We start from the raw sequence: 72,089 nt of genomic DNA, 5'->3' as shown, positions 1-72,089 counted from the left end.
AAGACTATGAGAGCGAATCTTGTCCAGAGTCGGACAAGTCAGCTTTGCTTGTAGCCCAAGTAAAGTTGCCGTGTGAGTTTGAAATCTGACCGTTGGAACACGTGTCAGTTCCTTAGTGATCCAGGGTCATTTCTGACAAATCAGGTCGGGTTGCCTAGTGGCTATAAATAGCCGACCCCCTACAACCACAAACGGTTGGCTGCTCAGAGTTAGAGTACGGCTTTTGTCGTTTAAGAGCAACCCACCTTGAAGCCTTTGAGAGAGAATTCCTTGCGAGGATAAAGCCCTAACCACCCAGAGCCAAAGAGTGTTAGGCATCACTTAAGTCTTCTTGTCTGTGTGATCTGAAGACTTATTACACTTGAGGACTGTGAATCCTCCAGCCGGTTAGGCGCCGCGTTCTGAGCATCCAAGAGACATTGTGGATTGCTGGTGAACGAAGTCTGTGAAGGTTTGGGAGTCTACCTTGAAGACTTACCAGAGTGATTGGGCGAGGTCTGTGTGACCTTAGCTCAAGGGGAATACGGTGAGGACTGGGTGTCCTAAGCTACGTGTTCAGGACTGGGTGTCCGGGACTGTGTGTCCTCAGGTTTAAATACCTAGCCGCCCTAACCAGACGTACAGTTGTCACAGCAACTGGAACTGGTCCAACAAATCATTGTCTTCAACGAGTCACTGGTTTCATCCATCCCTTCCCTTTACTTACTGTTGGTCCTTGTGAAGTCATTGTATGATTTCACTATCTTTTGTCTTCACCGAGTGATTGCGTGTTCTGTTTGGCTTCATAATATCTTCCTACCTGATCCTCACTACATTGCTGCTATTAGTCATCGTGCTTTCACTTCATTGAATACTTGACTATGGTTTGCCTAGTGTAGTCTACCTTCCGCTGCATGGTAATAGGTTTATTTCTATCGTTTGTCTTCGAAACTTCCATGTTCTGAAGACTTTCATAAAATTCGCCTATTCACCCCCCCTCTAGTCGATATAACACACTTTCAATTGGTATCAGAGGAAGGTACTCCCTTGTTCTGTGTGATTCAGTTTAACCACCTGGAGTTTTAGCTATGTCGACTGCAGGGATAATCAAAGTCTCCGCTGTGTGCCCCGTCTTTGATGGAACTGAATATCCCTACTAGAAGAATAAGATGCGCATGCATCTCAAGCCACTGACGTCGACCTATGGTATGTCGTCAAGAATGGCGTTCCCAAGGCTGGAGAAGGTGTCACTGCTGCTGACGTCAAGAAGTTCGTTCAACTGGACTCTACTGCCAAGAATATCATCTGTGGTCATCTGACCAAAGGATAGTATGGCCGCGTGAGTGCATTGGAAATGTCTAAGCTAGTCTGGGACTGGCTCTCCAAGGTCAACGAAGGCGTCTCAACCCAGAGAGATCAGAGAATCAGTGTCCTTCGCAACCTCTTCAACCGCTTCAAGCTAAATGACAATGAGAATGTCCAGCTCACGTTTGATCGACTCACTGACATCACAAATGAGCTTCAAGCCCTCGGCGCTACTGAGATCAGCAAGCATGAAGTCGTCAAGACACTACTGAGATCACTTGACAGTTCGTTTGACACCCTAGCCCTGATGATTCAAGAACGTCCTGATTTCAAGACACTCGATCCATCTGACATACTTGAGAGGCTCAACACACATGAGTTTCAGCTTTCTGAGAAAAGAGATATCTACGGTCCCAACTATGGGCGAACTCGTGCCTTGAAGGCAAAAGCTGTCTCCTCATCTGAAGAAGAATCTGACAGCAGTTCTGATGATCCTGAAGACATTGGAAAGGAACTTGCTATGCTTGTGAAGAAGTTTCAAAAATTCACCAAGAAGAAAGGATTCAAAAAGTCTTCACGATCAAGCTCAAGGAATGATGAAGCTTCTGCTCATGACTACAAGAAGAAAACATGCCAAAAGTGCAAGAAACCTGGCCACTTCATCTCCGAGTGTCCGCAGTGGGACAATGAGAACAAAAAGAAGAAGAAGAAGAGCAAGGAATATGACTCTGACGACAAGAAGAAGAAGAAATACTCAAAGTCTTCTTCCAAGTCTTCCTCAAAGTCTTCATCACACAAGAAGAGCTCATCTGGCAAGGCACGTGCGTTTGTTGGCAAGGAAATGGATTCAGAGGAGGAGTCCGCTTCTGAGGAGGCGGAGGTGGAGTCTGAGGAGGAGTCCGATTCTGGCGTTGCAAGTCTGGCTACAGCATATGTTGCCAAGTCCATCTTCAACACTGAAGACAATGACTTCATCACCGACACCGATGCAAATGACAAGGACTACTCCGCTCCTACCTACTGCTTCATGGCACGCGGTGCCAAGGTAAACACACGCACTACTCACTATCAAACATCTAGTGAAGATGACTCTAATTGTGGTTCAAGACCCAGCTACAAAACACTTGCTAAAATTGCAACTGAACAACAGAAAGCTATGGAACATATTCAAAAATTGTTAGACAAAAGTGATGATCTGTTAGGCGCTTAAATGACTCGATCTGAGTCCTTAATTGAAGACATAAAAAATCTTCACGTTAAGTATGAGGAACTTGAAAGTCATCATGAAACGCTCTCAACAACTCATGAAAAGCTTTCCTATGATTATCTTCAAAGGAAGCAAGATCTTGAGAAATTGAGAGCGGCTCATGAAGATCTTCAAAAGCAAAAACGAGTCACTTCGCGCCGAACAGATCAGTTCCGCTTAGGAAGGATTTGAACCACCATGTCTTAAATGCATTGAGCGTGATAATGCTACTTCTGTTGCTGAATGTTCTACTGCTACTACTGTTACAATATCTTCAACTGTTGATGTGGGAACTAACCCCTCTGCTGAGGATACCACTGCTATTGCTGATGAGAATGCTAGGTTGAAGACATTGCTTGAAACAGGGATGTACAAAAGTCTTAAAGGGCATCAGACACTATGTGATGTCCTCAAAAAGCAGATCCTGAACCGAAACCCGAGGAAAGAGGGTGTTGGGTTCGTAAGGAAAATGAATGCTGATGGCTCTTACTAGAAACCTGAGCAGTACCCCAAAACCACATGGGTTGATGCAAAGGAATCTTCAGCAGATCCATCCACTCTATCTGGCTTCACTTGTGCTAACCCCATTGTCATTGATGAATCCTTTGATGCAAACTATAAACTGTTTAAGAATCAGAATGGTGAAGTGTTTGCCAGGTATATTGGTACTAACTGCAGGAATGGGCCGCCTATGAAGAAGATCTGGGTGCCGAAAAAGTGTTTGGAGAATCTTCCTGTGAATGTCATCATGACACCACAAGTGAAGAAGACAAACCCCAGACCACAGGCTTCATACGGTCCAAAGGCTTCATACAGACAGAGGACTCACCTGAGTCGCACTAATGCAAATGTTTTGCAGGGAAACCATACTCAGGCGTATGAATATGAGCGTGGTTCATCAAACCACCATGTTCATAAGACCAAGAACTATTTTTCTTATTCTTATGAGTACTATTGTCCGCCTGCAAGACTGTTTGCTAGGGCTCCAAAGTCAAAGTTCTCAGATGCTGCACTTAGACTTATTGCTTCTAAGCCACCCTTGAAGATGTGGGTGGCTAAGAAAGCTTAACTCTCTTTTGCAGGGAAGGGTCTCCAGTAGAAAACCAAAATCGTCTGACGCTATTGCTGGGGACCTTAAACATCTTGTAGGGCGCAAGATCAAATGCCCGAATGGTCTTACTATGTACTTCGTTCCTGAATCGCTTGCTACTCTCCCTATCAGTCCTAATCTGGATCTAATCTTTCATAACCCACTGGTTCGTCAAATGTTTTTGCTTCACAATTCCCTTCGTGAAGCCTATCCCCCTAACTGCACTGTAGGGTACGACACCAGCGTCTTCAGAATGGATTATTGATAGTGGGTCTACAAATCACATGACTGGCAAAAGAAGCCTTCTTATGGACTCAACCTTACGTCCATCCGACAAGAGTCACATCACATTTGCTGACACTGGTAAAAGTAAGGTATTGGGTCTAGGTAGATTTGCAATCTCAAAGGATCAACACATGGATAAAGTCATGCTTGTTGAATCCCTTAGCTTCAACTTAATGTCTGTCTCAATGCTTTGCGATTTGAACATGATCGTAATGTTTGGAAAATATCGCTACCTTGTTCTAATGGAATCTGACAAGTCTCTAGTTTTTGAAGGGTATCGGAAAGATGATTTGTACGTGGTAGATTTCTCAGCAGGACCACAGCTTGCCGTATGTCTTCTAGCAAAAGCTTCAGAATGCTGGCTCTGGCATCGGAGGCTAGGGCATGCTGGCATGAGGAACCTCCACACCCTTGCAAAGAAGAAGAATGTCATAGGCATTGAGGGCGTCAAGTTCAAGAAAGATCACTTATGCGGTGCCTGTGAAACAGGAAAGATGACGAGGGCCAAACATCCCTCGAAGACAATCATGACAACTACTCGACCCTTCGAACTTCTCCACATGGATCTTTTCGGTCCCACTCATTACTCAACTCTTACTAATACTGCTTGTCTCTATGGCTTTGTCATTGTTGATGATTATTCTAGATATACTTGGGTGCACATAATCCTCTACAAGACTGAAGTGCAGGATGTCTTCAGACGCTTCGCCAATCGAGCAATGAACAACTATGGCGCCAAGATAAAGCACATCAGAAGTGACAATGGCACTGAATTCAAGAACACTGGCCTTGATACATATCTTGATACTTTGGGCATCACACATGAATTCTCAGCTCCATACAGGCCACAGCAGAATGGCGTCGTCGAACGCAAGAACAGAACACTCATTGAGATGGCCCGAATGATGCTAGATGAATACAAGACTCCAAGAAAATTCTGGCCTGAAACTATTGATACTGCATGCCATACAATCAATCGTGTTTATCTTCACAAGCTTCTGAACAAGACATCTTATGAGCTCCTTACTAGCAAGAAGCCAAATGTCAGTTACTTCAGAGTATTTGGAGCCAGGTGCTGGATCAAGGATCCACATCACACTTCAAAATTTGCACCAAAAGCACATGAGGGTTTTATGCTTGGATATGGAAAGGATTCGCACTCCTACAGAGTCTTCAATCTCTTTCATTATAAAGTGGTTGAAACAGTGGATGTGCAGTTCGATGAGACTAACGGTTCACAAAGAGAGCACCTGCCAAATGTGCTAGATGAAGTTCCATCCAGCGAATCAATCAAACTAATGGGAACTGGAGAAATCATACCCTCAGAAGCTCAACCTGAAGAGGAACTTATCATCTCCACACCTGATCAACCTGAAGACAATGCTCAGCCTGAAGACAATCCCTCTAACAATGAAAATGATCAGCAAGAGCAAAATCTTCGCCCTGTACATCCTCGCGTTGCCAATGAAGTGCAGATTGAGAGAATAATTGATAGCATCAATGCACCTGGTCCGCTCACTTGTTCAAGGGCAACTCAGCTAGCAAATTTCTGTGGGCACTTCACATTCTTCTCAATAACAGAACCCAAGAAAGTTAAAGAAGCCTTCATGGAACCTAAATGGATTCAAGCTATGCAAGAAGAGCTCCAACAGTTTGAGCTGAATAATGTATGGGAACTGGTTAAGTGTCCTGATCCTCGGAAGCACAATATAATAGGCACCAAATGGATATACCACAACAAGCAAGATGAGCATGGTCAAGTTGTCAGAAACAAAGCTCGTCTCGTTGCTCAAGGATATACTCAAGTGGAAGGAATTGACTTCGATGAAACCATTTCTCCTGTGGCTCGACTTGAAGCCATACGCATACTGCTGGCCTATGCAAATCATCATAACATACTTCTATATCAAATGGATGTGAAGAGCGCTTTTCTCAATGGCAAGATTGAAGAAGAAGTGTATATTGCACAACCGCCTGGCTTTGAAGATCCAAAACATCCTGACATGGTATACAAGCTCAACAAGGCACTGTATGGCCTCAAACAAGCCCCTCGGGCTTGGTATGACACACTCAAATACTTCCTGAAGAGCAAAGGCTTCGTACCTGGTTCCCTCGACCCCACTCTCTTCACGAAGACATATGATGGTGAACTGTTTGTGTGCCAAATATATGTGGATGACATCATCTTCGGCTGCACCAATCAGAAGTACAGTGAAGAGTTTGGATATATGATGCAAGAGCAATATCAGATGTCCATGATGGGAGAGCTGAAGTTCTTCCTCGGTCGTCAAATACGACAGCAACGCAACATCATCTTCATATCTCAAGAGATGTATCTCAAAGATTGCCTGAAGAAGTTCGGTATGCAAGACTGCAAAGGCTTCACGACGCCAATTCCAGCCAAAGATCATCTGGGTCCCGACGACAATGGTAAAGAGTTCGATCAAAAGGTATACCGCTCCATGATTGGTTCTTTACTTTATCTATGTGCATCTAGGCCAGATATTATGCTTAGTGTTTGCATGTGTGCTCGATTCCAAGCAGCACCAAAGGAGTCGCATCACTTAGCTGTGAAGCGAATTCTTCGATATTTGGCTCACACCCCAACTCTAGGATTATGATATCCAAAGGGCTCAGAGTTGAAAGTGCGTTATATCGACTAGAGGGGGGGGGGTGAATAGGCGATTTTTATGAAAGTCTTCAAAACGTGGAAGTTTCAAAGACAAAGGATAGAAATAAACCTATTACCATGCAGCGGAAGGTAGACTACACTAGGCAAACCATAGTCAAGTATTCAATGAAGTGAAAGCACGATGACTAATTGCAGCAATGTAGTGAGGATCAGGTAGGAAGATATTATGAAGCCAAACAGAACACGCAGTCACTCAGTGAAGACAAAAGATAGTGCAATCATACAATGACTTCACAAGGACCAACAGTAAGTAAAGGGAAGGGAAGGATGAAACTAGTGACTCGTTGAAGACAATGATTTGTTGGACCAGTTCCAGTTGTTGTGACAACTGTACGTCTGGTTAGGGCGGCTAGGTATTTAAACCTGAGGACACACAGTCCCGGACACCCAGTCCTGAACACGCAGCTCAGGACACCCAGTCCTCACCGTATTCCCGTTGAGCTAAGGTCACACAGACCTCGCCCAATCACTCTGGTAAGTCTTCAAGGTAGACTCCCAAACCTTCACAAACTTCGTTCACCGGCAATCCAAAATGTCTCTTAGATGCTCAGAACGCGATGCCTAACCGGCTGGAGGATTCACAGTCCTCAAGTGTAATAAGTCTTCAGATCACACAGACAAGAAGACTTAAGTGATGCCTAACACTCTTTGGCTCTGGGTGGTTAGGGCTTTATCCTCGCAAGGAATTCTCTCTCAAGGGCTTCGAGGTGGGTTGCTCTCAAACGACAAAAGCCGTACTCTAACTCTGAGCAGCCAACCGTTTGTGGTTGTAGGGGGTGGGATATTTATAGCCACTAGGCAACCCGACCTGATTTGTCCGAAATGACCCTGGGTCACTAAGGAACTGACACGTGTTCCAACGGTCAGATTTCAAACTCACATGGCAACTTTACTTGGGCTACAAGCAAAGCTGACTTGTCCGACTCTGGACAAGATTCGCTCTCATAGTCTTCACTCGAAGACATAGGTTTTGGTTAAGCATCACTTCAGTCATTCTGACTGGTTCTCTTGGACCCCACTTAACAGTATGGTGGTTCCTATGACTCAACAAAGAAGAAACAGAACTACGAAAGATCTAAGTCTTCGAGCTCCATAGGCTTCATGCGATGTCTTCTCTTGTCATAGACTTCAATGAGAATATCTTCATAAACCACCTTTGACATCAATGTCTTCATACATTTTTAGGGGTCATCTCTGGTAGGAAAACCGAATCAATGAGGGACTTCTACCTGTGTTATCCTGCAATTCTCACAAACACATTAGTCCCTCAACTAGGTTTGTTGTCAATACTCCAAAACCAACTAGGGGTGGCAGTAGATGCACTTATAATCTCCCCCTTTTTGGTGATTGATGACAAACTAGTTGAAGTTTTCAATGAGGAATATAATATGTGAAATTGTAAGAGGATAGGGAATTGTCTTCATAAGCTGTGAGGGCTCCCCCTGAAGATGTGCATATAAGTAATTTGCTTTTGGAATGCAAATGCACATGGCATGTTGTGCTTGTGGAGATCCTCTTCAACTTATGATGAAAATCCTCTATGCATGTGAAGGTATGTGAAGATAATGACATGCATAATGGAAAATGGATGTCTGCAAAATGATCTAAGTGCGGAATTTATCATCGCACATGCAGAATTTATCATCGCATCACAAAGTGGCAAATAAGTAGCAGACGACCATCGAGTTTAAGTGTTACAACTCAAAGAACAAAATGTATCAAAACGAGAGTTGTAAACACGAAGCAAAATATAAAGCAACCGCCCATATGGACCCACTTGAAGACTATCAAACTCATATGCTTCTCCCCCTTTTGTCAGTAAGGACCAAAAAGGTTTGAAGACATAGAGCATCTACTCGTTCCCATGAAGAGTAGGTGAAGCAGCAGGGTCGTCAGTGGTGTTCGGCGGTGCAGAAGAACTTGGAGCAGTGTCGAAGCGTGCTGAAGGAGGTGGCGGTGAAGTAGCATCGTCTTCATCCTCGATCACTCTAGCATTCACAGTCGTACCAGAGGAAGAGAACTCAGAGTCTTCAAGAGATGGAGTTCGTCGCAGCACTGCCCTTCGAGGAGGTGTGGAGTCAAACTTGAAGCGTTCAGAGAAGCCATCCTCTTGAAGATCATCTTCAGAGCACATAAGCGTCAGCCCTTTCCATGTGCGTCGAGAGGTTTCATGTGCAACAAAGGCATTCTTGGTGGAAAGATTGCGAATGCGGTTGACATCCACCAAGAGGCTTTGCATTTGGCGCTTCAGCCAGTCATGATGCCTATCCTATTTCTGATGGAGGGCCACTAGAAGCTCTCGGTCATTGAGAACACGAGTGCGCTTCTTGGGTTGTTGGGCAATTGTGCTATCGGTGGCTTCAGTAAGGGCAGGATGTGGTGCACGTGTAGTGCCAGCCAAAGGATAAACACGAGTGACTGCTTTAACTCCTTCAATGTTCTGAGAAAAACTTTGATGCTCCGCATTCTGAAGACTTAGAGGTTCCTTGGAAGGCTGTAGGATCGAAAGTATGTCTAGAGGGGGGGGGGTGATTAGACTACTTGACCAAATAAAAACTTAACCTTTTCCCAATTTTAGTTCTTGGCAGATTTTAGCTAATTTAGGACAAGTCAAGCAATCATCACATGATTCAAGCAAGCATGCAAAGAGTATATTGGCAGCGGAAAGTAAAGCATGCAACTTGCAAGAATGTAAAGGGAAGGGTTTGGAGAATTCAAACGCTATTGGAGACACGGATGTTTTTCCCGTGGTTCGGATAGGTGGTGCTATCCTACATCCACGTTGATGGAGACTTCAACCCACGAAGGGTAACGGTTGCGCGAGTCCACACAGGGCTCCACCCAAGGGTAACGGTTGCGCGAGTCCACACAGGGCTCCACCCACGAAGGGTCCATGAAGAAGCAACCTCCCACAAAGGGTCCACGAAGAAGCAACCTTGTCTATCCCACCATGGCCATCGCCCACACAGGACTTGCCTCACTAGCGGTAGATCTTCATGAAGTAGGCGATCTCCTTGCCCTTACAAACTCCTTGGTTCAACTCCACAATCTTGTCGGAGGCTCCCAAGTGACACCTAGCCAATCTAGGAGACACCACTCTCCAAGAAGTAACAAATGGTGTGTAGGTAATGAACTCCTTGCTCTTGTGCTTCAAATGATAGTCTCCCCAACACTCAACTCTCTCTCATAGGATTTGGATTTGGTTGAAAGAGGATTTGAGTGGAAAGCAACTTGGGAAGGCTAGAGATCAAGATTCATATGGTAGGAATGGAATGTCTTGGTCTCAACACATGAGTAGGTGGTTCTCTCTCAGAACATATGAGTTGGAATGGTGTGTGTGTTCTGATGGCTCTCACTTTTAGTGAGAAGAAGGTGGAGGCGTATATATAGCCTCCACACAAAATCCAACCGTTACACAATTTTCCAATCTCAGTGGGACCGAATCAATAAGCTCGGTCGGACCGAAAAAGTAAACCTAGTGACCGTTAGTGATTTTCGGTGGGACTGACATGCAACTCGGTAGGACCGATATGGTTAGGGTTTGGGCATAACGTAATCTCGGTGAGACCGATTACACAAACTCGGTGAGACCGAATTTGGTAATTAGCTAACCAGAGAGTTGGTCAGGCAAACTCGGTGGGACCGATTTGCTCTTTCGGTGAGACCGAGTGGAACTCGGTGAGACCGAAAAGTTACAAAGGGGAAACATTGAGTTTACATTGCAATCTCGGTGGGACCGATTCGCTCTTTCGGTGGGACCGAAAAGTTACGAAAGGGAAACAGAGAGTTTGCAACCCCATCTCGGTGAGACCGAGATCCCTATCGGTAGGACCGAATTGCTAGGGTTTGGCAGTGGCTAATGACAAGTGAAACTCGGTGGCGCCGGATAGGAAGAATCGGTAGGACCGAGTTTGGCTTAGGGTTTAGGTCATATGTGGATATGGGAAAGTAGTTGAGGGTTTTGGAGCATATCACTAAGCACATGAAGCAAGAGGCTCATTAAGCAACACCTCATCCCTCCTTGATAGTATTGGCTTTTCCTAAAGACTCAATGTGATCTTGGATCACTAAAATATAAAATGAAGAGTCTTGAGCTTTTGAGCTTGAGCCAATCCTTTGTCCTTAGCATTTTGAGGGTTCCACTTTCACATCCATGCCATGCCAATCATTGAGCTTTCCTGAAATAATCATCTTGGAATAGCATTAGCTCAATGAACTATATGTTGTTATGAATTACCAAAACCACCTAGGGATAGTTGCACTTTCAATCTCCCCCTTTTTGATAATTGATGATAACATATAGATCAAAGCTTCAACAAATGATAATAAGCAAGAAATATATCGTCGCTTTGAGAAGTATGTGATAAGTAAGAGCTCCGCCTAAATTTGTGCATATTTAAAATTTGCTTTGGACTACAAATGCACAAAGAGTTAGAGTCATGGGTTACTCTTCCATGTCACATACATCTTGGTGGAGCGCTCAAAATGATAAGAATGAAATACATGCACTCATCACCAAGAAAAGTGAATGATCACACAAGATAGATAGGATAAAAGTATTAAGCAAGCATTAAGTGTAGCTTATGATCAAAGACATGATCATCAATGTCTCACAAATAATGACGTAGTATCTCAGGCACTCAAAAGCAAACAAGTTCGAAAAACCACCAAATAAAGCAAGAGAGAAAAGCAACACTCTCTCTCTCGAAGCCTATGATCTATACATCTTCTCCCCCTTTTGCAACAAGTTACCAAAAAGTTCCTAGAAAATGCATAGCACTAGATCGACGCTCAGGCTTGATCTTCAGGTGGTGGTGGAGTCCGGATCACTCCAAGGACGAAGGCTTCGGTAGATGCTGAAGTAGTCGCTGGAGTTGGAGCTGAAGTAGATGCTGGAGCTGGTGGAACTGAGGCTGTGGCTGGTGCTGAGGTGGTGGCTCTTGTGTCAGCAACTGGCACGGTAGATGACCTCGGGCCTCGTGGCACTCTGGCAAAGGCATGAGTGGTAGTCCTGCCTCTCCTCTCCTGCATGTCCTCCTAGAGCTGCTCCACTGCAGACTGAACTTCCGTTACCTTGACATCCAAGTCATAGAACTTTTGTTCCATGATTCTCTCTAGGCTCTGCTGATTCTGAGTGAGGGTGGCCAGACTTTGCTCAATCCTCAGCGTGGATGCAATCAAGTAACCAAGATGCTCTTGTTTAGTCTTCAAGAAATACTCAGATGCCTCCTCTTGAGTAGGCATCTTGGCAGCTTTCTCCTTCCTCACCTTCTCCTTCTTCGCGTATGCTTGGGAAGATGATGGCTCGTTCTCAGTCATGACAACTTGATTGTCCTCGAAATCTGGACGGATGGGCAGGTGTTCCTTGTCCAATAGATATATGCCCGTGCCCATCTTGGAGTTGATGACCTCCTGAATTTGAGGGGCATATCCGCAGCTCCTCTTCTGATCTGTTGCAGTCCTCTTGATTGTTTCCACTATGAGGCTCATCACCTTGAACTTCTGAGGCACATCAAACACATGTAGCAAGTTGATAGCATGGCCTCTGATCATCTTGTGATCTCCAAACTTGGGCAGTAAGGTGTGCCTTAGTATCCAATTGATCGTAGGCAGTCCTGACAGAAGGTAATGCACAGACCCAAATTTGAAGGTGTCAAGAGCTTCATTGGGAATTTCCTTGTACATATTGGACATGGAGTTATGGTCCATCTTCTTCTTGGCATAGATATCCAAGTCATCATCTTGCTCCTCTGGGGCATTAATTATCTGTGCCCACTCAGCAACTGTGGATTGGTACCTTGTACCCCCAGACATCCATGTGATCCTCCCATCTGGATAAAAGTGTGCGGTGGAGTAGAATTGCATGATCAGTTCCTCGTTCCACTTTGTGAGCTTCTGCCCAACAAAGTCAGCTACTCCACAAGCATTAAAGCTATCATATACTCCTGGGTAGTGCTCCTCCTTCTCCCTCATGTAGGTCCAGTCAACCCATCTCATGTCACAGACAATTGGCTTCTTATCTAGCAACACTGTCTCATAAAAATCCTGCTGCTCCTTGGTGTGAAACCTGTAGTCCATGGCAGTCCTTCTTCTTGAAGCATATGGGTCTGCTTCTCTCCACTTCCTTAGCCCTGAATCTCTCCTGAGCTTCATATCCTCAGCCACAGGATGAGCATCGTTGTGGTCTGGGATCTTGGGCTTTAGCTTTCTCAGGACATTCTCTTCCTCTTCTTCAGCAACAGTCTCAGGCACTGGGGCCTTGTTCTTCTCAGCTGCAGGAATGCTCCTTGTATTTCTCTTAGGCTTTGGCTTTGGAGCTGACTTGGCCTTGGAAGCAGCTCCCCCTGATTTTATGGCATCTCCCATTAGCTTGGGTGCCTTGGGCGCTGGTGCAGCTACCTCTTCTTCCTCTTCTTCCATGATGGAAGCTTTGCCAAGCACTCTAGCCACAGTCTTCTTCACCCTTTCCTTTCTTTTCTTGCCCTCAGCTGCAACTGGCTCTTGGGGAGTGGGCTTCTCAGTTGAGGCTCTTGCCTTTGACATGGGCTGCCTGCCTGCTGGCCTCTTGATTTTCAGACCTGGCTTAGTGCCTTGAGCTGGCTCAACTCTCTTGGAAGTGGCCTCTTCCTCTGCCACATAGTCCTCATCTTCGGAATCTGAAGTCCTCTTCTTCCTTTGTCTCGTGGCAGCCTTTGGCAAATTGCTAGGAGTGCTCCTGCTGCCTTCATCAGATGAACTGGAGGGACTAGTGCCCTCACTCATCACCACTTGCTGCTCTGACATATTTTGGCTATCACTTTGATCAGACATGCTGCAAACTGACTGCTGACCCTGTGAATAGATTATAGATGAGATAGAAAAGATGAGCATCACAAAATGTAGAGTTTTTGCAAGAGAATGATCCAAAAACTTAGTTTTAGTTTCCCACTGAAATCATCTCGGATCTACCGATTTTCAAACTCGATGATACCGAAGCAGTTTTGGAACCTAAACTAGTGAACTCGGTAGGACCGAGTCACAGTTCGGTGGCACCGAGACTGCTAGGGTTTCACTGAGTTCAAAAATCGATCACACCGATAAGTAATTCTCGGTCAGACCGAGTCTCACTTGTGCAATGGCAAGAGCCAAATCGGTGGGACCGAGTTTTTCAACTCGGTGGGTCCGAGATGGTTTCGGCGGAAACCTAACCCTAAAATTTTCGAATCAAACCTAATCTATGGGCATTTTGACTGGATAGGAGTGTTTCAATCGTGGCAAGAATCATGAAGAACACAATGTGCTAGGAATTGGACGGGGAATAGCACTGTGATCAAGTCCATACCCTAGTTCGGAGGAGACTTGCTACGGCGGCAACGGCGGGGCAGAATTCCCGTTGACGGTGACGGAGACCAGCGACTGGAGGCTGCTGGCGGCGAGAAGACGATCCGGAGACCACGAGGGCAAAGCAGGCTATCGCGCGGGCGAAGGGGTTCGGAGAAATTTCCAAAATTTTGCCCGTGACTATATATAGCCCGACCCTGTCGGTGTGACCGAGTGGAACAACTCGGTGGCACCGAGATTCATAACTGCAAGTAGTTACTAAAACTCGGTGTGACCGAAAGGTTCAAATCGGTTGCACCGAGATCGAAAACCTAAATCAACTTAATGATCTCGGTAGGACCGAAGGTGGAGTATCGGTCAGACCGAGAATCATAAAGAGGTTTTGGAAGTTTAAGTCTATGACCAATCGGGGACTCCGAGCGCTCCTCACATAGAGTGGTTCGAATCTGACTTGATCAAATTTTGTGATGCAGCATGAATAGAGTTTGAGACGAGAAAAGCATAGATAGCTAGAGGGGGTTCTTAGGCATTCTTGTCCATCCACTTGGCAAAAGACGATAAAACCAAACAATCAAAACAACAAGTGGATGTCCTCGAATGAGTAAAATATGCAACCAGCATGCTCACACAATAAGATGGCAAATGAAATATGTGGCAAGGCATGCACAACCAATTCTAGCATCTATCAAGCAATTTGCGATGACTAGGTCATCTATATATGAGTATATTGACTTAGGAGTCAAGTGAGAACACTTGATCATAGGTCATATTCATCGTTTAAGCTCAAGTGGGGTTACCACTTTTACATAAAGCATTGTTTTGTTCACATCTTTAGAGTTGCTTTAGCTCAAGTCTTGGAGTAAAGCTCCCCCTAGATGTGATATCCCCCCTAAGAGGGATGAACTAACCTTGGGTTTTGTCGATGATGACTTCATGTAGATGTTGAAGATGTGGATGCTCAATGTTGATGTAGATCACTTGGAGCTATCCATTTGAGTGAATTGCACTTTCAATACCTACATGGGTTAGTCCCACAAGGAACATACAAGGATATCCATAGACATAGAGTGATGCACACAAAAGATGATGTCCATGAAAACTTTTTAGGTTACCTTGTCCCTTGTTTTACCAACAAGAGGGTTTGTGACTCCTTGAACTAGTGCAAGATGTGGAAGTTGATTGCACTTGTTCTTGCCAAAATGATAAGAGTGAAGTATGTTGGCGGAGTCACCCTCAAGAACTCTCTAGTTCTTCTTCTTTTGGATCCACATCATCTTGATGGGAATCCTTGGAGTTGTAGTCGTACTTGATGAAGTGGAACTTGAAGTAGTCTTGGGAATCCACTTGACTAAGGTCTTAGGAGCTTCTTCAAATGCATCAATTTCCTCTTGAAGCTTGTCCTTCCCTTTTTGCTCGTAGTCTTGTGGTGGAAGATCATCTTGAGCTTGTGTCCCCTTGAAAGAAGCATACTTCTCTTGTTGAGGGACAAACTTTGTCTTGGGGTATTGATCTTCTTCCCACTCAACTCCATTGGCATTGAACTTTCGTTCAAAACCAACACCTTGATTCTTCCGGTGCATTCCTTGCTTGCGCACAATTTCCTCGAATTGCTTACTCCCGGCAAGGCTTTTGTACACTCCTTTCTCTATAATTCCCTTCAATAAGCTATTTTCTTGGTCAAGTGTAACTTGGCTAAGAGAATCATTAGTGGAATCAAGAGAACTACTAGAAGCAACAATATTGGATTTAGCATGATCATTGTTACTGCTAGAGGAAGAATCTTTCTTGTTACTAGACTTGACTTGAGGCATGTAAGTAGATAAGAGTAAACGCTTGGCAATGTAAGAACTTTTCTTGCGGAGATCATCATTGATTGCTTTTAAGAACTCATGCTCTTGCTCAAGATTGAGATTCTCAAAGCTTAATTTCTCATGAGCTCTTAAAAGTTCTCGATGATCTTCGAAGATGGTTTCATGAGCTAACTTAAGAGTGTTTAGTTCTTTAGTTAGGGCCTCAATCTTCTCCTTATCATTGTCATTCGTTTTATCTTGATTAGCATGTTTAATTGACATTTCATCATAGTATTCATCACTAGAGTTGTCACCAAGCAAATCATCACCTAACAAGTCATCTTCATCACTATTGAAATCAACATACTCGGGGTGTGTTACCTTAGGACCTTTGGCCATGAAGCATCTTCCAATTCCTTCATTTGGTGAGTTAAATATGTCGTAGGAGTTGGTTGACACAAGTGCTAGACCGGCAACACCTTCATCTTGAGTATCTTCGGAGACGGAGTAATAACTTCTCTCGGAGTGGCTGTCGGAGTCGGAGCCGGATACCCATTCACCAACATGAGCTTGATGTCTTCGTCTTGTGTAGCTCCTTGATGATTTTTCCTTCCTTTCCGAATCCTTGCTTCTCCATGAGTATCTTCGTTCATAACGATCATCTCTACTCCTTCTCTCTCTTGGTGGTGATCCTTTGCTTCTTCTTTTTGGAGAATCTTCTCTTCTCTTGTAGGGAGCCATACACTCATTGGAATAGTGTCCGGGTCTTCCACAATTGTAGCAGTTTCGCTCTCGACTAGAAGATCTTTTGTCATTGTAGGACCTTGACTTGAAGCTTCTATCTTTGCTTCTACTCTTGTAGAACTTGTTGAAGTTCTTCACCATTAAGCTCAATTCTTCATTGAAGTCTTGTTTCTCACTTGATGATGTAGGGGCTTCACATGAGGCTTTATAGGCACCACTTGATTTGTTGTGAAGTTCCTCTTTATCCTTAAGTGACATCTCATGAGCAACAATTCTTCCAATCACCTCCGTTGGCTTGAGATCTTTGTAATTTGGCATCATTTGGATCAATGTGCACACGGTATCATATTTTCCATCCAAGGCTCTTAGAATCTTCTTGATGATGAATTTATCGGTCATCTCTTCACTTCCTAAGCCGGCAATCTCATTTGTGATGAGAGCAAGCCTAGAGTACATTTCAGCGACACCTTCACCATCCTTCATCTTGAACTTGTCAAGTTGGCTTTGAAGTACATCCAACTTGGATTCCTTGACGGAGTCGGTACCTTCGTGCATATCAATCAAAGTGTCCCAAATTTCCTTCGCATTCTCAAGGCAGCTGATTTTGTTGAATTCTTCGGGGCATAATCCGTTGAAGACAATATCACAAGCTTGAGGATTGTATTGCAACATCTTCAACTCATCCGCGGTAGCTTCACGGTTCGGTTCTCTCCCATCAAAGAAGTCACCTTGCAAACCAACACACACAATAGCCCAAACGGCGGGGTTATGTCCAAGAATATGCATTTTCATTTTATGCTTCCAACTAGCAAAATTAGTACCATCAAAGTAAGGACCTCTACGGTGATAATTTCCCTCGCTAGACGCCATACTCTCCTAGGTTGTGAAACCAAGGCTATGACCACCAAAAGCTATGGAGATCAAAGCAAATGGAGACCAAAGCTCTGATACCACTTGTAGGATCGAAAGTATGTCTAGAGGGGGCGGGGGGGGGGGGTGATTAGACTACTTGACCAAATAAAAACTTAATCTTTTCCCAATTTTAGTTCTTGGCAGATTTTAGCTAATTTAGGACAAGTCAAGCAATCACCACATGATTCAAGCAAGCATGCAAAGAGTATATTGGCAGCGGAAAGTAAAGCATGCAACTTGCAAGAATGTAAAGGGAAGGGTTTGGAGAATTCAAACGCTATTGGAGACACGGATGTTTTTCCCGTGGTTCGGATAGGTGGTGCTATCCTACATCCACGTTGATGGAGACTTCAACCCACGAAGGGTAACGGTTGCGCGAGTCCACACAGGGCTCCACCCAAGGGTAACGGTTGCGCGAGTCCACACAGGGCTCCACCCACGAAGGGTCCACGAAGAAGCAACCTCCCACAAAGGGTCCACGAAGAAGCAACCTTGTCTATCCCACCATGGCCATCGCCCACACAGGACTTGCCTCACTAGCGGTAGATCTTCACGAAGTAGGCGATCTCCTTGCCCTTACAAACTCCTTGGTTCAACTCCACAATCTTGTCGGAGGCTCCCAAGTGACACCTAGCCAATCTAGGAGACACCACTCTCCAAGAAGTAACAAATGGTGTGTAGGTAATGAACTCCTTGCTCTTGTGCTTCAAATGATAGTCTCCCCAACACTCAACTCTCTCTCATAGGATTTGGATTTGGTTGAAAGAGGATTTGAGTGGATAGCAACTTGGGAAGGCTAGAGATCAAGATTCATATGGTAGGAATGGAATGTCTTGGTCTCAACACATGAGTAGGTGGTTCTCTCTCAGAACATATGAGTTGGAATGGTGTGTGTGTTCTGATGGCTCTCACTTTTAATGAGAAGAAGGTGGAGGCGTATATATAGCCTCCACACAAAATCCAACCATTACACAGTTTTCCAATCTCGCTGGGACCGAATCAATAAGCTCGGTCGGACCGAAAAAGTAAACCTAGTGACCGTTAGTGATTTTCGGTGGGACTGACATGCAACTCGGTAGGACCGATATGGTTAGGGTTTGGGCATAATGTAATCTCGGTGAGACCGATTACACAAACTCGGTGAGACCGAATTTGGTAATTAGCTAACCAGAGAGTTGGTCAGGAAAACTCGGTGGGACCGATTTGCTCTTTCGGTGAGACCGAGTGGAACTCGGTGAGACCGAAAAGTTACAAAGGGGAAACACTGAGTTTACATTGCAATCTCGGTGGGACCGATTCGCTCTTTCGGTGGGACCGAAAAGTTACGAAAGGGAAACAGAGAGTTTGCAACCCCATCTCAGTGAGACCGAGATCCCTATCGGTAGGACCGAATTGCTAGGGTTTGGCAGTGGCTAATGACAAGTGAAACTCGGTGGCGCCGGATAGGAAGAATCGGTAGGACCGAGTTTGGCTTAGGGTTTAGGTCATATGTGGATATGGGAAAGTAGTTGAGGGTTTTGGAGCATATCACTAAGCACATGAAGCAAGAGGCTCATTAAGCAACACCTCATCCCTCCTTGATAGTATTGGCTTTTCCTAAAGACTCAATGTGATCTTGGATCACTAAAATATAAAATGAAGAGTCTTGAGCTTTTGAGCTTGAGCCAATCCTTTGTCCTTAGCATTTTGAGGGTTCCACTTTCACATCCATGCCATGCCAATCATTGAGCTTTCCTGAAATAATCATCTTGGAATAGCATTAGCTCAATGAGCTATATGTTGTTATGAATTACCAAAACCACCTAGGGATAGTTGCACTTTCACAGGCTCAGGAGAAATGGCTTCAACGGACATATCCACATCAGGCAGAAAGATCCGATGATTGCGAGCAAATGGCTGATATGAGATAGCGGAGTGGAGTTTGGTCAGCCGCATTATCCATGGAGCGTAGAACTTCAAGCCAAAAAGATCAGAGCCTGATGCAGCAAGTTGGCGGATGAAGAAGTCCTGTGCATTGAAGCATTTGCCATGAAGAATATAGAAGACCAAAGTCTTCATTGCACCTTCCAGCTTGGCATGTGGAGAATGTCCTTTGATGGGCCAGAGAGTTTGCCTTATGATGTGATAAATAGTTCTTGGCAGATACTCAAGGTCTTCAATGAAGAACTCCTTGGGATATGTAGCATCTTGGGGCAATGGCTTCATCATACTGAGCATCTGACTCATGTTTGGTTCAGGCTTTTGAAAGATGCTCTCCATAGCTTCATTGTGAAGCTGACAGCCATGTTCGTAGAGATCGCCAGGAGTGGGGAGACCAGTGAGCTCAATGATATCAAAGGCTTTGGCTTCGTGATGAACATTTCCTGTCATCCACTCCAGGACCCAAGTCTTCGGATCTCTATTCTACCCACGGATGTGAAGTGTGGCATAGAATTGGAGCAGCAACTCTTCATTCCAATGCTCTTGGTCGGTGACGAACGACAGCAATCCAACCTCTTTGAAGCAATCCAGAGCTTCTTCCAGACAGGGCAGACCAGCTATTGCTTCGATGTCAAGACGCTTATGTGGGAAGATGCGACCTTGATTGTATAGAATGCAGGAGTAATAGCTTCGCTGCGGATAGCTCCAGAACCGATTAGATGATATTCTTTCCCTTGAGTAGGGGTTCCTAGAGCTATTGAACAAAGTGTTGTCTGCTTTGAAGCCATTGACATTGAAGGATCCAGGTGCTGATGCAGGACCTGGAAACCTGGGCAATCTAGGGATTGGCTTCTGTACCTGAGGCCTGTGCTCAACATGGTAGTAAAACTGAGGACCAGCAGCAGGCGCAGTTACAGAAGCAGTAGCATCATTGGCTTCACTGACTTCTGGTGCTTGGGTTGGTGAAGGCTCCACATTGGCTTCAGCCATGACAACGTCAGTGGCGTCGGTGGCAGCCTCAAAATTCTCAACCTCCACTTGATGAGCTGGAGGGTCAATCACAGTCACGTTCTCCTCGAGAACAGCTTCTTGGTGAGACAGGGGTGTAGCAGCGCTTGGGGTTTCTTCTTCATCGGCTGATGCAGCCGGAATGTCATCAGCAGCTTTAGCTTCAGACTCAGAGACTGGAGGCCTTGGTCCTTTGCGAAGCCTGCGTAACGCTGGCGGCGCCTGTGGAGTTGGAGTTGGCTGGGCCTCAAAGTCTTCTTCTTCTTGTGCTTGTGGGTGAGCAGCCCATGATGTATCCTGAGCAATTGGCGTCAGTGGACGACCAATGCTGATGAGCTCGCTGTGCGTTAGCACAGGCGATGATACCTGTTGGTGCTTGAGCCGAGGAAGAACTGCATCATCTTCAACATGGTTATGGTGACCAATGTCTTCAGCAGCAATGGGATCAGCTGCTGGAAAGTCTTCAGCTTCATGAGCCTCTATGAAAGCAGGCTCATGAACAGTCAGTTGACGCTCTTGAGGTTCAGCGTCAGGGCGAACCATGGAGATGGGTTCAACAATCAAGGGCTCTGTGGGAGCAGCCCGTTCCTTCTTGGTCTTCTACTTCTTCTTGGAGGGAGCAGTAGCAGAGGCTTCAGGATGTTTCCTCTTTCTGGCTTCAGGCTCAGCAGTCCTCGTCTTCTTCAGTTCAGAAGCGGTTGACCTGGCCTTTGGCTTCGAGCCAGTCATGCTAGTTGGGAAGACAATGGGATCTACTTCCTGTCTTGGTGCGTTGGGTTCGGCCATAGCGGGCTTCTTCTTCTTCTTTGCAGCCATCCTGGGGTCAATGCCAGGACGCCCAAGGGCCTTGTGCTTCTCAGCCTCATTATAGGCTTGCACACACTTGTCAGCCAGGCTCTTCATGCGCTCACGAGAACCTTGAGCTTCTTCACGCTTCTTGAGAAAGGCTTCTTTAAGCTCGTGCAGCATGAGCTTGAAGTTCTTGACCTCTTGCACACTGAGCTTGGCCATATGCTTCTTGAACTGAGCTTTCTCATAGTCAATCTTTTGCTTCAGTTCAACAATGTGCTGGGCAAGAGCTAATTCTGAAGCAATGGCGCCATGGAAGGCGACACTAAGACCAATGGGAAGTTGCAGGTCTTCAAAGCTGAGGTTGGGCGTTTCAAACCACTCATCGATGAAGTCGTGGATGATTGCCACGTCAAAGAGAGGCAAATTGTTGAAGATTTCTGCTTCTTCTTTGCTCTTGATCAGCTGCTCAAGAGCGTCATCTGCAAGATCTTCATCACTGGACAGATCAATGGCATCATTGCGCAGAATAGCAGCAGCTGTCAGTTCTTGGCCAGTGTGTGGCAGAGGCATCTTGACCTTCTGGGGCTTGGAGACGCGTGACAAGCCTTCAGACTGCACACTGTCTTCTGGAGGTGCAGTGGCCAGTGGCTTCGCCCGTGAGATTTTTGGTGCAGAGGCAGGCTTTGAAGCTTTTGGCTGCTTCAGTTTCTTTGGCTTCGGCGCTGCAGGCGCTTCATCTGATTCAGCGTCATCTGCAGGCTCATTCACGGCTATCCCTTGAACCACGATATGAGTGATGAGACCTTCCAAGTTGTAGAAGGGCCCAAGAAGATTGGATTCAGCTTCGCGAGTTCCATCGGCACGGGGAGCAGAGGGACCAGGGTTGAAGTCTAATCCCAAAGACTTCTTGTTCTGCTTCGCTGAGTTCTTGGCAAACTGGAAGTTGCGCTTGAACAGATTGTCGTCACGACACCATAGTAGTGAAGATGGGTGTGCATCTGCAGGCTGTGGCCCACGGACCATGCAGGGATAGAAGCCTTGTTCAATGGCTTCTTCTCTGGACCTGGGTTGAAGATTCTTGTATAGGATGTCTCCCCACGATCGCTTGATGGCATTTTTCTCAGCATATTATTGGGTCACAAACCGGTATTTGAACCATTGTTCTACCCAATATCTTCGAATCCATTGGATTCGGGTCTTGCGCTGATTGTAATCCTCTTCAGGATCTGATGTTCCCCCACGACGTTGTCTGCCTCCCTTCCTTGCAGATTTCTCTGTAGCCATGAACTTTAACCTGAATGGCTTCAACACGTTCAAAGGCTTCAAAGGCTTTCGCTTGCTAGACAAATAGGAACTGGCTTCGAGAGAATTTATATGATGCTGTAAGAATTCTGTAAATGAATGCAGACTATGAGAACCAAGGGATTCTCCCACGGACATATACCTGTGACAGCATTATGGTGCGAGGGAAGGGGAAGAGGTCACATGCATTCTCAGAAGATTTTGAAGATAAATCAGTTTAGAAGACATTGACCTCATCGTGCGAAGACATTCACTCATAGATAAGGAGTTGGTTCCAGATTTGTACGAATCCATGGATCAGTACAAGTGAGGAATCTAACTACTTTGTGAAGCATAAGTGAATATACTAGGCATATTATGAGATGCAGTATGAAAGAGATCCAACTTGTGTGAATAGAAACTGCTTGTGGTAGAAAGTGACGAAGCTATAGGATCAAAGGGGCCGTAAAAAGGAAGTTTTATTTACCACACGAAGAACTACTAGACGGAGTGGAAGAGGAGGCCGAGCAGTTCGATCGTCTGTGCCCTAACTTGGCGACGGAGGACACCTACGGCGACGACGGAGAAGACGACGTCCGCGGTCGGCGTGAAGACGGCGTCGGAGAGGTTGCGACAGCGAAGCGCTTCGTCGCCGGCGTCGTCGAGGGCTAGCGGTGGCACTAGGGTTCGTGCGAGAGTGGAAGAAGAGATAATGACTGCGGTGAGGCGTGTATTTATAGGGACAGGGGCGGCTCAGTGTTATTACACAGGTGCCCCTGGCGATTCACATCTGAGGAACATGTGGCCATCATGCAGCATGTCGGAGGTTGTTCCATGTCCCACGCACGCCTGGATTGTCGGGTGGTCATTCCCACTTCTTCGGGTTTCAGGTGAAGGAATGAGCATTCAAAACGGACTTAATGTTTGTCTCTGTATCTTCTGCTGACAAGGACGCAGAGAAGACATTCGACAGTTTCAATAGAATGCATATGATTTGGAGAGATAGAGTTTGAGATAGAAAGCATAGAGATGTTAGGGTCCGATCACATTCACTTAGTTCAAAAGATTCAACACGAAGACATAGCTATAAGTGAATGCTGTAGAGGACAGAACACTAGTATATATATATATAATCAACATAATGAAGATAATCATGAAGACATGTTGAGATTGAAGTCAAACCAAATGTGAAGACATAGCAAATGTAACGCCATGAGTGAAACACTTCAAACAGAACCTTTGGTGGTGGCGTTACCCACCGTATAGGAAGTATTAGACCCAGACACGGCGCACAATTATCATGGCGCACCGAAGTCAAATTCCACATTAATGTATTCACATTTAGAATGTATGTCTTCATTGATTGAAGATATAGTTTACTTCGTGTGTTGCACATCTAAGTCATCAATATGCATAAGTGTTAGGATGTGTGCCTGATCACAGGACATTTGAGGATTCCAAGATATTTAGCTCACACCGTAACTTGCAAAATCTCTTCTCATCCAAGGGCTTGGTGAAGATATCTGCCAATTGTTCTTCAGTGTTGACGTGTGTGATATCAATATCTTCCTTCACAACATGATCTCTGAGAAAGTGATGATGAATTTCAATGTGCTTTGTCTTCGAGTGCTGAACTGGGTAGTTGGCAATCTTGATGGCGCTTTCGTTGTCGCAGTAGCGTGTCACTTGCTTCAGATGAATGCCATAGTCCTTGAGTGTTTGCTTCACCCACAGAAGCTGAGCGTAGCAAGATCCAGCAGCGATGTATTCAGATTCAGCAGTGGAGAGAGATACACAGTTCTGCTTCTTTGAAGACCAACATACAAGTGATCGTCCCAGAAAATGACATGTGCCTGATGTAGACTTGCGATCCACCTTGTCACCAGCATAATCAGCATCCGAGAATCCAACCAGATCAAACTCTGAGCCCTTTGGATACGATAATCCTAGAGTTGGGGTGTGAGCCAAATATCGAAGAATTCGCTTCACAGCTAAGTGATGCGACTCCTTTGGTGCCGCTTGGAATCGAGCACACATGCAAACACTAAGCATAATATCTGGCCTAGATGCACATAGATAAAGTAAAGAACCAATCATGGAGCGGTATACCTTTTGATCGAACTCTTTACCATTGTCGTCGGGACCCAGATGATGTTTGGCTGGCATTGGCGTCGTGAAGCCTTTGCAGTCTTGCATACCGAACTTCTTCAGGCAATCTTTGAGATACTTCTCTTGAGATATGAAGATGCCGTTGCGTTGCTGTCGTATTTGAAGACCGAGGAAGAACTTCAGCTCTCCCATCATGGACATCTGATATTGCTCTTGCATCATATATCCAAACTCTTCACTGTACTTCTGATTGGTGCAGCCGAAGATGATGTCATCCACATATATTTGGCACACAAACAGTTCACCATCATATGTCTTCGTGAAGAGAGTGGGGTCGAGGGAACCAGGTATGAAGCCTTTGCTCTTCAGGAAGTATTTGAGTGTGTCATACCAAGCCCGAGGGGCTTGTTTGAGGCCATACAATGCCTTGTTGAGCTTTTATACCATGTAAGGATGTTTTGGATCTTCAAAGCCAGGCGGTTGTGCAACATACACTTCTTCTTCAATCTTGCCATTGAGAAAAGTGCTCTTCACATCCATTTGATATAGAAGTATGTTATGATGATTTGCATAGGCCAGCAGTATGCGTATGGCTTCAAGTCGAGCCACAGGAGCAAATGTTTCATCGAAGTCAATTCCTTCCACTTGAGTATATCCTTGAGCAACGAGACGAGCTTTGTTTCTGACAACTTGACCATGCTCATCTTGCTTGTTGAGGTATATCCATTTGGTGCCTATTATATTGTGCTTCTGAGGATCAGGACGCTTAACCAGTTCCCATACATTATTCAGCTCAAATTGTTGGAGCTCTTCTTGCATAGCTTGAATCCATTCAGGTTCCATGAAGACTTCTTCAACTTTCTTGGGTTCTGTTATTGAGACGAATGCGAAGTGCCCACAGAAATTTGCTAGCTGAGTTGCCCTTGAACGAGTGAGCGGACCAGGTGCATTGATGCTATCAATTATTCTCTCAATCTGTACTTCATTGGCAACACGAGGATGTATAGGGCGAAGATTTTGCTCTTGCTGATCATTTTCATTGTTAGAGGGATTGTCTTCAGGCTGAGCATTGTCTTCAGGTTGATCAGGTGTGGAGATGATAAGTTCCTCTTTAGGTTGAGCTTCCGAGGGTATGATTTCTCCAGTTCCCATTAGTTTGATTGATTCGCTGGATGGAACTTCATCTAGCACATTTGGCAGGTGCTCTCTTTGTGAACCGTTAGTCTCATCGAACCGCACATCCACTGTTTCCACCACTTTATAATGAAAGAGATTGAAGACTCTATAGGAGTGCGAATCCTTTCCATATCCAAGCATAAAACCCTCATGTGCTTTTTGTGCAAATTTTGAAGTGTGATGTGGATCCTTGATCCAGCACCTGGCTCCAAATACTCTGAAGTAACTGACATTTGGCTTCTTGCTAGTAAGGAGCTCATAAGATGTCTTGTTCAGAAGCTTGTGAAGATAAACATGATTGATTGTATGGCATGCAGTATCAATAGTTTCAGGCCAGAATTTTCTTGGAGTCTTGTATTCATCTAGCATCGTTCGGGCCATCTCAATGAGTGTTCTGTTCTTGCGTTCGACGATGCCATTCTGCTGTGGCCTGTATGGAGCTGAGAATTCATGTGTGATGCCCAAAGTATCAAGATATGTATCAAGGCCAGTGTTCTTGAATTCAGTGCCATTATCACTTCTGATGTGCTTTATCTTGGCGCCATAGTTGTTCATTGCTCGATTGGCGAAGCGTCTGAAGACATCCTGCACTTCAGTCTTGTAGAGGATTATGTGCACCCAAGTATATCTAGAATAATCATCAACAATGACAAAGCCATAGAGACAAGCAGTAGTAGTAAGAGTTGAGTAATGAGTGGGACCGAAAAGATCCATGTGGAGCAGTTCGAGGGGTCGAGTAGTTTTCATGATTGTCTTCGAGGGATGTTTGGCCCTCGTCATCTTTCCTGCTTCACAGGCACCGCATAAGTGATCTTTCTTGAACTTGACGCCCTCGATGCCTATGACATGCTTCTTCTTTGCAAGGGTGTGGAGGTTCCTCATGCCAGCATGCCCTAGCCTCCGATGCCAGAGCCAGCATTCTGAAGCTTTTGCTAGAAGACATACGGCAAGCTATGGTCCTGCTAAGAAATCTACCACGTACAAATCATCTTTCCGATACCCTTCAAAAACTAGATACTTGTCAGATTCCATTAGAACAAGGTAGCGATATTTTCCAAACATTACGATCATGTTCAAATCACAAAGCATTGAGACAGACATTAAGTTGAAGCTAAGGGATTCAACAAGCATGACTTTATCCATGTGTTGATCCTTTGAGATTGCAACTCTACCTAGACCCAATACCTTACTTTTACCAGTGTCAGCAAATGTGATGTGACTCTTGTCGGATGGACGTAAGGTTGAGTCCATAAGAAGGCTTCTTTTGCCAGTCATGTGATTGGTACACCCACTATCAATAATCCATTCTGAAGACGCTGGTGTCGTACCCTACAGTGCAGTTAGGGGGATAGGCTTCACGAAGAGAATTGTGAAGCAAAAACATTTGACGAACCAGTGGGTTATGAAAGCTTAGATCCAGATTAGGACTGATAGGGAGAGTAGCAAGCGATTCAGGAACGAAGTACATAGTAAGACCATTCGGGCATTTGATCTTGCGCCCTACAAGATGTTTAAGGTCCCCAGCAATAGCGTCAGATGATTTTGGTTTTCTGCTGGAGACCCTTCCCTGCAAAAGAGAGTTAAGCTTTCTTAGCCACCCACATCTTCAAGGGTGGCTTAGAAGCAATAAGTCTAAGTGCAGCATCTGAGAACTTTGGCTTTGGAGCCCTAGCAAACAGTCTTGCAGGCGGACAATAGTACTCATAAGAATAAGCAAAATAGTTCTTGGTCTTATGAACATGGCGGTTTGATGAACCGCACTCATATTCATAGGCCTGAGTATGGTTTCCCTGCAAAACATTTGCGTTAGTGCGACTCAGGTGAGTCCTCTGTCTGTATGAAGCCTTTGGACCGTATGAAGCCTGTGGTCTGGGGTTTGTCTTCTTCACTTGTGGTGTCATGATGACATTCACAGGAAGATTCTCCAAACACTTTTTCGGCACCCAGATCTTCTTCATAGGCGGCCCATTCCTGTAGTTAGTACCAATATACCTGGCAAACACTTCACCATTCTGATTCCTAAACAGTTTATAGTTTGCATCAAAGGATTCATTAATGATAATGGGGTTAGCACAAGTGAAGCCAGATAGAGTGGATGGATCTGCTGAAGATTCCTTTGCATCAACCCATGTGGTTTTGGGGTACTGCTCAGGTTTCCAGTAAGAGCCATCAGCATTCATTTTCCTTACGAACCAAACACCCTCTTTCCTTGGGTTTCGGTTCAGGATCTGCTTTTTGAGGACATCACATAGTGTCTGATGCCCTTTAAGACTTTTGTACATCCCTGTTTCAAGCAATGTCTTCAACCTAGCATTCTCATCAGCAATAGCAGTGGTATCCTCAGCAGAGGGGTTAGTTCCCACATCAACAGTTGAAGATATTGCAACAGTAGCAGCAGTAGAACATTCAGCAACAGAAGTAGCATTATCACGCTCAATGCATTTAAGACATGGTGGTTCAAATCCTTCCTGAGCGGAACTGATCTGTTCGGCGCGAAGTGACTCGTTTTTGCTTTTGAAGATCTTCATGAGCCGCTCTCAATTTCTCAAGATCTTGCTTCCTTTGAAGATAATCATAGGAAAGCTTTTCATGAGTTGTTGAGAGCGTTTCATGACGACTTTCAAGTTCCTCATACTTAACGTGAAGATTTTTTATGTCTTCAATTAAGGACTCAGATCGAGTCATTTAAGCGCCTAACAGATCATCACTTTTGTCTAACAGTTTTTGAATATGTTCCATAGCTTTCTGTTGTTCAGTTGCAATTTTAGCAAGTGTTTTGTAGCTGGGTCTTGAACCACAATTAGAGTCATCTTCACTAGATGTTTGATAGTGAGTAGTGCGTGTGTTTACCTTGGCACCGCGTGCCATGAAGCAGTAGGTAGGAGCGGAGTAGTCCTTGTCATTTGCATCGGTGTCGGTGATGAAGTCATTGTCTTCAGTGTTGAAGATGGACTTGGCAACATATGCTGTAGCCAGACTTGCAACGCCAGAATCGGACTCCTCCTCAGACTCCACCTCCGCCTCCTCAGAAGCGGACTCCTCCTCTGAATCCATTTCCTTGCCAACAAACGCACGTGCCTTGCCAGATGAGCTCTTCTTGTGTGATGAAGACTTTGAGGAAGACTTGGAAGAAGACTTTGAGTATTTCTTCTTCTTCTTGTCGTCAGAGTCATATTCCTTGCTCTTCTTCTTCTTCTTTTTGTTCTCATTATCCCACTGTGGACACTCAGAGATGAAGTGGCCAGGTTTCTTGCACTTGTGGCATGTTTTCCTCTTGTAGTCATGAGCAGAAGCTTCATCATTCCTTGAGCTTGATCGTGAAGACTTTTTGAAGCCTTTCTTCTTGGTGAATTTTTGGAACTTCTTCACAAGCATAGCAAGTTCCTTTCCAATGTCTTCAGGATCATCAGAACTGCTGTCAGATTCTTCTTCAGATGAGGAGACAGCTTTTGCCTTCAAGACACGAGTTCGCCCATAGTTGGGACCGTAGATATCTCTTTTCTCAGAAAGCTGAAACTCATGTGTGTTGAGCCTCTCAAGTATGTCAGATGGATCGAGTGTCTTGAAATCAGGACGTTCTTGAATCATCAGGGCTAGGGTGTCAAACGAACTGTCAAGTGATCTCAGTAGTGTCTTGACGACTTCATGCTTGGTGATCTCAGTAGCGCCGAGGGCTTGAAGCTCATTTGTGATGTCAGTGAGTCGATCAAACGTGAGCTGGACATTCTCATTGTCATTTCGCTTGGAGCAGTTGAAGAGGTTGCGAAGGACACTGATTCTCTGATCTCTCTGGGTTGAGACGCCTTCGTTGACCTTGGAGAGCCAGTCCAAGACTAGCTTAGACGTTTCCAATGCAATCACGCGGCCATACTGTCCTTTGGTCAGATGACCACAGATGATATTCTTGGCAGTAGAGTCCAGTTGAGCGAACTTCTTGACGTCAGTAGCAGTGAAACCTTCTCCAGCCTTGGGAACGCCGTTCTTGACGACATACCATAGGTCGACGTCAATGGCTTGAGATGCATGCGCATCTTATTCTTCCAGTAGGGATATTCAGTTCCATCGAAGACGGGGCATGCAGCGGAGACTTTGATTATCCCTGCAGTCTACATAGCTAAAACTCCAGCTGGTTAAACCGAATCACACAGAACAAGGGAGTACCTTGCTCTGATACCAATTGAAAGTGCGTTATATCGACTAGAGGGGGGTGAATAGGCGATTTTTATGAAAGTCTTCAAAACGTGGAAGTTTCGAAGACAAACGATAGAAATAAACCTATTACCATGCAGCGGAAGGTAGACTACACTAGGCAAACCATAGTCAAGTATTCAATGGAGTGAAAGCACGATGATTAATAGCAGCAATGTAGTGAGGATCAGGTAGGGAGATATTATGAAGACAAACAGAACACGCAGTCACTCAGTGAAGACAAAAGATAGTGCAATCATACAATGACTTCACAAGGACCAACAGTAAGTAAAGGGAAGGGAAGGATGAAACCAGTGACTCGTTGAAGACAATGATTTGTTGGACCAGTTCTAGTTGCTGTGACAACTGTACGTCTGGTTAGGGCGGCTAGGTATTTAAACCTGAGGACACACAGTCCCGGACACCCAGTCCTGAACACGCAGCTCAGGACACCCAGTCCTCACCGTATTCCCCTTGAGCTAAGGTCACACAGACCTCGCCCAATCACTCCTGGTAAGTCTTTAAGGTAGACTCCCAAACCTTCACAGACTTCGTTCACCGGCAATCCACATAGTTTGTTCATCCCTACAAAATCGTATAGTTTGTTCATGCTCCATTTTCGTCACACAAGAATGCTCTCATCATGCACAACCCCGATGACAAGCCAAGCAATTGTTTCATACTTCAGTAATCTCAAACTTTTTTCAACTTTCACGCAATACATGAGCGTGAGCCATGGATATAGCACTATGGGTGGAATAGAATATACTGAAGGGGGTTATGTGGAGAAGACAAAAAGGAGAAATTCTCACATCGACGCGGCTAATCAATGGGCTAGGGAGATGCCCATCAATTGATGTGAATGCAAGGAGTAGGGATTGCCATGCAACAGATGCACTAGAGCTATAAATGTATGAAAACTCAACAAAAGAAACTAAGTGGGTGTGCATCCAACTTGCTTGCTCACGAAGACCTAGGGCACTTGAGGAGGCCCATTGTTGGAATATACAAGCCAAGTTCTATAATGAAAAATTCCCACTAGTATATGAAAATGGCAAAACAAGAGACTCTCTATCATAAAGATCATGGTGCTACTTTGAAGCACAAGTGTGGAAAAAAGGACAGTAGCATTGCCCCCTTTTTATTTATTTATTATTTTATTTTTGGGCCTTCTTTTTTATTATTATTTGGCCTTTTTATGGGACAATGTTCTATTACTGATGATCATCACACTTCTATTTATTTACAACTCAATGATTACAACTCGATACTAGAACAAGATATGACTTTATATGAATGCCTCCGGCGGTGTACCGGGATGTGCAATGACTCATGAGTGACATGTATGAAAGAATTATGAATGGTGGCTTTGCCACAAATATGATGTCAACTACATGACCATGCAAGGCAATATGATAATGATGATGCGTGTCATAATAAACGGAATGGTGGAAAGTTGCATGGCAATATATCTCGGAATGGCTATGGAAATGCCATAATGGTAAGTATGGTGGCAGTTTTGAGGAAGATATAAGGAGGTTTATGTGTGATAGAGCATATCGTATCACGGGGTTTGGATACATCGGCGAAGTTTGCACCAACTCTCAAGGTGAGAAAGGGCAATGCACGGTACCGAAGAGGCTGGCAATGGTGGAAGGGTGAGAGTGCGTATAATCCATGGACTCAACATTTGTCATAAAGAACTCACATACTTATTGCAAAAATCTACATGTCATCAAAAAACAAGTACTACGCGCATGCTCGTAGGGGGATAGATTGGTAGGAAAAGACCATCGCTCGTCGCCGACCGCCACTCATAAGGAAGACAATCAAATAACACCTCATGTTTCAAATTTGTTACACAATGTTTACCATATGTGCATGCTACGGGACTTGCAAACTTCAATACAAGTATTTCCCAAATTCACAACTACTCAACTAGCACAACTTTAATATCACTATCTCCATATCTCAAAACAATCATCAAGTATCAAACTTCTCTTAGTGTTCAATGCACTTGTATGAAAGTTTTTTATTATACAAAAGCAAATTACCATGCTGTTCTAAAGGACTCTCAAAATAATATAAGTGAAGCATGAGAGATCAATTATTTCTATAAAATAAAACCACCGCTATGCTCTAAAAGGATATAAGTGAAGCACTAGAGCAAATGACAAACTACTCCGAAAGATATAAGTGAAGATCAATGAGTAGTTGGATAATTATGCAACTATGTGAAGACTCTCTAACATTTAATAATTTCAGATATTGGCATTTTATTCAAAACAAAATAAAATGACATTCTAAGAATAGCAAACATCACGTGAAGGAGAAAAAACTTAGGATCAACCGATACTAACCGATAGTTGTCGAAGAAGAAAGGTAGGATGCCAACCGGGGCATCCCCAAGTTTAGACGCTTGAGAATTCTTGAAATATTATCTTGGGATGCCTTGGGAATCCCAAAGCTTGAGCTTTTGTGTCTCCTTAATTCCTCTCATATCACGGTCTCCCTAAATCTCAAAAGCTTCATCCACACAAAACTCAACAAGGACTCGTGAGATAAGTTAGTATAAACCAATGCAAAAACCTTATCATAATCTTCTGTAGAAAATCACTAAAATTATTAATTGACATTTCATACTAAATGCCTCTGCATATTTAATAGTCCTATCCTCAAATAGAATCATTAAACAAGCAAACATATGCGAACAATGCAAACATAACAGCAATCTGCCTAAACAGGACAGTCTGTGAATAATGCAGCAAGGTCCATACTTCCCTAGCTCCAAAAATTATGAAAGGAAATTCACACTGTAGTGAATTTATCAGAGATTATTATGCAAAAGGTTTCAACATTTTATCACATTCTGACGTTTCTAGGGAATTTTTGCAACAGCGGTAAACTTTCTGTTTTCAAACAGCAACATGAAGACTTGTAAAATAGGCATAGTAAAGGCTATCAATGCCACTTTTATTGAAATAAAAGATGCAAAATTTTTTCCTAAATAACATAAAGAAAATCCTAACAAAATAAATTGATGCTCCAAGCAAAACACATATCATGTGGTGAATAAAAATATAGCTCCAAGTAAAGTTACCAATGAACGGAGACGAAAGAGGGGATGCCGTCCGGGGCATCCCCAAGCTTAGGCTCTTGGTTGTCCTTGAATATTACCTTGGGGTGCATTGGGCATCCCCTATATTAGGCTCTTGCCACTCCTTATTCCATAGTCTATCGAATCTTTACCCAAAACTTGAAAACTTCACAACACAAAACTTAACAGAAAGCTCGTAAGCTCCGTTAGTATAAGAAAATAAATCACCACTTAGGTACTGTTGTGAACTCATTCTAAATTCATATTGGTGTAATATCTACTGTATTCCTACTCATCTATGGTTTATAAACTCTATTACTAGCCATAGATTGATCAAAATAAGCAAACAAAGCACAAAAAACAGAATCTGTCAAAAACAGAACAGTCTGTAGTAATCTGTAGGTTTCGAATACTTATGGAACCCCAAAAGTTCTAAAATAAATTGCTGGACGTGAGGAATTTATCTATTAATCATATGCAAAAACAATTAACTAAATATCACTCTCCATTAAAACATGGCAGCAAATCTCGTGATAAGGATCAAAAAGCAGGATCGCAAAGACTTTCCCCAAGTGTTCCCAAAGGTTCTACTTGGCACAAGCACTAATTAAAAGCATAAAACCACATCTAAACAGAGGCTAGATGAATTATTTATTACTAAACAGGATCAAAAAGCAAAGAACAAAATTAAAATTGGGTTGCCTCCCAACAAGCGATGTCGTTTAACGCCCCTAGCTAGGCATGATGATTCACTGATGCTCACATAAAAGATAAGAATTGAAACATAAAGAGAGCATCATGAAGAATATTGAAAGTGCGTTATATCGACTAGAGGGGGGTGAATAGGCGATTTTTATGAAAGTCTTCAAAACGTGGAAGTTTCGAAGACAAACGATAGAAATAAACCTATTACCATGCAGCGGAAGGTAGACTACACTAGGCAAACCATAGTCAAGTATTCAATGAAGTGAAAGCACGATGACTAATAGCAGCAATGTAGTGAGGATCAGGTAGGAAGATATTATGAAGCCAAACAGAACACGCAGTCACTCAGTGAAGACAAAAGATAGTGCAATCATACAATGACTTCACAAGGACCAACAGTAAGTAAAGGGAAGGGAAGGATGAAACCAGTGACTCGTTGAAGACAATGATTTGTTGGACCAGTTCCAGTTGCTGTGACAACTGTACGTCTGGTTAGGGCGGCTAGGTATTTAAACCTGAGGACACACAGTCCCGGACACCCAGTCCTGAACACGCAGCTCAGGACACCCAGTCCTCACCGTATTCCCCTTGAGCTAAGGTCACACAGACCTCGCCCAATCACTCTGGTAAGTCTTCAAGGTAGACTCCCAAACCTTCACAGACTTCATTCACCGGCAATCCACAATGTCTCTTGGATGCTCAGAACGCGACGCCTAACCGGCTGGAGGATTCACAGTCCTCAAGTGTAATAAGTCTTCAGATCACACAGACAAGAAGACTTAAGTGATGCCTAACACTCTTTGGCTCTAGGTGGTTAGGGCTTTATCCTCGCAAGGAATTCTCTCTCAAAGGCTTCGAGGTGGGTTGCTCTCAAACGACAAAAGCCGTACTCTAACTCTGAGCAGCCAACCGTTTGTGGTTGTTGGGGGTGGGCTATTTATAGCCACTAGGCAACCCAACCTGATTTGTCCGAAATGACCCTGGGTCACTAAGGAACTGTCACGTGTTCCAACGGTCAGATTTCAAACTCACACGACAACTTTACTTGGGCTACAAGCAAAGCTGACTTGTCCGACTCTGGACAAGATTCGCTCTCATAGTCTTCACTCGAAGACATAGGTTTTGGTTAAGCATCACTTCAGTCATTCTGACTGGTTCTCTTGGACCCGACTTAACAGTATGGTGGTTCCTATGACTCAACAAAGAAGAAACAGAACTACGAAAGATCTATGTGTTCGAGCTCCATAGGCTTCATGCGATGTCTTCTCTTGTCATAGACTTCAATGAGAATATCTTCATAAACCACCTTTGACATCAATGTCTTCATACATTTTTAGGGGTCATCTCTGGTAGGAAAACCGAATCAATGAGGGACTTCTACCTGTGTTATCCTGCAATTCTCACAAACACATTAGTCCCTCAACTAGGTTTGTCGTCAATACTCCAAAACCAACTAGTGGTGGCACTAGATGCACTTACAAGAGTTTGATCTGGTTGGATTCTTGGATGCTGATTATGCTGGTGACAAGGTGGATCGCAAGTCTACATCAGGCACATGTCATTTTATGGGACGATAACTTGTATGTTGGTCTTCAAAGAAGCAGAACTGTGTATCTCTCTCCACTGCTGAATCTGAATACATCGCTGCTGGATCTTGCTGCGCTCAGCTTCTGTGGATGAAGCAAACACTCAAGGACTATGGCATTCATCTGAAGCAAGTGCCACTCTACTGCGACAACGAAAGCGCCATCAAGATTGCCAACAACCCAGTTCAGCACTCGAAGACAAAGCACATTGAAATTCGTCATCACTTTCTAAAAGATCATGTTGTGAAGGAAGATATTGATATCATACACATCAACACTGAAGAACAATTGGCAGATATCTTCACCAAGCCCTTGGATGAGAAGAGATTTTGCAAGTTATGGTGTGAACTAAATATCTTGGAATCCTCAAATGTCCTGTGATCAGGCACACATCCTAACACTTATGCATATTGATGACTTAGATGTGCAAGACACGAAGTAAAGTATATCTTCAATCAATGAAGACATACATTCTAAGTGTGAATACATTAATGTGGAATTTGACTTCGGTGCGCCACGATAATTGTGCGCCGTGTCTGGGTCTAATACTTCCTATACGGTGGGTAACGCCACCACCAAAGGTTCTGTTTGAAGTGTTTCACTCATGGTGTTACATTTGCTATGTCTTCACATTTGGTTTGATTTCAATCTCAACATGTCTTCATGATTATCTTCACTATGTTGATTATATATATATATACTAGTGTTCTGTCCTCTACAACATTCACTTATAGCTATGTCTTCGTGTTGAATCTTTTGAACTAAGTGAATGTGATCGGACCCTAACCTCTCTATGCTTTCTATCTCAAACTCTATCTCTCCAAATCATATGCATTCTATTGAAACTGTCGAATGTCTTCTCTGCGTCCTTGTCAGCAGAAGATACAGAGACAAACATTAAGTCCGTTTTCAATGCTCATTCCTTCACCTGAAACCCGGAGAAGTGGGAACGACCACCCGACAATCCAGGCGTGCGTGGGACGTGGAACAACCTCCGACATGCTGCATGATGGCCACGTGTTCCTCAGATGTGAATCGCCAGGGGCACCTGTGTAATAACACTGAGCCGCCTCTGTCCCTATAAATACACGCCTCACCGCAGTCATTATCTCTTCTTCCACTCTCGCACGAACCCTAGCGCCACCGCTAGCCCTCGACGACGCCGGCGACGAAGCGCTTCACTGCCGCAACCTCTCTGACGCCGTCTTCACGCCGACCGTGGACATCGTCTTCTCCGCCGTCGCCGTAGGTGTCCTCCATCGCCAAGTTAGGGCACGGACGATCGAACTGCTCGGCCTCCTCTTCCACTCCGTCTAGCAGTTCTTCGTGTGGTAAATAAAACTTCCTTTTTATGGCCCCTTTGATCCTATAGCTTCGTCACTTTCTACCACAAGCAGTTTCTATTCACACAAGTTGGATCTCTTTCATACTGCATCTCATAATATGCCTAGTATATTCACTTATGCTTCACAAAGTAGTTAGATTCCTCACTTGTACTGATCCATGGATTCGTACAAATCTGGAACCAACTCCTTATCTATGAGTGAATGTCTTCGCACGATGAGGTCAATGTCTTCTAAACTGATTTATCTTCAAAATCTTCTGAGAATGCATGTGACCTCTTCCCCTTCCCTCGCACCATAATGCTGTCACAGGTACATGTCCGTGGGAGAATCCCTTGGTTCTCATAGTCTGCATTCATTTGCAGAATTCTTATAGCATCATATAAATTCTGCCTAAGCCAGTTCCTGTTTGTCCACGACTTTATCGATGAGTGGTTTGAAACGCCCAACCTCAGCTTTGAAGACCTACAACTTCCCATTGGTCTCAGTGTCGCCTTCCATGGTGCCATTGCTTCAGAATTAGCTCTCGCCCAGCGCATTGTTGAACTGAAGCAAAAGATTGACTATGAGAAAGCTCAGTTCAAGAAGCATATGGCCAAGCTCAGTGTGCAAGAGGTCAAGAACTTCAAGCTCATGCTGCACGAGCTTAAAGAAGCCTTTCTCAAGAAGCGTGAAGAAGCTCAAGGTTCTCGTGAGCGCATGAAGAGCCTGGCTGACAAGTGTGTGCAAGCCTACAATGAGGCTGAGAAGCGCAAGGCCCTTGGGCGTCCTGGCATTGACCCCAGGATGGCTGCAAAGAAGAAGAAGAAGCCCGCTATGGCCGAACCCGACGCACCAAGACAGGAAGCAGATCCCATTGTCTTCCCAACTAGCATGACTGGCTCGAAGCCAAAGGCCAGGTCAACCACTTCAGAACTGAATAAGACGAGGACTGCTGAGGCTGAAGCCAGAAAGAGGAAACATCCTGAAGCCTCTGCTACTGCTCCCTCCAAGAAGAAGCAGAAGACCAAGAAGGAACGGGCTGCTCCCACAGAGCCTTTGATTGTTGAACCCATCTCCATGGTTCGCCCTGACGCTGAACCTCAAGAGCGTCAACTGTCTGTCCATGAGCCTGCTTTCATAGAGGCTCATGAAGCTGAAGACTTTCCAGCAGCTGATCCCATCGCTGCTGAAGACATTGGTCACCATGACCATGTTGAAGATGATGCAGTTCTTCCTCAGCTCGAGCACCAACAGGTATCATCGCCTGTGCTAATGCACAGCGAGCTCATCAGCATTGGTCGTCCACTAACGCCAATTGCTCAGGATACATCATGGGCTGATCACCCACAAGCACAAGAAGAAGAAGACTTTGAGGCCCAGCCAACTCCAACTCCACAGGCATCGCCAGCGTTACGCAGGCTTCGCAAAGGACCAAGGCCTCCAGTCTCTGAGTCTGAAGCTAAAGCTGCTGACAACATTCCGGCTGCATCAGCCGATGAAGAAGAAACCCTAAGCACTGCTACACCCCCGTCTCACCAAGAAGCTGTTCTCGAGGAGAACGTGACTATGATCGACCCTCCAGCTCATCAAGTGGAGGTTGAGAATTTTGAGGCTGCCACCGACGCCACTGACGCTGTCATGGCTGAAGCCAATGTGGAGCCTTCACCAACCCAAGCACCAGAAGTCAGTGAAGCCAATGATGCTACTGCTTCTGTAACCGCGCCTGCTGCTGGTCCTCAGTTTGACTACCATGTTGAGCACAGGCCTCAGGTACAGAAGCCAATCCCCAGATTGCCCAGGTTTCCAGGTCCTGCATCAGCACCTGGATCCTTCAATGTCAATGGCTTCAAAGCAGACAACACTTTCTTCAATAGCTCTAGGAACCCCTACTCAAGGGAAAGAATATCATCTGATCGGTTCTGGAGCTATCCGCAGCGAAGCTATTACTCCTGCATTCTATACAATCAAGGTCGCATCTTCCCACATAAGCGTCTTGACATTGAAGCAATAGCTGGTCTGCCCTGTCTGGAAGAAGCTCTGGATTGCTTCAAAGAGGTTGGATTGCTGTCGTTCGTCACCGACCAAGAGCATTGGAATGAAGAGTTGCTGCTCCAATTCTATGCCACACTTCACATCCGTGGGTACAACAGAGATCCGAAGACTTGGGTCCTGGAGTGGATGACAGGAAATGTTCATCACGAAGCCAAAGCCTTTGATATCATTGAGCTCACTGGTCTCCCCACTCATGGCGATCTCTACGCACATGGATGTCAGCTTCACAATGAAGCTGTGGAGAGCATCTTTCAAAATCCTGAACCAAACTGAGTCAGATGCTCAGTATGATGAAGCCATTGCCCCAAGATGCTGCATATCCCAAGGAGTTCTTCATTGAAGACCTTGAGTATCTGCCAAGAACTATTTATCACATCATAAGGCGAACTCTCTGGCCCATCAAAGGACATTCTCCACATGCCAAGCTGGAAGGTGCAATGAAGACTTTGGTCTTCTATATTCTTCATGGCAAATGCTTCAATGCACAGGACTTCTTCATCCGCCAACTTGCTGCATCAGGCTCTGATCTTTTTGGCTTGAAGTTCTACGCTCCATGGATAATGTGGCTGATCAAACTCCACTCCGCTATCTCATATCAGCCATTTGCTCGCAATCATCGGATCTTTCTGCCTGATGTGGATATGTCCATTGAAGCCATTTCTCCTGAGCCTGCCAAGGAACCTCTAAGTCTTCAGAATGCGGAGCATCAAAGTTTTTCTCGGAACATTGAAGGAGTTGAAGCAGTCACTCGTGTTTATCCTTTGGCTGGCACTACACGTGCACCACATCCTGCCCTTACTGAAGCCACCGATAGCACAATTTCCCAACGACCCAAGAAGCGCACTCGTGTTCTCAATGACCGAGAGCTTCTAGTGGCCCTCCATCAGAAATAGGATAGGCATCATGACTGGCTGAAGCACCAAATGCAAAGCCTCTTGGTGGATGTCAACCGCATTTGCAATCTTTCCACCAAGAATGCCTTTGTTGCACATGAAACCTCTCGACGCACATGGAAAGGGCTGACTCTTATGTGCTCTGAAGATGATCTTCAAGAGGATGGCTTCTCTGAACGCTTCAAGTTTGACTCCACACCTCCTCGAAGGGCAGTGCTGCGACGAACTCCATCTCTTGAAGACTCTGAGTTCTCTTCCTCTGCTACGACTGTGAATGCTAGAGTGATCGAGGACGAAGACGATGCTACTTCACCGCCACCTCCTTCAGCACGCTTCGGCACTGCTCCAAGTTCTTCTGCACCGCCGAACACCACTGACGACCCTGCTGCTTCACCTACTCTTCATGGGAACGAGTAGATGCTCTATGTCTTCAAACCTTTTTGGTCCTTACTGACAAAAGGGGGAGAAGCATATGAGTTTGATAGTCTTCAAGCGGGTCCATATGGGCGGTTGCTTTATATTTTGCTTCGTGTTTACAACTCTCGTTTTGATACATTTTGTTCTTTGAGTTGTAACACTTAAACTCGATGGTCGTCTGCTACTTATTTGCCACTTTGTGATGCGATGATAAATTCTGCATGTGCGACGATAAATTCCGCACTTAGATCATTTTGTAGACGTCCATTTTCCATTATGCATGTCATTATATTCACATACCTTCACATGCATAGTGGATTGTCATCATAAGTTGAAGAGGATCTCCACAAGCACAACATGCCATGTGCATTTGCATTCCAAAAGCAAATTACTTATATGCACATCTTTAGGGGGAGCCCTCACAGCTTATGAAGACAATTCCCTATCCTCTTACAATTTCACATATTATATTCCCCGTTGAAAACTTCAACTAGTTTGTCATCAATCACCAAAAGGGGCAGATTGTAAGTGCATCTAGTGCCACCCCTAGTTGGTTTTGGAGTATTGACGACAAACCTAGTTGAGGGACTAATGTGTTTGTGAGAATTGCAGGATAACACAGGTAGAAGTCCCTCATTGATTCGGTTTTCCTACCAGAGATGACCCCTAAAAATGTATGAAGACATTGATGTCAAAGGTGGTTTATGAAGATATTCTCATTGAAGTCTATGACAAGAGAAGACATCGCATGAAGCCTATGGAGCTCGAAGACTTAGATCTTTCGTAGTTCTGTTTCTTCTTTGTTGAGTCATAGGAACCACCGTACTGTTAAGTGGGGTCCAAGAGAACCAGTCAGAATGACTGAAGTGATGCTTAACCAAAACCTATGTCTTCGAGTGAAATCTATGTCATTTTATTTTGTTTTGAATAAAATACCAATATCGGAAATTATTAAATGTTAGAGAGTCTTCACATAGTTGCATAATTATCCAACTACTCATTGATCTTCACTTATATCTTTCGGAGTAGTTTGTCATTTGCTCTAGTGCTTCACTTATATCCTTTTAGAGCACGGCGGTGGTTTTATTTTATAGAAATAATTGATCTCTCATGCTTCACTTATATTATTTTGAGAGTCCTTTAGAAAAGCATGGTAATTTGCTTTTGTATAATAAAAAACTTTCATACAAGTGCATTGTACACTAAGAGAAGTTTGATACTTGATGATTGTTTTGAGATATGGAGATAGTGATATTAAAGTTGTGCTAGTTGAGTAGTTGTGAATTTGGGAAATACTTGTGTTGAAGTTTGCAAGTCCGCAAGTGCCCTAGGTCTTCGTGAGCAAGCAAGTTGGATGCACACCCACTTAGTTTCTTTTGTTGGGTTTTCATACATTTATAGCTCTAGTGAATCTGTTGCATGGCAATCCCTACTCCTTGAATTGACATCAATTGATGGGCATCTCCCTAGATCATTGATTAGCCGCGTCAATGTGAGACTTTCTCCTTTTTTGTCTTCTCCACATAACCCCCTTCAGTATATTCTATTCCACCCATAGTGCTATATCCATGGCTCACGCTCATGTATTGCGTGAAAGTTGAAAAAAGTTTGAGATTACTAAAGTATGAAACAATTGCTTGGCTTGTCATCGGGGTTGTGCATGATGAGAGCATTCTTGTGTGACGAAAATGGAGCATGAACAAACTATACGATTTTGTAGGGATGAACTTTCTTTGGCCGTGTTATTTAGGGATGAACTTTCTTTGGTCGTGTTATTTTAAGAAGACATGATTGCTTAGTTAGTATGCTTGAAGTATTGTTATTATTTTTATGTCAATATTAAACTTTTATCTTGAATCTTTCAGATCTGAACATTCATGCCACAATAAAGAAAATTACATTGAGAAATATGTGAGGAAGCATTCCACATCAAAAATTCTGTTTTTATCATTTACCTACTCGAGGACGAGCAGGAGTTATGCTTGGGGATGCTTGATACGTCTCCAACTTATCTATAATTTTTGATTGTTCCATGCTATTATATTATCTGTTTTGGATGTTTATGGGCTTTATTATACACTTTTATATTAATTTTTGGACTAACCTATTAACCAGAGGCCCAGCCCAAATTGCTGTTTTCTTGCCTATTTCAATGTTTAGAAGAAAAGGAATATCAAAGGGAGTCCAAACGGAATGAAACCTTCGGGAGAGTTATTTTTGGAACGGAAGCAATCCAGGAGACTTGGAGTAGACGTCAGGGAAGCTTCGAGGTGGCCACGAGGCAGGGAGGCACGCCTGCCCCTGGGCGCGCCCCACCCTCGTGGGCCCCTCGTGGCTCCCCTAACCGACTTCTTTCGCCTATATATGTCCATATACCCTAAAAACATCGAAGAGCAGAATAGGTTGGGAGTTCCGCCGCCAGAAGCCTCCGTAGCCACCGAAAACCAATCTAGACCCGTTCCGGCACCCTGCCGGAGGGGGTAAACCCACTCCGGTGGCCATCTTCATCATCCTGGCGCTCTCCATGTCGAGGAGGGATTGGTTGACCCTCGGGGCTGAGGGTATGTACCGGTAGCTATGTGTTTGATCTCTCTCTCTCTCTCTCTCGTGTTCTTGATTCGGAACGATCTTGATGTATCGCGGGCTTTGCTATTATAGTTAGATCTTATGATGTTTCTCCCCCTCTACTCTCTTGTATTGGATTGAGTTTTCCCTTTGAACATATTTTATCGGATTGAGTCTTTATGGATTTGAGAACACTTGATGTATGTCTTGCATGTGCTTATCTGTGGTGACAATGGGATATCACGTGATCCACTTGATCTATGTTTTGCCGATCAACTTGCGAGTTCCGTGACCTCGTGAACTTATGCATAGGGGTTGGCACACGTTTTCGTCTTCAATATGAGATTGTGTGATGCATATGGTATAATCATACCCACGGATACTTGAGGTGACATTGGAGTATCTAGGTGACATTAGGGTATCGGTTGATTTGTGTCTTAAGGTGTTTTTCTAGTACGAACTCTATGATAGCTTGAATGGAAAGAATAGCTTCATGTTATTTTACTACGGACTCTTGAATAGATCGATCAGAAAGGATAGCTTTGAGGTGGTTTCGTACCCTACCATAATCTCCTCGTTTGTTCTCCTCTATTAGTGACTTTGGAGTGACTCTTTGTTGCATGTTGAGGGATACTTATATGATCCAATTATGTTATTATTGTTGAGAGGACTACGCTCATGCATCGAATACCGCTTGTGCTCACTTTTATCATTAGTTACCTTGCTGTTTTTATATTTTCAGATTACAAAAACCTATATATACTATCCATATTGCACTTGAATCACCATCTCTTCGCCGAACTAGTGCACCTATACAATTTACCATTGTATTGGGTGTGTTGGGGACACAAGAGACTCTTTGTTATTTGGTTTCATGGTCGTTTGAGAGAGACCATCTTCATCCTACGCCTCCCACGGATTGATAAACCTTAGGTCATCCACTTGAGGGAAATTTTGTACTGTCCTACGAACCTCTGCACTTGGAGGCCCAACAACGTCTACAAGAAGAAGGTTGTGTAGTAGACATCAAGCTCTTTTCTCGCGTCGTTGCCGGGGAGGTGAGTGCTTGAAGGTATATCTTTAGATCTTCCAATCGAATCTTCTAGTTTCTTGTTTTATCACTAGTTTAGTTTATCAAATAAAAAAAATGGAATTGAGTTTCCCTCATACGCTTCATCTTTTTAATGTCTTTCATGAGAATAAGGATTCAGATAATTGTGCTCAAGTGCTAGAAGAAGAATGCATTAGAATGTTTGGCACCAAATATTTGAATGATGAGCATGATTGCAATGTTGTTAGTATGAATTCCATGAATATACATGATGCTAATGAGATGCATGAAGGAAATATGCCCTAGAGGCAATAATAAAGTTATTATTTATTTCCTTATATCATGATAAATGTTTATTATTCATGCTAGAATTGTATTAACCGGATACGTAATACTTGTGTGAATACATAGACAAACAAAGTGTCACTAGTATGCCTCCACTTGACTAGCTCGTTAATCAAAGATGGTTATGTTTCCTAACCATAGACATGAGTTGTCATTTGATTAACGGGATCACATCATTAGGAGAATGATGTTATTGGCATGACCCATTCCATTAGCTTAGCACCCGATCGTTTAGTATGTTGCTATTGCTTTCTTCATGACTTATACATGTTCCTATGACTATGAGATTATGGAACTCCCGTTTACCGGAGGAACACTTTGTGTGATACCAAACGTCACAACGTAACTGGGTGATTATAAAGGTGCTCTACAGGTGTCTCCAAAGGTACATGTTGGGTTGGCGTATTTTGAGATTAGGATTTTTCGCTCCGATTGTCGGAGAGGTATCTCTGGGCCCTCTCGGTAATGCACATCACTTAAGCCATGCAAGAAATGCAACTAATAAGTTAGTTGCAAGATGATGTATTACGGAACGAGTAAAGAGACTTGCCGGTAACGAGATTGAACTAGGTATTGAGATACCGACGATCGAATCTCGGGCAAGTAACATACCGATGACAAAGGGAACAACGTATGTTGTTATGCGGTCTGACTGATAAAGATCTTCGTAGAATATGTAGGAGCCAATATGAGCATCCAGGTTCTGCTATTGGTTATTGACCGGAGACGTGTCTCGGTCATGTCTACATTATTCTCGAACCCGTATGGTCCGCACGCTTAATGGTACGATGACAGTTTCATTATGTGTTTATATATTTTGATGTACTGAAGGTTGTTCGGAGTCTCGGATGTGATCACGGACTTGACGAGGAGTCTCTAAATGGTCGAGACATAAAGATCGATATATTGGACGACTATATTTGGACACCGGAAAGGTTCCGGGTGAGATTGGGACAATACTGGATCACCGGGAGGTTATCGGAACCCCCCGGGAGGTATATGGGCCTTATTGGGCCTTAGTGGAAAGGAGGGGAAAGGAGCAAGGGAGGGCCCCCCCAAGCCCAATCCGAATTGGGAGGGGGGCCGCCCCCTTTCCTTCCTCCCTCCTTCCTCTTCCTTCCCTCTCCTACTCCTAATAGGAAAAAGGGGAGTCCTACTCCCGGTGGGAGTTGGACTCCCCACTTGGGCGCGCCACCCTCCTTGGCCGGCCCCGTCCTCCACTCCTTTATATACGGGGGCAGGGGGGCACCCCAGAGACACAACAATTGATCATTGATCTCTTAGCCGTGTGCGGTGCCCCCATCCACCATAATCCTCGATAATATTGTAGCGGTGCTTAGGCGAAGCCCTGCGACGGTAGAACATCAAGATCGTCACCACGCCGTCGTGCTGACGGAACTCATCCCCGACACTTTGCTGGATCGGAGTCCGGCGATCGTCATCGAGCTGAACGTGTGCGAAAACTCGGAGGTTCCTTAGTTTCGGTGCTTGATCGGTCGGGCCGTGAAGACGTACGACTACATCAATTGCGTTGTTATAACGCTTCCTCTTCCGGTCTATGAGGGTACGTAGACAACACTCTCCCCTCTCGTTGCTATGCATCACCATGATCTTGCGTGTGTGTAGGAAAACTGTTGAAATTACTACGTTCCCCAACAGTGGCATCCGAGCCAGGTTTTATGCATTGATGTTATATGCACGAGTAGAACACAAGTGAGTTGTGGGCGATATAAGTCATACTGCTTACCAGCATGTCATACTTTGGTTCGGCGGTATTGTGGGATGAAGCGGCCCGGACCGACATTACGTGTACGCTTACGTGAGACTGGTTTTACCGCCGTGCTATACACACAGGTAACTAGCGGGTGTCAGTTTCTCCAACTTTAGTTGAATCAAGTGTGGCTACGCCCGGTCCTTGTGAAGGTTAAAACAGCACCAACTTGACAAACTATCGTTGTGGTTTTGATGCGTATGTAAGAACGGTTCTTGCTAAGCCCGTAGCAGGCACGTAAAATTTGCAACAACAAAGTAGAGGACGTCTAACTTGTTTTTGTAGGGCATGTTGTGATGTGATATGGTCAAGACGTGATGAGATATAAGTTGTTGTATAAGATGATCATGTTTTGTTGAAGTTATCGACAACTGGCAGAAGCCTTATGGTTGTCTCTTTATTGCATAAGATGCAAGCGCCAAATAATTGCTTTACTTTATCGCTATGCGATAGCAATAGTTGCAAGAGCAATAGTTGGTGAGACGACCATGTGACGACACATTGATATAGATCAAGATGATGGAGATCATGGTGTCATGCTGGTGACGATGGAGATCATGATAGTACTTTGGAGATGGAGATCAAAGGCGCAAGATGATCATGGCCATATCATGTCACATATTATGATTGCATATGATGTTTATCTTTTATGCATCTTATTTTGCTTAGTTCGACGGTAGCTTTATAAGATGATCCCTTACTAAAATTTCAAGGTATAAGTGTTCTCCCTGAGTATGCACCGTTGCCAAAGTTCGTCGTGCCCAGACACCACATGATGATCGGGTGTGATAAGCTCTACGTCCATCTACAACGGGTGCAAGCCAGTTTTGCACGCGCAGAATACTCAAGTTAAACTTGACGAGCCTAGCATATGCAGATATGGCCTCGGAACACTGAGACCGAAAGGTCGAGCGTGAATCATATAGTAGATATGATCAACAAAATGATGTTCACCATTGAAAGCTACTCCATTTCACGTGATGATCGGTTATGGTTTAATTGATTTGGATCACGTGATCACTTAGATGATTAGAGGGATGTCTATCTAAGTGGGAGTTCTTAAGTAATATGATTAATTGAACTTTAATTTATCATGAACTTAGTCCTGGTAGTATTAGCATATCTATGTTATAGATCAATAGCTCGCGATGTTGCTCCCTGTTTAATTTTTATATGTTCCTAGAGAAAACTAAGTTGAAAGATGTTAGTAGCAATGATGCGGATTGGATCCGTTATCTGAGGTTTATCCTCATTGCTGCACAGAAGAATTATGTCCTTGATGCACCGCTAGGTGACAAACCTATTGCAGGAGCAGATGTAGATGTTATGAACGTTTGGCTAGCTCAATATGATGACTACTTGATAGTTTAGTGCACCATGCTTAAACGGCTTAGAATCGGGAGTTCAGAGACGTTTTGAACGTCATGGATCATATGGATGTTCCAGGAGTTGAAGTTAATATTTCAAGCAAATACCCGAGTTGAGAGATATGAAGTCTCCAACAAGTTCTATAGCTAAAAGATGGAGGAGAATAGCTCAAGCAGTGAGCATGTGTTCAGATTGTCTGGGTACTACAATCGCTTGAATCAAGTGGGAGTTAATCTTCCAGATAAAATAGTGATTGGCAGAATTCTCTAGTCACCATCACCAAGTTAGTAGAACTTCGTGATGAACTATAGTATGCAAAGGAAGATGAAAACGATTCCCGAGCTTTTCATGATGATGAACTCGATGAAGGTAGAAATCAAGAAAGAGCATCAAGTGTTGATGGTAAACAAAACCACTAGTTTCAAGTAAAGGGACAAAGGGAAGAAAAAGGGAACTTCAAGAAGAACGGCAAGCAAGTTGCCGCTCAAGTGAAAAAACCAAGTCTGGACCTAAGCCTGAAACTGAGTGCTTCTACTGCAAAGGGACTGGTCACTAGAAGCGGAACTGCCCCAAGTATTTGGCGGATAAGAAGGATGGCGAAGTGAACAAAGGTATATCAGATATACATGTTATTGATGTGTACTTTACTAGTGTTTATAGCAACCCCTCGGTATTTGATACTAGTTCAGTTGCTAAGAATAGTAACTCGAAACGGGAGTTGCAGAATGAACAGAGACTAGTTAAGGGTGAAGTGACGATGTGTATTGGAAATGGTTCCAAGATTGATATGATCATCATCACACACTCCCTATACTTCCAGGATTAGTTTTAAACCTAAAATAAATGTTATTTAGTGTTTGCGTTGAGCATGAATATGATTGGATCATGTTTATTACAATACGGTTATTCATGTAAGTTAGAGAATAATTGTTGTTCTGTTTACATGAATAAAACCTTCTATGGTCATACACCCAATGAAAATGGTTTGTTGGATCTCGATCGTGGTGATACACATTGTTATAATATTGAAGCCAAAAGATGCGAAGTTAATAATGATAGTGCAACTTATTTGTGGCTCTGCCGGTTAGGTCATATTAGTGTAAAGCACATGAAGAAAATCCATGCTGATGGGCTTTTGGAATCACTTGATTATGAATCAGTTGATGCTTGCGAACCATGTCTCATGGGCAAGATGACTAAGACTCCGTTCTCCGGAACAATGGAGCGAGCAACAGATTTGTTGGAAATCATACATACCGATGTATGTGGTCTGATGAATATTGAGGCTCGCGGCAGGTATCATTATTTTCTGATCTTCACAGATGATTTGAGCAGATATGAGTATATCTACTTGATGAAACACAAGTCTGAAACATTTGAAAAGTTCAAAGAATTTTAGAGTGAAGTGGAGAATCATCGTAACAAAAATAAAAGTTTCTACGATACGATCGCAAAAGTAAAATATTTGAGTTACGAGTTTGGCCTTCAGTTAAAATAATGTGAAATAGTTTCACTACTCACGCCACCTGGAACACCACAGTGTAATGGTGTGTCCGAACATCGTAACCGTACTTTATTAGATATGGTGCGATCTATGATGTCTCTTACCGATTTACCACTATCGTTTTGGGGTTATGCATTAGAGACAGCTACATTCACACTAAATAGGGCACCATCTAAATCTGTTGAGATGACACCGCATGAACTATGGTTTGGCAAGAAACCTAAGCTGTCGTTTCTTAAAGTTTGAAGTTGCAATGCTTATGTGAAAAAGTTTCAACCTGATAAGCTCAAACCCAAATTGGAGAAGTGCGTCTTCATAGGATACCCAAAAGAAAATGTTGGGTACACCTTCTATCACAGATCCGAAGGCAAGATATTCGTTGCTGAGAATGGATCCTTTCTAGAGAAGGAGTTTCTCTCGAAAGAAGTGAGTGGGAGGAAAGTAGAACTTGATGAGGTAATTGTACCTGCTCCCTTATTGGAAAGTAGTTCATCACAGAAATCTGTTCCTGTGACTACTACACCAATTAGTGAGGAAGCTAATGATGATGATCATGTAACTTTAGATCAAGTTACTACCGAACCTCGTAGGTAAACCAGAGTGAGATCTGCACCAGAGTGGTATGGTAATCCTGTTCTGGAGGTCATGTTACTTGACCACGACGAGCCTACGAACTATGAGGAAGCGATGATGAGCCCAGATTCCGCGAAATGGCTTGAGGCCATGAAATCTGAGATGAGATCCATGTATGAGAACAAAGTATGGACTTTGATTGACTTGCCCATTGATTGGCGAGCCATTGATATTAAATGGATCTTCAAGAGGAAGACGGACGCTGATAGTAGTGTTACTATCTACAAAGCTAGAATTGTCGCAAAAAAGGTTTTCGACAAGTTCAAGGTGTTGACTACGATGAGAGTTTCTCACTCGTATCTATGCTTAAGTCTGTCCGAATCATGTTAGCAATTGCTGCATTTTATGAAATCTGGCAAGTGGATAAACAAAACTGCATTCCTTAATGGATTTATTAAAGAAGAGTTGTATATGATGCAACCAGAAGGTTTTGTCAATCCTAAAGGTACTAACAAAATATGCAAGCTCCAGTGATCCATCTATGGACTGGTGCAAGCATCTCGGAGTTGGAATATACGCTTTGATAAGTTGATCAAAGCATATAGTTTTATACAGACTTGCGGTGAAGTCTGTATTTACAAGAAAGTGAGTGGGATCACTACATCATTTCTGGTAAGTATATGTAAATGACATATTGTTGATTGGTGATAATGTAGAATTATTCTGCAAAGCATAAAGGAATGTTTCAAAGGAGTTTTTCAAAGAAAGACCTTGGTGAAGCTGCTTACATATTGAGCATCAAGATCTATAGAGATAGATCAAGACGCTTGATAAGTTTTTCAATGAGTACATACCTTGACAAGATTTTGAAGTAGTTCAAAATGGAACAGTCAAAGAAGGAGTTCTTGCCTGTGTTACAAGGTGTGAAGTTGAGTAAGACTCAAAACCCGACCACGACAGAAGATAGAGAGAGAATGAAAGTCATTCCCTATGCCTCAGCCAGTATAAAGTATGCCATGCTATGTACCAGACCTATTGTATACCCTGCCCTGAGTTTGGCAAGAGAGTACAATGGAGATCTAGGAGTAGATCACTGGACATTGGTCAAAATTATCCTTAGTGGAATAAGGATATGTTTCTCGATTATGGAGGTGACATAAGGTTCGTCGTAAAGGGTTACATCGATGCAAGTCTTGACACTGATCCAGATGACTCAAAGTCTCAATCTGGATACATATTGAAAGTGGGAGCAATTAGCTAGAGTAGCTCCGTGCAGAGCATTGTTGACATAGAAATTTGCAAAATATGTATGAATCTGAATATGGCAGACCCATTGACTAAACTTCTCTCACAAGCAAAACATGATCACACCTTAGTACTCTTTGGGTGTTAATCACATAGCGATGTGAACTAGATTATTGACTCTAGTAAACCCTTTAGGTGTTGGTCACATGTCGATGAGAACTATGGGTGTTAATCACATGGTGATGTGAACTATTGGTATTAAATCACATGGTGATGTGAACTAGATTATTGACTCTAGTGCAAGTGGGAGACTGAAGGAAATATGCCCTAGAGGCAATAATAAAGTTACTATTTATTTCCTTATATCATGATAAATGTTTATTATTCATGCTAGAATTGTATTATCCGGAAACGTAATACTTGTGTGAATACATAGACAAACAAAGTGTCACTAGTATGCCTCTACTTGACTAGCTCGTTAATCGAAGATGGTTATGTTTCCTAACCATAGGCATGAGTTGTCATTTGATTAACAGGATCACATCATTAGGAGAATGATGTGATTGACATGACCCATTCCATTAGCTTAGCTCCCGATCGTTTAGTATGTTGCTATTGCTTTCTTCATGACTTATACACGTTCTTATGACTATGAGATTATGCAACTCCCGTTTACCGGAGGAACACTTTGTGCGCTACCAAACGTCACAAATTAACTGGGTGATTATAAAGGTGCTCTACAGGTGTCTCCAAAGGTACATGTTGGGTTGGCGTATTTCGAGATTAGGATTTGTCGCTCTGATTGTCGGAGAGGTATCTCTGGGCCCTCTCGGTAATGCACATCACTTAAGCCTTGCAAGCAATGCAACTAATAAGTTAGTTGCAAGATGATGTATTACAGAACGAGTAAAGAGACTTGTCGGTAACGAGATTGAACTAGGTATTGAGATACTGACGATCGAATCTCGGGCAAGTAACATACTGATGACAAAGGGAACAACGTATGTTGTTATGCGGTCTGACCGATAAAGATCTTCATAGAATATGTAGGAGCCAATATGAGCATCCAGGTTCCGCTATTGGTTATTGACCGGAGATGTGTCTCGGTCATGACTACATTGTTCTCGAACCCGTAGGGTCCGCACGCTTAACGTTACGATGACAGTTTCATTATGAGTTTATATATTTTGATGTACCGAAGGTTGTTCGGACTCCCGGATGTGATCACGGACTTGACGAGGAGTCTCGAAATGGTCGAGACATAAAGATCGATATATTGGACGACTATATTTGGACACCGGAAAGGTTCCGGGTGAGATTGGGACAATACCGGATCACTGGGAGGTTATCGGAACCCCTCGGGAGGTATATGGGCCTTATTTGGCCTTAGTGGACAGGAGGGGAACGGAGCAAGGGAGGGGGCGCCCCCCGAAGCCCAATCTGAATTGGGAGGGGGGCCGCCCCCCTTTCCTTCCTCCCTCCTTCCTCTTCCTTCCCTCTCCTACTCCTAATAGGAAAAGGGGGAGTCCTACTCCCGGTGGGAGTTGGACTCCCCCCCTTGGGCGCGCCACCCTCCTTGACTACCCCCCTCCTCCACTCCTTTATATACGGGGGCAGGGGGGCACCCCAGAGACACAACAATTGATCATTGATATCTTAGCCGTGTGCGGTGCTCCCATCCACCATAATCCTCGATAATATTGTAGCGGTGCTTAGGCGAAGACCTGCGACGGTAGAACATCAAGATCGTCACCACGCCGTCGTGCAGACGGAACTCAACCCCGACACTTTGCTGGATCGGCGTCCGGGGATCGTCATCGAGCTGAACGTGTGCAAAAACTTGGAGGTGCCGTAGTTTCGGTGCTTGATCGGTCGGGCCGTGAAGACGTACGACTACATCAATCGCGTTGTTATAACGCTTCCGCTTCCGGTCTACGAGGGTACGTAGACAACAGTCTCCCCTCTCGTTGCTATGCATCACCATGATCTTGCGTGTGCGTAGGAAAACTGTTGAAATTACTACGTTCCCCAACAATGCAAAGCCACAAGCTTGGGGAAGCTATGTTTGATGAAGATGATATTTTTTGTCCCCCAAGTTTTGATGAGCAAATTTATTATGATGATAGCATGCCTCTTATTTATGATGATTATTGTGGTGACTTGTATGCTATTAATAATAATGATAAGCTTGAAACTTGTCATCATGATTTTAGTTTTCAATTGGATTAAGCCTCACATGGTAATTATTTTGTTGAGTTTGCTCCTACTATTATTGATGAGAAGAATTTTGCTTATGTGGAGTGTAATAGAATTTCTATGCTTGTAGATCATGAAAAGAATTCTTTATGTGATAGTTATATTGTTGAATTCATTCATGAAGCTACTGAAAATTATTATGAGGGAGGAATATATGCTTGTAGGAATTGCAATAATATCAAGTTTCCGCTCTATGTGCTTAAAGTTTTAAAGTTATGCTTGTTTTGCCTTCCTATGCTAGTTGATTATTGTTCCCATAAATTGTTTGCTCACAAAATCCCTATGTATAGGAAGTGGGTTAGACTTAAATGTGCTAGTCATATTCTTCATGATGCTCTCTTTATGTTTCAATTCTTATCTTTTATGTGAGCATCATTGAAATAATCATGCCCAGCTAGGGGTGTTAAACGATAGCGCTTGTTGGGAGGCAACCCAATTTTTATTTTTGTTCTTTGCTTTTTGATCCTGTTTAGTAATAAATAATTCATCTAGCCTCTGTTTAGATGTGGTTTTATGCTTTTAATTACTGTTTGTGCCAAGTAGAACCTTTGGGAAGACTTGGGGAAAGTCTTTGCGATCCTGCTGTAAAAACAGAAACTTTAGCGCTCATGAGATTTGCTGCCATTTTTTAATGGAGAGCGATATTTATTTAATTCTTTTTGAAGATTATTAATAGATAAATTCCTCACATCCAGCAATTTATTTTAGAATTTTTGGGATTACATAAGTATTCGAAACCTACAGATTACTACAGACTGTTCTGTTTTTGACAGATTCTGTTTTTCGTGTGTTGTTTGCTTATTTTGATGAATCTATGGCTAGTGATAGAGTTTATAAACCATAGATGAGTTGGAATACATCAGATATTACACAAATATTAATTTAGAATGAGTTCACAACAGTACCTAAGTGGTGATTTATTTTCTTATACTAACGGAGCTTACGAGTTTTCTGTTAAGTTTTGTGTTGTGAAGTTTTCAAGTTTTGGGAAAAGATTCGATAGACTATGGAATAAGGAGTGGAAAGAGCCTAAGATTCGGGATGCACAAGGCACCCCAAGGTAATATTCAAGGACAACCAAGAGCCTAAGCTTGGGGATGCCCTGGAAGGCATCCCCTCTTTCGTCTTCGTTCATCGGTAACTTTACTTGGAGCTATATTTTTATTCATCACATGATATGTGTTTTGCTTGGAGCGTCAATTTATTTTGTTAGGATTTTCTTTCTGTTATTTAGGACAATGTTTTGCATCTTTTATTTCAATAAAAGTGGCATTGATAGCCTTTACTATGCCTATTTTACAAGTCTTCATGTTGCTGTTTGAAAACAGTAAGTTTACCGCTGTTGCAAAAACTCCCTAGAAAAGTCAGAATGTGATAAAATGTTGAAACCTTTTGCATAATAAGCTCTGATAAATTTACTACAGTGGGAATTTTCTTTTATAATTTTTGGAGCTAGGGAAGTATGGATCTTGCTGCATTCTTCACAGACTGTCCTGTTTAGGCAGATTGCTGTTATGTTTGCATTGTTTGCATATGTTTGCTTGTTTAATGATTCTATTTGATGATAGGTGTCGGTGTCGAAACCGGAAGATCTCGGGTAGGTAGTCCCGAACTGTGCGTCTAGGCCAGATGGTAACAGGAGGCAAGGGACACGAAGTTTTACCCAGGTTCGGGCCCTCTTGATGGAGGTAAAACCCTACGTCCTGCTTGATTAATATTGATGATATGGGTAGTACAAGAGTAGATCTACCACGAGATCGGAGAGGCTAAACCCTAGAAGCTAGCCTATGGTATCATTGTAGTTCTATATGTTGTCCTACAGACTAAAACCCTCCGGTTTATATAGACACCGGAGAGGGTTAGGGTTACACAAAGTCGGTTACAATGGTAGGAGATCTACATATCCGTATCGCCAAGCTTGCCTTCCATGCCAAGGAAAGTCCCTTCCGGACACGGCACGAAGTCTTCAATCTTGTATCTTCATAGTACAGGAGTCCGGCCGAAGGTTTTCTCTACTGAGGTGCTCGTCCGGATGAACCAGGGCACAATCGCAGTAGTTCTCCTGGTGCTACCTTAGCCGGTAAAGCGGAACGTAAGGCACCAAAACACAGGAGCCGGGCAAACCCAACATTTGACCAAAGACAGTGATTCGAAGCTGATGCATATAAGGCCAAACTCGTGATGCCGAACACTCCCTAAGGTATTCGGTCTTTGTGGTATAAACCGGGCCTAAATAATGGCCTTTGTAAGAAGCCCCTTGTGTCCAGGTACGTGCATTGTTCTGGCATGGCCACATGCCAAGACGTCAGCATCCTTCTCAACGGTGGATATGTATCAACAAGAGATAGTAAAAAATGTTTACGCAGGGTCTTAATCTAAAAAGAATCCTTGGAGCGGGTCCCGGCTGCACGTCTGCGCCTGTGTCTCCGTTGTGCCGTATCCTGGACGGGTGTAGCATGATGATCGTCTGTAAAAGAGAGGAGTTTAGGTGAAAAACTTGTCGTGCAAAAAGATAGTTTTTAAGGAAACCATGTATAATTCAAGATGAGAAGAAATTGTCACTTGTCTGCACGCGTTGAGCCCCTTGTATTGACAAATAGGGGTGTGACCATTTATTCGGTATAAATAGCGGCGCCGGACTTGATTAGTTGTGTCTGAGGTCTTGACGACCTATTGGATGCATTCGCTGGTCCGGGCGCCTTTAGGGTGCGGCTGCCAAGGCAGTCACACTCTCTTCAGCGCACAGAGATCGCTTGATATTTCTGTTCACTGAAATGATGCCACGTGGACCGGGCATCTTGAGTGTGAGGGAGGCGTAGTGTGGTATTGCATTAAAGCGAGAGAAAGCTTCGCGTCCGAGCAGTGCTTGATAGCCACTTTGGAACGGAGCGATGTGGAAGGTTAAATTCTCGCGACGGAAGTTATCGGGGGAGCCGAATATAACTTGCAGTAGAAGGGAGCCTGTACAACGAGCCCCTGGGCCTAGCGTTACTCCTTTAAAGGTAGTATTGCTATGGCGAATTTTTGTTGGGTCTAACCCCATCCCGTAGATTGTATCCTGATATATTAGGTTTAGATTGCTGCCACCATCCATCAAGACTCGTGTGAAGTGATATCCGCCAATTACTGGGTCTAATACCAGGGCAGCCCATCCTGCGTGTCGGATACTTGCTGAGTAATCGCGATGGTCGAAAGTGATCGGTTGAGACGACCAGTGGTAGGACTTCGCGGTGACAGGCACTTGGGTATATTTTCCTGGGAGTGCCGCGTTGTTTTTTCCCTTGATCACGTGTAACACGTTTACTGTTTTGACTTCTGGTGGAAATTTCTTTTGTTCCCCAGTGTCTTGCTTGGGAGGCTCTTCCTCGTCTTCACTTGGTGTATCCTCCCCCTTGTGTACGGCATTGAGCTTGCTGGACTGCTTGAAGACCCAACATTCTCTGTGGGTATGATTAGCAGGTTTACCAGGGGTACTATGGATCTGACATACTTGGTCCAGAATTTTGTTGAGGCTGGACAGTTCATCCCTGGTGCCTTTAGGGGGCGACTTTTGACCTGGCCGAGAGCTTTTGAATCCGGCGTTTACTGCCGTGCTCTTCGTGATGTCTTCTTTATTCCGGCGTTTGTTATTGCTGTTGCCCCGTGATTTCCCGTTTCCATCTCTAACTTTAGATGTACACGGGTCGCTGGTGCTGCATCTGGCTAGCCAGCTGTCCTCACCCGCGCAAAAGCGGGTCATGAGGCTCGTTAATGCGGCCATCGTTCTCGGCTTATTTTGGCCGAGGTGTCTGGCGATCCATTCGTCACGGATGCTATGCTTAAAAGCTGCCAAGGCTTCGGCGTCCGGACAGTCGACAATCTGGTTCTTTTTAGTAAGAAACCTGTTCCAAAGCTTTCGGGGTGACTCTCCGGGCTGTTGAGTTATATGACTCAAATCGTCCGCATCCGGAGGTCGGACATAAGTCCCTTGAAAATTTGCCCGAAAGGCATCTTCGAGCTCTTCCCAACTTCCAATGGAGCTTTCGGGGAGACCTTTGATCCAGTGACGAGCTGGCCCTTTGAGCTTGAGGGGTAAGTACTTGATGGTGTGGAGATCATCTCCTCGAGCCATATGAATATGAAGGATGTAGTCCTCAATCCAGACCCCAGGGTCTGTTGTTCCGTCGTATGTCTCTATGTTTACGGGTTTGAATCCCTCTGGAAATTCATGGTCCAGCACCTCATCGGTGAAACATAGGGGGTGTGCGGCACCCCTGTAGCTGGGTGTACCACGTTGTTCAGATGTTTGTTGTGTTGAATTGTATGCTGGGGCGCGCTTGCGTTGTCCATAGATGGATCTTGTTGCGCTGTTCTTTCGGTGTGAGCCCTCGCATAGGTCGCGTGTTGTATTGTGAGTGGCGTTGTATGCCGCTCTGTGTTGGTAGAGGGGTCGTCTATCCGGCCAGGTGGCTGCTTTGATATTTGGTTGTGGGGGGTCTGAGGCCTCCTCATCGAATTCAGGTAGTAGCTTCCGCTTTGGGTAGCTCTTGGAGGGGCGATTGTCGCCGTACCTCGCTGCTGTGTTGAGTATTTTACTCCATCTGATTTGGAGTGTGTCTTGCGCAGCCTTGAGCCTTTTCTTCTGCTTTTTAAGACTCCTCGCGGTGGCAACAAGCCTTTTACGGGCATTCTGCTGCTCCGGGTGCCTGTCCGGCGTTATGTCGTCCGGACCATTATCCTTGATAGAATTTGTTTGTTGGGTTTGATTATCTGGATTGCCGTTGTCCGGCAGCAGTTCGCCCTGCTCCAGCGTTGGGTCTGTGTGATCGTTATTTCTGTCGAGGCGGGATTTGGGGCGGCGCTTGCGTCGCCACTTTGACTGCTTCTCGAGGGAACAAGCCTTCAGTGCGTCCTTCCGCTCCTCGTCGTCATCTTTTGGTGCGTCCACCATGTATACGTCATATGACAAGGTGGCTTTCCAGGGCCCAACAGGCGCTGGTTCTTCATCGTCTCCTTTATCAGCGTCCATCCCGTCGATGTCTTCAGAGTCGAAGTCGAGCATGTCGGTTAAATTGTCGACAGTGGCTACAAAGTGGGTGGTGGGTGGGCTTTGAATTTCTTCATCGTCCATATCCCAACCTTGCTAACCGTAGTCCGGCCAGGGCTCTCCTGATAAAGAGAGAGACTTTAGTGTCTTCAGAATATCACTGAAAGGCGAGTGCTGATAGATGTACGAGGCAGTAAACTCCATGATCGGCGCCCGATCGGATTCAATCGGCAGGGGCGCGGAGGGTTCAGAGTCCGGAGAGGAGTCTGGCTCCTTGGAGTCACGAGTCTCGCAGAGTGCGGGGCTGGTGTTCGGCTCGATCGCCGTTGGAATCGCAGCCCCCGAGGCGGCGTCCAACCACCCATCCTCGATCGGCGCAGTTGGCTCCGAATTAAGGGTCGAAGCCGATGCGTGTGCGGCCTCCAGGGCACTGTTCGGCGGCAGAGCTAGATCACGCTCGTCGTGACAGTGCGGCGCGCTCGGTAGTGGCTCGAATCCGTCAAAGATCAAGTCCCCGCGGATGTCAACCGTGTAGTTTAAAATTCCAAATCTGACCTGACGGCCAGGGGCATAGCTTTCGATCTGCTCCAGATGGCCAAGTGAATTGGCCCATAGTGTGAAGCCGCCGAAGACGAAGATCTGTCCGGGGAGGAAGGTCTCTCCCTGGACTGCATCGCTATTGATGATCGTAGGAGCCATCAAGCCTAACGGCGACGACACAGAGGAACTCTCAATGAAAAAGCACCAATGTCAGTGTCAAAACCGGCAGATCTCGGGTAGGGGGTCCCCAACTGTGCGTCTAGGACGGATGGTAACAGGAGGCAAGGGACACGAAGTTTTACCCAGGTTCGGGCCCTCTTGATGGAGGTAAAACCCTACGTCCTGCTTGATTAATATTGATGATATGGGTAGTACAAGAGTAGATCTACCACGAGATCGGAGAGGCTAAACCCTAGAAGCTAGCCTATGGTATGATTGTTCTTCTATATGTTGTCCTACGGACTAAAACCCTCTGGTTTATATAGACACCGGAGAGGGTTAGGGTTACACAAAGTCGGTTACAATGGTAGGATATCTACATATCCGTATCGCCAAGCTTGCCTTCCACGCCAAGGAAAGTCCCTTCCGGACACGGGACAAAGTCTTCAATCTTGTATCTTCATAGTCCAGGAGTCCGGCCGAAGGTATAGTCCTGCTATCCGGACACCCCCTAATCCAGGACTCCCTCAATAGGACTGTTAAATATGCGGAGGCATTTAGTATGCAATGTTGATTAATAATTTTAGTGATTTTCTACAGAAGAGTATGATAAGGTTTTTGCATTGGTTTATACTAACTTATCTCATGAGTCCTTGTTGAGTTTTGTGTGGATGAGGCTTTTGAGATTTAGGGAGACCGTGATATGAGAGGAATTAAGGAGACACAAAAGCTCAAGCTTGGGGATGCCCAAGGCATCCCAAGATAATATTTCAAGAAGTCTCAAGCGCCTAAGCTTGGGGATGCCCCGGTTGGCATCATACCTTTCTTCTTCGACAACTATCGGTTAGTATCGGTTGATCCTAAGTTTTTGCTCCTTCACGCGATGTTTGCTATTCTTAGAATGTCATTTTATTTTGTTTTGAATAAAATACCAATATATGAAAATATTAAATGTTAGAGAGTCTTCACATAGTTGCATAATTATCCGACTACTCATTGATCTTCACTTATATCTTTCGGAGTAGTTTGTCATTTGCTCTAGTGCTTCACTTATATCCTTTTAGAGCACGGCGGTAGTTTTTTTATAGAAATAATTGATCTCTAATGCTTCACTTTTATTATTTTGAGAGTCCTTTAGAACAGCATGGTAATTTGCTTTTGCTATAATAAAAAACTTTCATACAAGTGCATTGAACACTAAGAGAAGTTTGATACTTGATGATTGTTTTGAGATATGGAGATAGTGATATTAAAGTTGTGCTAGTTGAGTAGTTGTGAATTTGAGAAATACTTGTGTTGAAGTTTGCAAATCCCGTAGCATGCACATATGGCAAACATTGTGTAACAAATTTGAAACATGAGGTGTTATTTGATTGTCCTCCTTATGAGTGGCGATCGGGGACGAGCGATGGTCTTTTCCTACCAATCTATCCCCCTAGGAGCATGCGCGTAGTACTTGGTTTTTGATGACTGTAGATTTTTGCAATAAGTATGTGAGTTCTTTATGACAAATCTTGAGTCCATGGATTATACGCACTCTCACCCTTCCACCATCGCCAGCCTCTTCGGTACCGTGCATTGCCCTTTATCACCTTGAGAGTTGGTGCAAACTTCGCCGGTGCATCCAAACCCCGTGATACGATATTCTCTATCACACATAAACCTCCTTATATCTTCCTCAAAACAGCCACCATACTTACCTATTATGGCATTTCCATAGCCATTCCGAGATATATTGCCATGCAACTTTCCAGCGTTCCGTTTATTATGACACGCATCATCTTTGTCATATTGCCTTGCATGATCATGTAGTTGACATCGTATTTGTGGCAAAGCCACCATTCATAATTCTTTCATAGATGTCACTCATGAGTCATTGCACATCCTGATACACCGCCGGAGGCATTCATATAGTCATATCTTGTTCTAGTATCGAGTTGTAATCATTGAGCTGTAAATAAATAGAAGTGTGATGATCATCAGTAATAGAGCATTGTCCCATAAAAAAGGCCAAATAATAATAAAAAAGAAGGCCCAAAAATAAGATAATAAATAAATAAAAGGGGGGCAATGCTACTATCCTTTTTCCACACTTGTGCTTCAAAGTAGCACCATGATCTTTATGATAGAGACTCACTTGTTTTGTCATTTTCATATACTAGTGGGAATTTTTCATTATAGAACTTGGCTTGTATATTCCAGCAATGGGCCTCCTCAAGTGCCCTAGGTCTTTGTGAGCAAGCAAGTTGGATGCACACCCACTTAGTTTCTTTTGTTGAGCTTTCATACATCTATAGCTCTAGTGCATCCGTTGCATGGAAATCCCTACTCCTTGCATTGACATCAATTGATGGGCATCTCCCTAGCCCATTGATTAGCCGCGTCGATGTGAGACTTTCTCCTTTTTTGTCTTCTCCACATAACCCCTTCAGTATATTCTATTCCACCCATAGTGCTATATCCATGGCTCATGCTCATGTATTGCGTGTGAGTTGAAAAAGGTTTGAGATTACTAAAGTATGAAACAATTTCTTGGCTTGTCATCGGGGTTGTGCATGATGAGAGCATTCTTGTGTGACGAAAATGGAGCATGAACAAACTATACGATTTTGTAGGGATGAACTTTCTTTGGCCGTGTTATTTTGAGAAGACTTGATTGCTTAGTTAGTATGCTTGAATTATTGTTATTATTTTTATGTCAATATTAAACTTTTATCTTGAATCTTTCGGATCTGAACATTCATGACACAATAAATAAAATTACATTGAGAAATATGTGAGGAAGCATTCCACATCAAAAATTCTGTTTTTATCATTTACCTACTCGAGGACGAGCAGGAATTAAGCTTGGGGATGCTTGATACGTCTCCAACGTATCTATAATTTTTGATTGTTCCATGCTATTATATTATCTATTTTGGATGTTTATGGGCTTTATTATACACTTTTATATTATGTTTGGGACTAACCTATTAACCAGAGGCCCAACTCAAATTGCTGTTTTCTTGCCTATTTCAGTGTTTCAAAGAAAAGGAATATTAAACGGAGTCCAAACGGAATGAAACCTTCGGGAGAGTTATTTTTGGAACGAAAGCAACCCAGGAGACTTGGAGTAGATGTCAGGGAAGCTTCGAGGTGGCCACGAGGCAGGGAGGCACGCCTGCCCCCTTGGGCGTGCCCCCACCCTCGTGGGCCCCTCGTGGCTCCCTGATCGACTTCTTTCACCTATATATGTCCATATACCCTAAAAACATCGAAGAGCAGAATAGGTTAGGATTTCCGCCGCCAGAAGCCTCTGTAGCAACCGAAAACCAATCTAGACCCGTTCCGGCACCCTGCCGGAGGGGGGGAATCCCTCTCCGATGGCCATCTTCATCATCCCGGCCCTCTCCATGTCGAGGAGGGATTGGTTCACCCTCGGGGCTGAGGGTATCATACCCACGGATACTTGAGGAGACATTGGAGTATCTAGGTGACAGTAGTGTTTTGGTTGATTTGTGTCTTAAGGTGTTATTCTAGTACGAACTCTATGATTGATTGAACGGAAAGAATAGCTTCATGTTATTTTACTACGGACTCTTGAATAGATCGATCAGAAAGGATAACTTTGAGGTGGTTTCGTACCCTACCATAATCTCTTCGTTTGTTCTCATCTATTAGTGACTTTGGAGTGACTCATTGTTGTATGTTGAGGGATAGTTATATGATCCAATTATGTTATTATTGTTGAGAGGACTTGCACTAGTGAAAGTATGACCCCTAGGCCTTGTTTCCTAGCATTTCAATACCGTTTGTGTTAACTTTTATCATTAGTTACCTTGCTGTTTTTATATTTCAGATTACAAAAACCTATATCTACTATCCATATTGCACTTGTATCACCATCTCTTCGCCAAACTAGCGCACCTATAAAATTTACCATTGTATTGGGTGTGTTGGGGACACAAGAGACTCTTTGTTATTTTGTTGCATGGTTATTTGAGAGAGACCATTTTCATCCTACGCCTCCCACGCATTGATAAACCTTAGGTCACCCACTTGAGGGAAATTTGGTACTGTCCTACAAACCTCTGCACTTGGAGGCCCAACAACATCTACAAGAAGAAGGTTGTATAGTAGACATCAAGCTCTTTTCTGGCGCCGTTGCCGGGGAGGTGAGTGCTTGAAGGTATATCTTTAGATCTTTCAATCGAATCTTTTAGTTTCTTGTTTTATCACTAGTTTAGTTTATAAATGAAAATTACAAAAAAATGGAATTGAGTTTGCCTCATATGCTTCATATTTTTAATGTCTTCCGTGAGAATAAGGATTCCGATAATTGTGCTCAAGTGCTAGAAGAAGAATGCATTAGAATGTTTGGCACCAAATATTTGAATAATGAGCATGATTGCAATGTTGTTAGTATGAATTCCATGAATATACATGATGCTAATGATATGCAAAGTCATAATCTTGGGGAAGCTATGTTTGATGAAGATGATATTTTTTGTCCCCCAAGTTTTGATGAGCAAATTTATTATGATGATAGCATGCCTCTTATTTATGATGATTATTGTGGTGACTTGTATGCTATTAATAATAATGATAAGCTTGAAACTTGTCATCATGATTTTAGTTTTCAATTGGATTGAGCCTCACATGGTAATTATTTTGTTGAGTTTGCTCCTACTATTATTGATGAGAAGAATTTTCCTTATGTGGAGTGTAATAGAATTTCTATGCTTGTAGATCATGAAAAGAATTCTTTATGTGATAGTTATATTGTTGAATTCATTCATGAAGCTACTGAAAATTATTATGAGGGAGGAATATATGCTTGTAGGAATTGCAATAATATCAAGTTTCCGCTCTATGTGCTTAAAGTTTTAAAGTTATGCTTGTTTTGCCTTCCTATGCTAGTTGATTATTGTTCCCATAAATTGTTTGCTCACAAAATCCCTATGTATAGGAAGTGGGTTAGACTTAAATGTGCTAGTCATATTCTTCATGATGCTCTCTTTATGTTTCAATTCTTATCTTTTATGTGAGCATCATTGAAATAATCATGCCCAGCTAGGGGTGTTAAACGATAGCGCTTGTTGGGAGGCAACCCAATTTTTATTTTTGTTCTTTGCTTTTTGATCCTGTTTAGTAATAAATAATTCATCTAGCCTCTGTTTAGATGTGGTTTTATGCTTTTAATTACTGTTTGTGCCAAGTAGAACCTTTGGGAAGACTTGGGGAAAGTCTTTGCGATCCTGCTGTAAAAACAGAAACTTTAGCGCTCATGAGATTTGCTGCCATTTTTTAATGGAGAGCGATATTTATTTAATTCTTTTTGTAGATAATTAATAGATAAATTCCTCACGTCCATAAATTTATTTTATAATTTTTCGGGTTCCATAAGTATTCGAAACCTACAGATTACTACAGACTGTTCTGTTTTTGACATATTCGGTTTTTCGTGTGTTGTTTGCTTATTTTGATGAATCTATGGCTAGTAATATAGTTTATAAACCATAGATGAGTTGTAATACAGTAGATATTACACCAATATGAACTTAGAATGAGTTCACAACAGTACCTAAGTGGTGATTTATTTTCTTAGAATGAGTTCACAACAGTAGTACTACGAGTTTTCTGTTAAGTTTTGTGTTGTGAAGTTTTCAAGTTTTGGGTAAAGATTCGATAGACTATGGAATAAGGAGTGGCAAGAGCCTAAGCTTTTGGATTCCCAAGGCACCCCAAGGTAATATTCAAGGACAACCAAGAGCCTAAGCTTGGGGATGCCCCGGAAGGCATCCCCTCTTTCGTCTTCGTTCATCGGTAACTTTACTTGGAGCTATATTTTTATTCACCACCTGATATGTGTTTTTCTTGGAGAGTCAATTTATTTTGTTAGGATTTGCTTTATGTTACTTAGGACAATGTTTTGTATCTTTTATTTCAATAAAAGTGGCATTGATAGCCTTTACTATGCCTATTTTACAAGTCTTCATGTTGCTGTTTGAAAACAGAAAGTTTACCGCTGTTGCAAAAATTCCCTAGAAATGTCAGAATGTGATAAAATGTTGAAATTTTTTGCATAATAAGCTCTGATAAATTTACTACAGTGTTAATTTTTTTTCATAATTTTTGGAGCTAGGTAAGTATGGATCTTGCTGCATTCTTCACAGACTATCCTGTTTAGGCAGATTGCTGTTATGTTTGCATTGTTTGCATATGTTTGCTTGTTTAATGATTCTATTTGAGGATAGGACTATTAAATATGCAGAGGCATTTAGTATGCAATGTTGATTAATAATTTTTGTGATTTTCTACAGAAGAGTATGATAAGGTTTTTGCATTGGTTTATACTAAATTATCTCATGAGTCCTTGTTGAGTTTTGTGTGGATGAAGCTTTTGAGATTTAGGGAGACCGTGATATGAGAGGAATTAAGGAGACACAAAAGCTCAAGCTTTGGGATTCCCAAGGCATCCCAAGATAATATTTCAAGAATTCTCAAGCGTCTAAACTTGGGGATGCCCCGGTTGGCATCCTACCTTTCTTCTTCGACAACTATCGGTTAGTATCGGTTGATCCTAAGTTTTTTCTCCTTCACGTGATGTTTGCTATTCTTAGAATGTCATTTTATTTTGTTTTGAATAAAATGCCAATATCTGAAATTATTAAATGTTAGAGAGTCTTCACATAGTTGCATAATTATCCAACTACTCATTGATCTTCACTTATATCTTTCGGAGTAGTTTGTCATTTGCTCTAGTGCTTCACTTATATCCTTTTAGAGCACGACAGTGGTTTTATTTTATAGAAATAATTGATCTCTCATGCTTCACTTATATTATTTTGAGAGTCCTTTAGAACAACATGGTAATTTGCTTTTGCTATAATAAAAAACTTTCATACAGGACAGTATGGAGAGCGACGTACGTTGGCTCGTCTCCTACGCGGCTGACCTCACGTCGGCACGCACGCTTTCCTTCGCCGACGGCGAGATCCGTCTCTGACATGACACGCTCCGGCTTGGCCTGATTGATGAGAGGGGAGTGACGGTCAACGTGCGATATCTCAGGGACGGTGAGCGACTCGACATCGGGCAGGCCGTCTCGTTCCCCTGCCATATCGCCAGGGTGCGGGACCGGATTCCGGTGGGGTACACGGCGGTGCCGAGTCAGATCCACACTCATGACAGTGCGGATGGTATACCGCGGTACACCGCAGAGAGGCCGTGGGACCGGGGCATCCTTGGGCCACACCCAGGCGCTGGCGGGTCGTCCGCCATGGATGCTCAACACGTGGACGAGGATCCCGGGCGCCATGACAGGGAGGCGAGACGCGCAGCAGGTACAAAAGCCCATCCCATCCCCGCCCGTGACCTAGACGCCGCATTCTCTCACTTCTGGGAGGCGCCGCGAAACCCTAGATCCAAAATTTCTTCCTCTTTTCTGTGGTGGGAGGGGAAAGTTGGAGGGGAGTGCAGATCCTTTGCGGCGGTGGTGGCTTCCAAGCCGCGCGCTCCGGCGGAGATGGAGGGCCGTGGGGATCGCTTCTTCCATGGCAATCGGAGGGACGGCTTCGGGGCTGGGCATTTCGGGCGCGGCGCCGGGCGTTTCGACCGGGGCCGTGGATGAGGTCGGTTCTCCTGGTCCAGGGAGGCGACCAGCGACGACCTCTCCATGAACAAGCAGGCGACATCGGCCTCGGACGACACCACACGCTGGGATGACGTGGCGGAGCGGGCCAAGAGGGCCAGATCTGGGGGGGTATGGGTGGAGAAGCACTCGAACCCTAACCCCTCGGATCTCGACATCAACAACGCTCCCAGAAAGAAGCAGATCCCTGATGCTACCCAGCGGGGTGAATCTTCTACTCAGGTGCCCCCAACCAAAAACTATGATCCATGTTTGATTTGCAAAGCCACTAGTCATACTCCTGCTAGTTGCCCGCAAGCTTTTTGTGAGAGATGCAGTAAGATGGGACACTTGGCTTCGATTTGCACTACCTTCCTGCCCTGGGAGTGTATGGCTCCTATGTGCGCTTTCCAGGGCAAGGGCCAGGGTTTCTTTTACATTCCAGACTCGTGTACTGCTAAGCAGCTTAAGGAACGTGCCACAAGTGTGGTGATTACCGTGATTGAGGGGGAAGCTAGTGTGAAGGAGCTCGAAGATGCTTTCTCTGATTATATTGGGACCAAGTGGCATTGTACTGCTCATCCTATAGGCCCTAAGACTTATGTCATGCGCTTTCCTAATCAAAGAGATGTGAAAAAAACATGTTACAATGACAAAATGACATTAAGATCTTGCGGGGTTGTGGTGAGAATTGTTCCCTGGTCGGCTAATGTGGGAGCAAAAGGGGTGATGGAGGTTGCGTGGGTGAGAGTGGCTAATGTCCCTTTGGAACGAAGAAATGAAAGGAATATGGATTATGTTGCATCTTTGGTTGGCGTTCCTCTTGAAATTGACATGGCCACTCTGCTTGGGGATGCTTGATACGTCTCCAACGTATCTATAATTTTTGATTGTTCCATGCTATTATATTATCTGTTTTGGATGTTTATGGGCTTTACTATACACTTTTATATTATTTTTGGGACTAACCTATTAACCAGAGGCCCAACCCAAATTGCTGTTTTATTGCCTATTTCAGTGTTTCGAAGAAAAGGAATATCGAACGGAGTCCAAACGGAATGAAACCTTCGGGAGAGTTATTTTTGGAATGGAAGCAATCCGGGAGACTTGGAGTAGACATCAGGGAAGCTTCGAGGTGGCCACGAGGCAAGGAGGCACGCCTGCCCTTGGGCGCGCCCCCACCCTCGTGGGCCCCTCGTGGCTCTCCTAACCGACTTGTTTCGCCTATATATGTCCATATACCCTAAAAACATCGAAGAGCAGAATAGGTCGGGAGTTCCGCCGCCAAAAGCCTCTGTAGCCACCAAAAACCAATATAGCCCCGTTCCGGCACCCCGCCGGAGGGGGGAATCCCTCTCTGGTGACCATCTTCATCATCCCGGCGGTCTCCATGACGAGGAGGGAGTAGTTCACCCTCGGGGCTGAGGGTATGTACCAGTAGCTATGTGTTTGATCTCTCTCTCTCTCTCTCTCTCTCGTGTTCTTGATTCGGAACAATCTTGATGTATCGCGAGCTTTGCTATTATAATTGGATCTTATGATGTTTCTCCCCCTCTACTCTCTTGTAATAGATTGAGTTTTCCCTTTGAAGTTATCTTATCGGATCGAGTCTTTAAGGATTTGAGAACACTTGATGCATATCTTGCATGTGCTTATCTGTGGTGACAATGGGATATCACGTGATCCACTTGATGTTTGTTTTGGTGATCAACTTGCGAGCTCCGTGACCTTGTGAACTTATGCATAGGGGTTGGCACACGTTTTCGTCTTGACTCTCCGGTAGAAACTTTGGGGCACTCTTTGAAGTTCTTTGTGTTGGTTGAATAGATGAATATGAGATTGTGTGATGCATATCGTATAATCATACCCATAGATACTTGAGGTGACATTGGAGTATCTAGGTGACATTAGGGTTTTGGTTGATTTGTGTCTTAAGGTGTTATTCTAGTACAAACTCTATGATAGATTGAACAGAAAGAATAGCTTCATGTTATTTTACTACGGACTCTTGAATAGATCGATCAGAAAGGATAACTTTGAGGTGGTTTCGTACCCTACCATAATCTCTTCGTTTGTTCTCCGCTATTAGTGACTTTGGAGTGACTCTTTGTTGCATGTTGAGGCATAGTTATATGATCCAATCATGTTATTATTGTTGAGAGGACTTGCACTAGTGAAAGTATGAACCTAGTCCTTGTTTCCTAGCATTACAATACCGTTTGTGCTCACTTTTATCATTAGTTACCTTGCTGTTTTTATATTTTCAGATTACAAAAACCTATATCTACTATCCATATTGCACTTGTGTCACCATCTCTTTGCCGAACTAGTGCACCTATACAATTTACCATTGTATTGGGTGTGTTGGGGACACAAGAGACTCTTTGTTATTTGGTTGCATGGTTGTTTGAGAGAGACCATCTTCATCCTACGCCTCCCACGGATTGATAAACCTTAGGTTATCCACTTGAGGGAAATTTGCTACTGTCCTACAAACCTCTTCACTTGGAGGCCCAACAACGTCTACAAGAGGAAGGTTGTGTACTAGACATCAACACACACAGTACTTGAAGGATTTTTAACAGAGTGGCAATCACACACTTATTACATCGAATAACTCATAAAAGAGTACTTATTACAATAATATGGCTTAAGGCCATCTAAATATGATAACAGCGGAAGGCTTGGAAGATAAAGCAAGTCCATCAACTCCAACGGGATAGCTGAGTGCACGACAAACGACCTAGCGCACCTTACTCTTTGTCTGAAAAGTCTGCAACATGATATGTTGCACCCCGAAACGGGTCAGGACATGGAATATGCTGGCAAGATAACACAATAGAGCAATGAACAAGTAGATGCTATCACTACATGCATATATGGCTGGTGGAGGCTCTATGGTTAGAATGTTTTGCGAAAAGCCAATTTTTCCCTACAACAAAGGAATATATTTTGTTTAACTATCATGGTAGTTTATAAACATTGAGAATGGTAACCCCATCTCAATCCCAATTAAACTGTAATTGGCAACCCCACAAATTAATTTAGAGTGATGAGATCAACATGATAATTGAAGAACCAGATACTCAAGATGTCCATAATCGGGGACACGGCTAACCATGATTAGTTTGTACACTCTGCACAGGTTTGCGCACTTTCCCCACAAGACTCGATCTCCTCCGTTGGATTTCTCGCACTACATGGTGTTTGAGAAATGGATGACCGAGACATAGTCTTTCAGAAACATTTACTCTTTACTCTGGGTGGACAGTTACACCTACTTTCCCCTACATCTGCTAGCCCAGCACTGAAAGAGGTCATGCAACATACTCGACTATGCTAGAGCCCATAATAGCTTGTGGCTGCACACGGAAGTTTCTAGCATGAATAATATTATGATCCCTTTGAGCCTGGGTGGCGAACCAAAGGATGACACTGGTATATCCCCAGGTGCCCGCAACCAATCCACCCAGATGTGTATTTAAGTAGCCACCTTAAGTTAACCATTAATTAACAATCTCACATCTGTCATGGATCACTCAAACCAAACCACGTCTACGATCATAGCATGGCAACCTAAGCATAACGTAGAAGTAACTCCCAAGGTTTGATAATAAAAGGGCAATAGGTTCTACCTCATCATCTACTTCCCAAACCCACATGTTAACAGATCCTACTCATGCAATGTTTGAGGATTGTAGCTAATGCATAAATTGGGTAATAAGGAAGTATGATCAAAGTGTTACTTTCCTTGCTGACGATCCGCAAACCCTAGAGACTTGTAGTAGCACGCTTCGCACTCCGGGAATTCTATCGCAAGCAAACAATAGCATACATAAGCACTCAAGTATAGATGCAACGATAAAACTCAAATAAGAAGATCTAATCTGAAAGTTCAACTGAAGAGCTTCGATTTGCAAAAAGAATCAATCAAATCGGAGCTACGGAACTGAAACTATGGTCAAAAGAACTTCGAATAAAAATCTACTTGAAACCAAAATTTTAAATTGTCAAAACCATGTCCAAGTTGATTAAATATAAAGAGGGCTTCGAGACGAAGATTTTGGCGTTGGTTTAACTGGATTTGGAGGAAAGGTTGAAAAGTTGCGAGGGTTTGAAGATCAGGGGCTAATATGCGATAAAATAAATTGCGGATAGGTCCCTGGCCAAAAATAAACCGAAAAAGAAAAATCTATCGGACGAACGTCAGCTAACAGAGGCTAACAAACGAAATCGTTCGTTAACAGAACCAAATGAACGAACGTTCATAAAATAACTTAACCGAAGAAAACCGAGGAAAATCGATCTTAATAAAAAACCGATCTACGGTTTTAAAGAAAAACCGAGCGGTTTATACCTAAAACCGAAAAAACCGGCAGCGACGAAGTCAACGGCGGCGGCCGGATTCCAGCGAGGTGGGCTGCGGGGCTGCGACGAGGCTCCTCGGCGGCGGCGCGAGCGGTGGCTGGCGGGGCGCGGCGCGGGGCGGCGGCTTTTAAAGCCCCCCCCCCCCCCCCCCCGTGGTCTTTGACTTGGGAGAGGAGGCAGCGCGGCGGCAGCGACCCGGACTGCTGCCGGAGTCCGGCGTGGACACGGTGCGCGGAGGCGGCGTCCGAGCGGGCCGGCTGGGCCGCGGCCCAGTTCGGTCCGGGAGAGGTTTTTTTTAAAAAAATTCGGCCGAAGGAAAAATCCTAAAGAAATGTAATTTTTTTTAAAAAAAATGGCAAAAACAATTTTCACCATCTAAATAAAATATTTAGAACAAAGTGAACATTTTTCTGGCCTAAAAATGCAATTATGAAAAATGCATATTTTCCAAATTCAAATAAAATAACAATAAATTCCCCAAAAAATATTTATTTGATTTTAACATTTTCCTCCAGTATTTCTTTTATTTTTGGAGAAGTCCTTTTATCTCCTCTCATTTTATTTATATTGGAAATATTTTGGAGATAAAAATATTGAAACCAAAATGATCCTCTTTTCAAATTTGAGAAAAATTCAAATATGAAAATAGTGAAATCCCCAACTCTCTCCGTGGTCCTTGAGTTGCTTAGAATTTCTAGGATCGCAAACGAGATGCAAATAAAATATGATATGCATATGATGACATATGTATAACATTCCAAATTGAAAATTAGGATGTTACAACTGAGCATGATAACGTGTGAGATCCTTAATGAACTCCATATAGATCACATCTTGTTCATCACATGGAATTCATCTTGATCGTATTTGATTCAATCACTGAGCTCAACCTTGATGCATGCACAACAATATGTATATGGCAATCATTTCGAATCCATTATATCTCCTTCTTGCATCACCATGGAATAAACATCCTTCAGTTCATACAATATTCTTCATGCACTGGAAATGGATCTTTCCTTCAAATGTATAACTCAATGCAAACATTAGTCCATTAGGATTGTCATCAATTACCAAAACCACACATGGGGACTAGATGTACTTTCAACAGCTACGGTAGGTATTTCCCTCAGTGATGAGACCAAGGTTATCGAACCAGTAGGAGAACCACGCAACACTATGTAAACGGTACCTGCACACAAAGAACAAATACTTGCAACACGACGTGTAAGAGGGTTGTCAATCCCTCCCGGGTAAAAAGATAGATAAATTTGTAGTAGATTGGATAAATAGGTCTCGCGGAAACGCGAAATAAAATAAATAACAAAAAAGTGCGGCAAGGTATTTTTGGGTTTTTGGATTAATAGATCTGAAAATAAAAGCAAATGAAAATAGATCTCGAAGGAAAATATGATAAAGAAGAGACCCAGGGGCCATAGATTTCACTAGTGGCTTCTCTCAAGAAAAATAGCATATGGTCGGTAAAGAAATTAATGTTGGGAAATTGATAGAACTTCAAATAATTATGACGATATCCAGACAATGATCATTATACAGGCATCATGTCCAAGATTAATAGACCGACTTCTGCTTGCATCTACTACTATTACTCCACACATTGACTGTTATCCAGCATGCATCTAGTGTATTAAGTTCATGGAAAAATGGAGTAATGCAATAAGAACGATGACATGATGTAGACAAGATCTATTCATGTTGGAATAGACCCCATCTTGTTATCCTTAATAGCAACGATACATACGTGTCATGTCCCCTTCTGTCACTGGGATTGAG

Source organism: Triticum urartu, chromosome 5A (genome assembly GCF_056163025.1).
Source record: "Triticum urartu cultivar PI428250 chromosome 5A, HENAU_Tu73, whole genome shotgun sequence".
Taxonomy (NCBI): domain Eukaryota; kingdom Viridiplantae; phylum Streptophyta; class Magnoliopsida; order Poales; family Poaceae; genus Triticum; species Triticum urartu.
The sequence above is the reverse complement of the archived record's forward strand: the minus strand, read 5'-3'. Positions refer to the sequence as shown.